This window comes from Pinus tabuliformis, chromosome 3_2 (genome assembly GCF_031772625.1).
Source record: "Pinus tabuliformis cultivar Carrire ecotype Pingquan chromosome 3_2, CPIR1, whole genome shotgun sequence".
Taxonomy (NCBI): domain Eukaryota; kingdom Viridiplantae; phylum Streptophyta; class Pinopsida; order Pinales; family Pinaceae; genus Pinus; species Pinus tabuliformis.
The window spans coordinates 1,078,273,441-1,078,345,529 of record NC_142302.1 but is presented as its reverse complement, the minus strand read 5'-3'; the positions used below and the strand labels follow the sequence as shown (position 1 = coordinate 1,078,345,529).

The 72,089-nt window shown below is 39.9% G+C and overlaps 1 protein-coding gene across 1 annotated transcript; it reads left to right on the top strand.

Annotated features, from left to right (window-relative positions):
* Positions 1 to 36,861: 36,861 nt before the first annotated feature.
* LOC149184422 (uncharacterized) lies at positions 36,862 to 71,148 on the top strand. The gene is made up of 4 exons (XM_089417473.1): positions 36,862 to 37,743; positions 66,021 to 69,823; positions 69,928 to 70,077; positions 70,181 to 71,148. The coding sequence occupies exons 1-4, from the start codon at positions 37,171 to 37,173 to the stop codon at positions 70,938 to 70,940; spliced, it is 5,286 nt and encodes a 1,761-aa protein (XP_089273599.1). The 5' UTR covers positions 36,862 to 37,170; the 3' UTR covers positions 70,941 to 71,148.
* Positions 71,149 to 72,089: the final 941 nt, after the last annotated feature.

The window sequence follows — 72,089 nt, the reverse complement described above, 5'->3', positions numbered from 1 at the left end:
GTGTCGAGTTGGAGTGCGGGTTTTTCATTTAAGATATTTTTTTATAATAATTATAAAAATTAAACGTTATCTGGAAGTGCAAAGGTGTGGGACTGCAGACGTTTGTGTTCCTCGCTCCACACATGCATCTTCCTACACACTCTGCCTTGTTATGGTCGTTATTAGTAGCTGAATTGAATATTGTGTACTGAAATGTCAAAAAGGTTTTTTAAAATCCAAAGTCATCATAATATAGAATTTGTGCTTGGATCAACAATGGAAACCACTTTTATGTGGAATGTAGAGTTATTGCTAATCTCCACACTTTGAATGTGGGCTCTCCAGACTTCCTCCCTCTACTCTGTGCTTCTACATTTCCGTGGATTTTTCATATGAAATTTGATATGATTGTAGATTGACTAACCAAATTTAGGGCAATGTTAAGAGTATTTAGTATTTAAGGACGACTTTGCCTTTCCCATTCGGTTAAAAAGGTCTAGAAAATTTATTATGTTGATTTTCAACTTGTCTTGACGATGAACCACACATGTTGGTTCGAAACGCGTCAACAAATGAAATTTCATGTGATTTACGCCGAAAAATCTCTCAAAAATTTATATGGATCACAGAAGCCTCAATTCAACAATTATTCCCTTGTTTCAATCCAAATCACCTCTTTAACAACATGACAAAACTAATTTCTTCTTAATTACTATGCAATAAAAAAAATATCATGCTTTAATTCTAAAGAAAAAAGAAAGTCTTGTTCAGAATGTACTACTTTCTCACATGGTAAAGTACTTTTCATATTATATATTATTTTCTATAATTAACATTTTGATATAATTTGAGTAACTAAATTGAAATTAATTAGTGTATACATTACTAATATCTTTATATATTCATTATTTATATCATTTATACCATTGTTTTTTCCACTCATATTATTAATTTTCGCTTACATTTTCCTTTTCTTCATTCACTTTTTCTTATGCTTTTCCTTTTTAAAGAATAATTAAACTCAATCACTTTTTCTTATGCTTTTCCTTTTTAAAGAATAATTAAACTCAACCCACACCTAGCCTGGTTGACTAGATGCCTTCCCCTCCACCCACTTGGTAGGAGTAATAATAAACAAAAGGAGGGAACCCGTCCTTGTTGACGGGATGCTCAAAATTATTTGTAAATTCCATATCTCGAGTACTCATTGATTACTTAAAGGTTTTTAGTGGGACAAAAGACTTTAACGCATTATAAAGGTACTTGCGAACATATGGTAGGTATCATCAAATTTATTAATTATGAACATTATAGAAACCTAGAAACTGGGGTTGATTAGTTAGGTGTATTATAATTTTTAATAACTTTTTTATGAATTTTAATTAAAAGAATGTTAGTAAAAAGAAGTATAATTATATGTAATTATAAAATAATAATTTTAAATAATAATGTAAATATTATTATTATTATTATTATTATTATTTAATAAATAATATTATTATATTAAATATTAATTTAGTTTACTAATTTTTTGATTAAATGAAAACTAAGAAATTTGGGTCGGTTGGTTCTCGCAGAAATCTAACTAAATCAAATTAGAAGACAAGCTAATTTAAGATTGACAATCTCAATACATTTACTATGGTCTTGGTCTTTGAGGACAATAATGATCATGGCGTTTTCCGAAGATCTTTTTTTCTTTTTTTCTTTCAAACATCAATCCAAATTGAGGAGTTGTTAGGAATATATGACGTGGAGACAATGGTTGCATTTACTTGAGGCAATTCCATGTTGTTTTTCCACAACCTTGGGTCTAGGATAGAATCTTAAATCTTTGATGCTACCAAACCAAGAATCACAACAAAACTACTTTGCACAGCGAAATCCAAATAGTAGTAAATCACACATGCACAAAATATAGACAAATTTTTACAATTTTGTACAATAACCCAACTTCGTTATATTAATCAACATATAATAAAACAGTCTAGGGCTCCCGTACCAGGGATAATGGCCCTCATACATCCACTGATACAAGATACAAAATTGGGGCTTGATGTCAATCCATCAATAACCAATCTACCCTCAATAAGATACTCTGATCATCTGGCTGATGTAGTCGACTCTCTCAGCTCCTCTCGGTCGTACCCTGTGTCTACCCGATCCTTCAGCTCTCGATCTGCAGCTCCTTCCTCTATCAATGCTCCAAGTCCATATAGCCACTAAACCTCGGCTATCAATTTGTTCTCTAGTTGATCGTTCATCCATCAACGCATCAAGACATCGAGACTCCTGTCGAGTTGTTCACAACTCCACTTGTGAAAAATTATCAACTTCCCTTTGCTGCTCCTCAGCTACTTAAGGACTTCATCCCACTATGGTCTTCCTGCGCGGCTCCAATGAAGGCCAACATAGGGCACGAAGGGCTACAACCTATCACTATAAGATGTCCATCTCCTACAATGAACAGGGGCTAGGAGGACTGCCCATCATCTACTGTAGAATTCCTTCTCCACACACAAGTCTAGGGCTGCTCAACTGCTCCTTTGGTTCGTCAACCCTTGAGCTCAACAACTGCCACTCTAGCAACCACCTAGGTCCATGAAGATGGTGCACACCGGGCTCCAACTTGGACATTATCACACTGTCCTCCAGCAAAACATAAATGCCCAATCACCATCCACAGTTGATCCACTCTCACGTTGCCCTCCAACAATCCATGAGTGACCAATACTTGTTGTAGCATCTGCTCCTAGTTAGGGCATCCAACACCTAGGAAACCCTTCCACATGGCTTCTAACAGACTTCCAAACTGTCCTCTCCTAGGAAATCATCCACTAGCATCAATTCAACCTTAACACATCAATACAATACATACCTAGCCCTGCTCTTCTACGTCACCCTAGTGCAGTCTGCTACACGCTCAATCTTCACTCGCACTGCCTGCACCCACGTTGCATGCACTTGTGCATTCCTGCACTCACACATTCCTGCACTCGTGTTCCTACACTCGCACTGTTTTTCTTAATGTGTAGACTATGAAAGATGCTTCTTGGATGTGTTAAATGACTCTCCTCCACTTTATATTTATACACAATACAAGGGCTCCATCAAGTCACATGTGTGGGATTGACAACTTGTCACAAGGTCTCTAAACACCTAGCCAACCTTGACCAAACCCACACATTAACTTCAAAAATTAATATCTCCACATAGACAACTCAAATTTCGATGATTTTCTTTGCGTTGGATTCATCTCAACATCCTCTATTATCTCCATCCATCACATATCCAAATCACGTCACAGTTTCAGCCCAACAACTTTGGGTGCAAAACATCAAGCTTGGGTTTCAAGCCCACAAGGACACTTGTGGAGCTCCTTCCTCCAAACCCTTGATCCTCAAGGCTTGGAGTGCCTCCTAAGCTACAAATCTCAACATTCCATTTCGGAGGGTCCGCAATAGTGGTTGCTTCTTTATCGCTATTTGAGTGATCTTATTCATGAAAATTTTTGTGCCCGCTTGTTGATGAAGCCAAGATCATTGATGTGTCTCTTTCGTCTCCATTCGAGGGGTGGACCCTAGAGTCTAAGGGATGAGATGGCACTGCATGTGGTTAAGTTGAGGCTGAAGAACTTGATTTGTTTGTAGAAGCTCTTTGTTGCTACATGTAATTTTTTATGCCAGCTGAAAAATTCTTAGATCTGCTTGGATCTTTTGGTTCTTGTCATCCTTGATTATTTTTCTTGGTAATTGAGAGGGGGGGGGTTTGGGAAGAATGGTAAACATTGTAGAGATGACCTGATTGTTGACATATATTGTAGCAAAAAGATGTGTTTTTGTAGTCCACCGACTGCGAATAAACTAGGCCATTCTAATTGATGAGGATTTGGCTAGCAAGCTCTTCGCTGAGATCTATTTCAACTCATCTGCAAGCAAAAGTTATAATACCTGTCCCAAGCTTATCTATGTATATATTAATAAAATGGTAAAATGAGTTTCCTACACCGGCTAAAATATCTAGATTTACTAAATAAATGGGTATATTACGAACTCTTACCCAAACTGGAGTGACCAAAGCTATCATGGATAAAGGGTTAAATTCAAGAAACCATGGTTGAAAGGAGAGGCCAGAGCGACCCCAAAACTACGGTCCTTAATAAAAAAACCCTTTGACAATCCTTTAGATTTTTGAAATAAACCACAAAGAAACCCTTCAAATAGAAAATTAGTTATGTATATGGTGACCAGGTTTAGTGCACCCATTCCCGAAGTGGAGATGTCGATGACCAAAACCCATTAAAACGATAAGGCATTCCTCTTATATGTTATGCAAGTAATGTTAGATTGGGGATGATCCACCTCAATAGTTGGAATATCTTTTCCCTGTTCCACAATGAAAGTTGGTCTTAAGAGGTCTCTAGGATTCAATTGTGAGGGCCTTAGCTTTAGAGCATCTTTAAAGGATCAAGATTGAGAGGAAGAGGGTGCACCCTAGCCTTTCGCTCTGCCATATAATCTGAAAACTAAGAATATTAAAGTGTCCTTGGCTATGATGTAATTTCTGAGTGAATAGATTTCTTGAAGCTGCCCGCCTTCATGTAGGAGTTGCATAAAGAAAGAGAGGATTTTGGTTGTGAGTGTGGAGACAAGATCAATGACTTTCAACTGTAAACAAAAGGTACCCCAAGAGAATGGCCTGACGAAGAACGAAAAGTTTAAGATCTTTGAAGCGATGGCCTCAACTTGGATGCAAGAAGATCCCTATTGCAAAAAAAGTTTCCTATGATTTATCAGATCTGCAACAATGACACAAAAATGAAAGGGCTTCGTAAAGAAAGAAAGAAAAAAGTCATGAAGCTAAAAATCTCCCAAAAATTATTTGGTAGCTAAAGAAATTAAGGTTTCCTCTTTTGATTAAGTAATATTTAATTTATCAAATTTTAAAAATTAAATTATTTATTTTAACTTTTGTAATTTTTTTGTTTAATTAAAAATTAATATTATGTTTTATTAAATAATAAAATATTTTATAACATTATTTTTTATTAAATAAAAACTCATTTTATAAAGAATATTATTTACACCAATTACCCCATATATAGTTACAAATAATTTCATTGTATAATAAAATTATTAATAACTATTACTATTGAATAATAATATATTTTAATTTTAATATATATTTTTTTAAATTAAAATGAGAAAATAATATATTAAAGAAGTTATATCAAAGTTTTTTTAAATTAAAACGGGAAAATAATATATTAAAGAAGTTATATCAAAGTTTAGAGTAGATTTAAGTGTGCAATATTAAATTAAATAATATATTAAAGAAGTTATATCAAAGTTTAGAGTAGATTTAAGTGTGCAATATTAAATTAAACACAATTTCAAACTTTTCATATACCAAATTAATATTGTTGTTTATTACTTCTGCAAACCAATATAAACGTATGTAAAATATCTATAAAATATAGTTTAAATACAATTAAAACTAAAAAAAAGGTGTTGACTAAATGTTTCCTCTAGGTAACATTGTTGATACACTTCCATAACTCCCTTGGAATTGTGTGGTGTCTCTTCCTCATGCAAGATGTCATGAGTTGAGGTATCGGGGGCATGTTGGTTTAAGGAGAATCCTTACACAAATTAAAAACCAAATCCTCAACATACCATGCTCGGTTTCTAATTCATCATTTGTATGTTGTTATGTCAAGAGATTCATTATGCTTACATTTTGGGATGCACATTGTTTTCTCATTATCATGAATAATGAATATCCATAGACATTGACCATAGCACCATATTAGTGCTTTGAAGGGTATCTTCATTCTAATGTAAATCTCTTTTCCTTAAATTTATCCACCATGTGGATAGATAGAGAAAACAAAAGAGCTATGCAAAGAAAACAACAAAGCAAAGTCAATAAAAGATGATAACATAAACTAACCAATGAACTTGGAATAAATTTTTTGGTTGAAAAGAAAGTTAAAGAAACCCAAAAGAGAAATAAATATATGGCTCTCAAACCTTATCTCTGACCAAAGAAAATTGAAGACACCCAAAAGACATAACCAGAGAAATAAACACATGGCTCTTAACCCTTTAGTGTCTTTCAATTCCCTTTCCCATTCAAATGGATCTCCTCTCTCACTTTTATAAGACTAATAAAAAGGATCTTACCTTAGCTCATTTAAATACATTAAATAATCATTAATTCATATTGAAATAACCCATCAATAATTTTCAAACACGCGCTTGAAGCTTGATTGGAATATCACCCTAATCATCCTTTGAACTTATACAAAGCTATGCCATCATCCTTATTTTGAACACCCCATTGAGTTAGCAATTTCAATGATAATAATGATCTCATTTTAAATATTAGTGGGAACCCTAGGGGTATCATATATATATGGATCGAGCGTGGGATGATATGCCAAAACTCGCGTAACCGGGGAAGAAAAAACAGAGAAAAAAACGGAGAAGAAAAAGATAAAAGTGACAAGGGACATAGCCAGAGGCCATTTTCAGGAGGGATTAGGGACTCCAAGGTTTGTCTTGCCATGTCAAGGAATTACCACGCTATTGTGGGTTCTGGGGGCAGAATGCAACCCAGCCCACGAATGCGGTGTCTCCAACCAAAAAATGACTACTGACTTCGTCGATCGAGTCGAAAATATCAACTGACCTCATTAAGAAGCCCATTTAAGGAAGGTTAGGACTGATGACAGTAGGCTTGCCTCGATATGCGATTACCACAAGTCGTTCTCGCAAAAGCATGTGGGTCCAAGGGGCCTGCTCATCAACCCAACCACTTACTATCCTGACCTCCTCCGAGACTCCATAAAATAATCAAACTATATTTTTTTTTCTTTTACCCTGAAGGGTGCCACAAGTAAATATTGCTAGTCTACATCAATCTAATTTTATATCTATTTTGCGTCGAGAAGGATCAAATTTCTCGACATGCAAACATTAAATTAATATCAAAATACATCAAATTAATATTTTCAAGTATTACAATTTTGACATGGAAATATTTATGTTTTTAAAGATTTTAATATATCCATAGGATATGGTTTTTCCTTTTAAAGATTTATTTTACAAATATTTAATTAAAAGAAATATTAAAATATTTTGGAGCGGGATTTTCGATTCTTTGTGTTGAATTGCATTGTAGTTTTTTTTTATCTATATGGTTATTTTCATTTGTGTTTTGGGTTGACATTAATCTTTTAGTTTTATTATTATTTTATTGGAGACATGATATACTTACACATCCCCCTCATATTGGGTTGTAGAATGTGCCTCTCAGCGCAATTAATGTTATTCAAAAGAATTCCATTGTCTACATTCAAAATATCCACCTAATATGCCATTGGGCCTATTCAAGAGAACATCTTTTGAATGCTCCCTATTACCGCTCAAACTAGCAAGGGTCCTAGGAGGGGATCCTAAAGGGCAACTGCTATGTCAAGGGAAAAAATGGAACAATAGCCCAATGTCACCTCAGTTAGGCTCCCTGATATTTACGCACTTTCCCTGATGGGAGGAGATACAATATAAAGTGAATTAGTAGATGAATGAGTCAACGAAAGGACGAGGAGTGATTCCTAAGGCCTATTCACAAGAGACACTCAATTGTATGGTTTTCTTGCTTGAGAAGCAAGGTATGAGGCTCCCTAGGAAGGGCCAAGAGGATTTCAAGGGCTAGGATTTGAGGATAAGAACTGTAAGGAAGATACCTAGTCCTAGAAATCCTTGTGAAAACTTGGAAATTTACTTCAATAGGTTGTGGGACCACACAGGACCAAGTGGACCCCAAATTAGGTCAAGGGGATGGAATTGATCAACCATGGGTCTGCCTGACCTAATTGAGGGGGAGAAGGGGATCAAAGGAGAATTTTTTGGTAATTTTGATGCAATGATCCCAAATGAGTTGACTCACCAAGGGAAACCAATGGCAAGAATCAATCTCAAAGCTAGTGCTTTGAATATCTCAAGATCCCACTATCGGAATTACTTCAAATTTGGAGGGCCTCTAGAAGACACAACAACGAAGTGGTGGGCAAGAGATAAAACTTTTTGGATGGGTGATTCGCTAGAAAATCGATGCCCTAGGTCACCTATGGAGGCTAGGCCTAGAAAGGAAGAGAGAGGTGAGAAAAATATGCTTTTGAGTGATCACCTATGGAGGAGTAGTGCCTTTTCCTCTGGGAGAGATGGAGTTAAGGAGATTTTGATATTTGGAATGGATTCACTTAGTCAAGGAGGCCTTAACGACAACTTTGCATGGCATTAGGGCATGAGAATAATTGCTTCAAGGTCTTTATATTTCAGTTTACAATATTTGTTGACTTATTGAGATAAAATTTTGACACAAAATATCTCTAGGAATATTCATTCATTCATACATGGCCCATGACATGATGCAACACTATAAAAGTTCAAATTTCCACAATTTCGCATTAGAAAAGTAGTAAATTACAGCCTAGTATAGTGAAAATCCCAACAACATGCATGTGACAAGAGAAAATGACAAGTATAGCATTTAAAGAGTACTTACATGTATGAAAGAGTATATCCAATCATCAACATATGCCAATAGTGAAGCTCCAAGACAAAATGAAATAGATCCAAACATCAAAATTCATCCATTCATCCAAACTCGCCCTCCAAGAAAGATAACAAAAATATCATAAGAGAAGATAACCCAATCCAAGTCATGATGATATAATGAATCACCTCTCATCTATTTATACAATGTCTAATGTGTTTGATTTAGCTAATTTGGCCTAGTTGAGCCCCTAAAATAAAATAATGTGCATAATAGCAATACTTTTGGTGACAAACCCACCAAATAGCTCAAGAACATAATAAGAAGCCTTCGAAGAGGTTCAAATGATAAAAAAGTGAATTGTTGGGCCTTTGAAGAGGCCTAATGAAGTCCAAGGGGTGCCATGATGAAAAATTGGACTCCAAACATAGTGGAAAAGGTGTTGACCCCTTGTTTTCCAAGAAAAAACATGTGGTACTCCCAAGTGTGGTGTGGGGACACCAGGACATCCCCATGGGTCTCCAGGTGGATCTAAAATGCTTGTAGACCATCTGTAAGGGCTAGGATGATGATAATATCCCTCCCTCTATAACGACAGACATCCTTTAGACCCTGGAACATCTGCAAAATGCATGGTGCAAGTGTGGAGTCGGTTGGGCATGGTGAACCAGGTGCATCATCCTCATCCAAAAGGTGGAACACAAGCAATCAATGAGATTTTTTGTGGATCCATGAAGTAATATTTGCTATGGTGGAGGCCCATGGCTCTCAATTCTCACCCTACAAGTGTCAATGTGGCCCTTTGGAGAGATAAGACACCGTATAGGGAGACCAAGCCCCAGTTGGAAACCCACCTACAATCATGCATAAGATTCAACGTGTCCCTTTTCCTTCTAGTACAACAAATAATTAGAATAATCAAGTAAAGGAGATTACAAGTCATGGAATCAATGGGGCACTCCATGGTGGCATGCTCTTCGATAATGGGCTTTAACATGTACAAGTGTCTCCAAGCTCAGTAAGAGGGTTAACCAAGGACCTTATTAGGTGGTTTCAACCTCTAAATGGGGTGACATGTCCATGGTACATCCCTCAAATGATAGGTGGTAGATGATATAGTAATGGAACATAGTGGGGATTAGGGGAAAGATCTAGACCACATGTCAAGGTGTAAGGGTAGCTATAATGAGGGAATCCAACACCTAGGTATGAGTGTAGGAAGGAGAAAATCATGGTACATGAGTTACCCTGGCAATTTTTTTTCTGCCCTTCTTCATATTCCTTTTGCCTTTGATTGATTTTTATTCATAACTGCTCAGGGATCCAGGGGATGAGAGCATGATGTGTAATATATAGCAATGGATACCCCCTTAAGGTGGGGTAGTTCATTGCCCATTAAGGGTTGAGACAATCATAGGTTTCATAATGATGGAGGGAGATCATCTAAGGCCCATAGAAACTAGGGTGATGACCATGGATAAGGGGCAGAGTTCATGTTTGAATTTTTCCCACGTGCTAAATTTGCATGTCTTGACCATATTTTGCATTTTGTGGTACATTCCTTGTTGAGAGTGGACAATTATGCTTTTTATTTTATTTTTATCTGAATCAACCTTTCTTTGGGGTATCGTTCTAGGCCTGACCCAAGTTATGGACAAGGGGAGAGTGAGGCTAACCCTACAGTGGCCCTGAATGGGGAAAGACATGAATGGGGCTAAAATGAGTGGAAGGGGAATATTGTAGGTGGTATCGGGAAATGGGACCACACAACCAAAATCGAGATTTACCATGTGGTGTCATTCCTAAAGCTAATGGCCAGTAAAGGAGATCACACAGGACTAGGATATAAGGGTAACCACGAAATAAGGTAGTGGAGACAAGAATATATAACCGATACTCTTTTTGTCGAATCCCCCCACCAATCCATGCCCAAAAGTTCCCATGAAAAGTAAACAAAATTACTCAACCAAACCAATGAAAAGTCATAGCTTTGGGGTCGGGAGGCCCACCTTCAAACATACATTCATAACAGATGGGCGAGGGACCACATGTTTGACTCAAGTGGCGAAGAAAATGGCACATCGAGCTATCTAGGGGCTAAAAGGGGCTGTTGGCTGCCGGCTGAGGACCATATAGGAGAAAAAAATTCTCCTATGTACACTACCCACAAGTGGTGGGTAACATCTGGCTCTAACTGGGACATGATCTCCCCTGAAGTGTGTGAAGTTGCTTGAACGAGAGGTCATGAGAGCACCAAAAATATCTTGGTATCGTAGACCTGTTACCTACACATATCAAAGACCAAGCACATAGGGAAACATGTTTTCATGGTGTCTTATGATCACCCATTCTTAGTATTATGACTCAAAAATCAAATCAGCATGCAATGCATCCTACCCTAACATGCATATAGTAAGGCTAATACTAAGTGTAACCATAGAGAGAGTGCAACCAACATATCATCATATAAATATACATATGCTTTCCAGTATGATTACTCATGTAATAAATCCCAAAGCAAACGTAGACACAATCACATGGAGGATGAGGCAGGTGAGAGGTGTGAAAGTATGATCTCCACTCGAAGTAAAAGGAAGTCCTAGGAGAAGGAAAATAGGTCAATCTAGAAGTGTGAGGCTTCCCCTCTAAGTACACAATAGTGGAATGAATGATAACTCTCAAGAACTCCCTATCACAATCATTTCTCATAATATTATGCTTTGTGGATGCCACACGGTCATGATGGGAGGGGAACGGAGGATGAGAGGAGTGCAACAAACAAGTTTCTCAAGGTGATGGTCACATTAGAGAGGGGAGGTCATGGAGTGATCATAATCCTAAGGGTGTGTCCAAGGAGATAAATTATATTCAATGAGGGGCTCTTCCTTGACACTATACTCAGAAGGGGGAAAGGGCTCATGGTCACTTGAGATCATATGACAAGGGGTGAGGGAATCACTTGTGGATGACTCAAAATGATGAACAAGAAGGAAAGGCGATGGGGAAGATGAGGTATTGTATTCAATGGGGATCCTTTCTTGAAAATCATATTTTAAAGGCTCAAGTGATTTGGATATACTCCCAGAATCACAAGGGAGGGAGGTAGGAGCAAGGGCCTCATCATTAGTATCAAAGATAGGGTTTTCCCAAAAAGAAGAATCAATTATTTCCAACTTCCCTCTTTCATGCAAGGGAAAATAATGATCCTCCTTCCCAAGGGTATTGATGGATATGTCATCATAAATAAAGGGAAGACTAATCCCAACCTCATCCTCCTTGTCAGTATCATAAATGGGAGCACAATCGAATTTAACACCAACAACTTCCCATCTCTCCTTTTCAATATGAAAATAATCTCCAATATCAACTTCCAAGGGGCTAATGGTATTACCTTCCCCAAGGTTCTCATAACAAGAGTCATCAAGAGTAGTATCCTTCAGAAAGGTAAGGTCAAACTCAACTTAACTTTCTATATACTCATCCTCCCCAACACACGTGTTCTCAAAATCATCGTTTTCATCATGTGGACCCTAGGAGGATTTGTCTTATCGCTCATCACTTAGATTTTCAAGGTTTTGATGATGCTTGATGAAGGCTTCCTCTTGAATGCTTAATGTGGGGCATACTTGAAAATGACTAAAGTCATCAACAAACTCTTCAATAGATGAGATGCTCCTAGGTTCGTGATTATGCAACCATGAGTTATGACCATGGAGAGATCTCATGAAAAATAGTATAAGGACATCCTGGTGGACCACTTTCTCCTCTAAAGCATGCATAATAAATATTTCCACGTGATCGATTGCGAAGAGTGGATCACCATCAAATATGGGCACCCCACGTACCATCCTTCTTGTGACATGATTAGGGTGCTTAGGGATGCTAGTGATGTCCAAAGCGAGAAAATCATCAAAAAAATACATCCTATTGAGATATACATGTAAATTATGTAGGAGTCGCCAAGGTGAATTAAAAGATGCCTAGAAAAATTGATGCAGGAGAAATCAGCTCAACAATATCATTGTATTTTAGTAAGGCATAGGGGGTTTTGTGTTTCCAAGGAAGTTGGTTTCCTAAGTGTGAATTAATGTAATTATTTAGGATTTTGAGTGATTTTAATGAGAATAGGATTTAATTGAATATAGTGAGCCATAATTGTAAATATTCTCGAATCTAGGAGAATATGGGAGATTTAGGATAGTTGAGAGATTGAGGGATTTCATAATTAATCGTAAATCTTAGATTAGGAGTTAGTTCATGATTTTGTGGATTGGAGAGGATCCTTTGGGATGAGGAAGAGATTTTAGGATTTTGTTGAGAGGTTTATGGATCTAAACTAGGAATTGGTTTTAGAATCCTTTTGTATAAATATAAGCCTAAAAGGCAAAATTAGAGGTTGGATAGGTTAGATGCTTAGATAGCTGGTTAGCTGGTTAGAGAGGTTTGATTGTAAGCCTACGGGCAGACTGTAAAATAGAGGCCACTGACATTAGAAGATCAGGCCAAAGATAGAGAAACTGTGTAAATGTTTGTTTATATATACAGAGATTAATTCCAAACCTGTATAAGTGTGTGTTTCGAGTGTTGAATGATGAATTATGAGTGAATCGGAATTCTATATAATATATGTATGCAGGCAGAGTTCGACAGAATACACAGTGAAGAAGAATGAGACAGAGGATCGTAATGGAGCGTGAACCGATTGCAGGATCAAAGTAATATCCAAGAATGACAGTGATTAAATAATATGCAGAATTAAGCTCAGGAGGGAGTCGCACAGCAGAACAATGGAAGGACGAAGAACCATTGAAATAACCAAAACCATAGAGAAACGTTGGAGAAATGGTGTAAAAACCCAATTGGAAAGAAGAATGAAAGAATGAAGTGTTAATGCACAGGCACCGTTGGATCTACCAGATCAATGGATGGGATCAAATCGCATGGAAGGATCATTGTTAAAATCCCACATTGCAACATTTAAATGGTAAGGAATTAATCTTGGCCCACAAGGATTTGCAACATGCGACATCATTGTGAACTATTGGATCGTATGCCCTGATCAATGGTGGAGGAGATTTAATAAATCTCGCATCACAATATTCCAATGGGAGGAATTAACCTTGGGCCATAAGTCTTGCGATATGCGATTGTGATGTCCGATGCAATCGACGATTAGATCACATCGCAATATTCCATAGAAAATGGACCTTAGCCCTTAACAGATGCGATATCTGATATTCCGAAGTGCAATAGAAGAGCAGACCTGAGAAAGTAATGACTGTGGTTTATGTTTATTGAAGTGCGGGTGTGTTATCGCATCCCGGATGCGAAAGGAGAAGTCTTAAGAGTCCCGTGAAACCCTGAGAGTGCGATTGCGATAAGGCATGCATTGAGAAACGTGCAAAGGATGTGGAAATACGAAAAAGGTATGGTTACGCATGTTTTATGGAATATTTCTATTATGAATGAATTATAATAGAAATAAAGTGTTTAGAAGGTTTATAGGTTGAGTCCAAATATAATCATAGTATAAGAGTGGGGAAGGTTATATATATGTGGCAATAAGGTTAAGAAGGTTTAATGTGCGGCAATAAGATTTGGGAAAATTCATGAGGGTGCATTAGAGATTAACGAAAGGTTAATGAAAATGATGTGAATAAGTTCTAATATAAAGGATTGATGAAGGGCAGACTGTGTTTAGTTAATAAATCATTGCGTAGAGATTGAATAAAGGGGCCTTAAACCATTATACATTATTGAAGATTTGACTTGGTAGAGAGTTTGAAATTCCTGGGACAAATATGATTTTTCATCTTAAATGGTAAGGAATTAATCTTGGCCCACAAGGATTTGCGACATGCAACATCATTATGAACCATTGGATTGTATGCCCTGATCAATGGTCGAGGAGCTTTAATAAATCCCGCATCGCAAATATTTATGGGAGATAGATCTTAGCCCTTAACCAATGTGACATGCGATATGCAAAGGTGTGATGGAGCGAGCCGATAAATATTGCGATATGCGATGTAAGCGGGCCAAGGAGCATTGTGAAGTGCGATGTAAGAGCAAAACCGAGAAAGTAATGAATGTGGTTTATGTTATATTGAAGACCTGAAGGTTATCGCATATCAGATGCGATAAAGAGTCATGTGTTAGTGTGACCCGTGGAGAATTGTGATTGTGATTGCGATAAAGGCATGCATTGATAAACGTGAAAAGTCTGTGGAAAAGCGGATAAGGTATGGTTTATATTTGTTTTATGGGATTTCCATTATAAAATGTATATAATAGAAATAGCACCGATAGAAGGTTTTTATGGGTAAGTCCAAATATATCAAAGCGGAGAAGTGGGGTTTGGTTATATATGTACAACACATTAAAGTTTAATGAAGTTGGATATATGTGCAGGCATAAGGTTAAGAAGGTTTACGAGGGTAATTAAGTTCCGATGGAAGGATTGATGAAAGGTTAGACTGTGTGTAATTTATGAAATAATTCCGCATAAGACTTAAGTAAGGGGGCCTTAAACCATTAATTAGTAAAGATTTGACTCGATAGAGAGTTGAATTTCCTAGGACAAAATAGGATATATGCAATCCATGCATACTGTGGGTATACGCGGGTTTTCCTGCGTCAAAAATGCTTTCTTCACCCTACAAGCATCGATCTTAAAGTACAATGAATAAATAGGGCTTCGTTCTTCCAATGGAATCACCAAATGATATATCAATAAGTCGTATGGGGAACAAAACACACGTTCTTGTCCCCTACAAATATGCCAAAATGTTACAACTCAAACTAGAAGGAGTCTTAGGAGGGGATCCTAAAGGGAAATTGTTAGGTTAAGGGAAACAATGGAGCGAAAATCCATTATCACCTCAGCCAAGACTCCCTGCTCTTTACAAAATTTCACTGATTAGAGGAGATTCGGTATAAAGGGAATCACTAGATGAATAAGTCAATTAAAGGATGAGGAGTGATTCCTAAGGCCTATTCACAAGAGAGACTGAATTGTATGGTTTGCTTGCTTAAGAAGCAAGGTATAAGGCTCCCTAAGAAGAGAAAAGGGGATTTATAGGGCTAGGGTTTGAGGATAATACTTGTAAGGAAGATACCTAGTCCTAGAAATCCTTGTGAAAACTTGGTTTCCAAGTGGTCGTTGTGAAATTTACTTCAATAAGTTGTGGGACCACACAATACCAAGTGGACCCAAAATTAGGTCAAGGGGATCAAATTGATCAACCATGGGTGTGGTTGACCTAATTTAGGGGGAGGAGGGGATCAAACGAGAATGTTTTGGTAATTTTGATGCAATGATCCCAATTGAGGTCACTACCCAAGGGAAACGGAGGGCAAGAACTGATCTCGGAGCTAGGGCTTGAAATATCTAAAGATCCAACAGTCGGAATTGCTTTAGATTTTGAGGGCCTCTAGAAGACACAAGAACGTAGTAGTGGGAAAGAGATAGAACTTTTTGGATGGGTGAATCATGAGAAAATTGATGTCCTAAGTCACCTATGGAGGTTAGGCCTAGAAAGGAAGAGAGCAAGGTGAGGAAAATATACTTTTGAGTGATCAATTGTGGAGGAAAGTGCCTTGTCCTTTAGGAGAGATGGAATCAAGGATATTTTAATATTTGGAATGGATTCACTTAGTCAAGGAGGCCTTAGAAACAACTTCGCATGGAATTAGGGCATGAGAATAGCTACTTCAAGGACTTTATACTTCGATTTTCAATATTTGATGACTTATCAAGATAAAATTTTGACACAAAACATCTATAGGAATATTCACTCATTCATACATGGCTCATGACATGATGCAAAACTATAAATGATCAAATTTCCACAATTTCACATTAGAAAAGGAGTAAATTTAAGCCTAGTATAATGAAAATCCCAACAACATGCATGTGACAAGAGAAAATGACAAGTATAGCATTTAAAGAGTACTTACATGTAATAAAGAGTATATTCAATCATCAACATATGACAATAGTGAAGCTCCAAGACAAAATGAAAGAGATCCAAACATCAAAATTCATCCATTCATCCAAACTCGTCCTCCATGAATTATAAAAAAAATATCACAAGAGAGGATAACCCAATCCAAGTCATGATGATAGACTGAATCACCTCTCATCTATTTATACAATGTCTAATGAGTTTGATTTAGCTAACTTGGCCTAAGTGAGCTCCTAAAATAAAATAATGTGCATAATAACAATACTTTCATGACAAGCCCACCAAATAACTCAACGCCATAATAAGAAGCATCTTAAGAGGGTTGAATGATGAACATGTAGAAATTTTGAATAATATGACACTTATTCATAGAGATTATCTTGATTATACACTATTGCGGAATGCATGCATAATACATAACCTCCTCTACATTGATCATCAATTTTGCGGAATTAAAAACAATGAAACATCAATCGCATGCACACATTAACACAGTATGTAACCCGGGGAAAGCATACAACTGAAAGCCCCACACTATTTATATATTATAATGATAGAGAACATGTAACAATACATAGTACAATACTCCTCACAAGTACTCAATACTATCTCCACTTGTTACACACAAACTAGCTCTGATCTGAATCAATCACAGGTTCAAATCTCCTCTGCTGCTTGCCTACCTCTACTGCGCAATCCAAAGTGAGTATGATTACTTACCAAGCTCGTTTTTACTTGGTTTGTACTATGCAATCCTCATTGACAATCTCCATCAATGCATGTGCAAATCTCATGCACAACTATAGTCACAACTAATAGCAATCTCAACCTCTAACACCTGTCTCCACTGAATTGTCCATGCACTGAGTTAACTGATGTATTCTTTAGTTTCTTTATGAGTTAATAATTAGTGAATTAATTCACATCACTCATCACTAGTGTATTTGCAGTTAAACTAAATACAACTAGTTCAACCAAGTCAAACTGAACACAACTCCATCAACTCCTCAATCAACTCCACCAAACTCAATCACTTGAGTCCTAACTGAAGTCCACCATGCAATAGCTCAACTGACCCATAAGAAAAGCATATTTCCTTCTGACAGCTGTATGTGCCACATCTGTAGCTCAACCTAAAGTGCTCCAAGAGGATAAGATAATGTTTATAGTCCAAATATTATTATGAGCTAATAATATTCGACTTTTCTATATTTAGATTGGCAATCTAAAAATAGACTCCGCCCATATGTCTAAAAATATAAGTCCATCTATTTTTACCAACATGACCAATCATCCACAAATAGCATCCTGCAACTCATAGACCATGATCCATATGTCTAAAAATAGACAGTCTAAAAATAGACTTTGCGCCAAAAATAGCCCGCGGGCCCACTTAGTGAAGGTGACTTCTTTCCACTAAGATCCATCATCTTGTTGCATTCTCAACACTCCCTCTCAACATGATATGGATTATCTACAACCCCTATCCTACCTCGGTGGCATTCGAATTTGCTCCTGGTGAGCGCCTTCGTAAAGATATCAGCGTCCTGATCCTCCGTTGGAATGTATGAAAGTAACATGATTCTTCGCTGCACACAATCTTTGATATGATGGTACCTAATGTCTATGTGCTTGGATCTATCATGAAATACTGGATTAGCTGAGAGTTTAATGCAACTCTGGTTATCACAATAAATCACTGTAGTCTCCAAGTGAGAACCGAACAACCCGACCAAGATCTTCCTCATCCATATAGCCTCGCATGCAGCCAAACTTGTTGCCATATACTCGGCCTCTGCCGAACTGAGTGCCATGGATCTTTGCTTCCTGCTGTACCAAGAAACTGCTGTCGATCCGATATAGAAGATCCCTCCAGATGTGCTCTTTCTGTCCGTTGGGCTCCCTACCCAATCTGCATCCGTGAAGCCACATAGCTTCACCTCATCCTCCTGTCTGTACCACAATCCATATCCCGATGTGCCTCTGAGATAACGCAATACATGCTTGTCTGCCTTCCAGAAGAGCTTGGTTGGCTTAACCATAGCTTGTGAAAGCTGGTTAACAACATAGCATATATCAGGTCGTGTATTGACCAGATACATAAGCGACCCCACCAACTGTCGATAAACAGTGGCATCCACTACCTCTGCTGAAGTAGCATCCTCCTTCCTCCAACCTCTAGGAAGAGGAGTATCAACAGGCTTGCAGCCATGCATGTTGAACTTCTCCAGTATCTCCCGAGCATACTTACCCTGAGAAACAAATAGTCCATCACTGCGCTGCCAAATTTCCAATCCCAGGAAATAATAAAGGAGGCCCAAGTCCTTCATCTCAAACTCCTTAACAAGATCATCCTTGCATGAAAGTATCAACAGCTCATCACCTGTCAGAATCAATCATCTACATAAAGTACAATGATAAGCAACTTACCCTCCACCACAATCTGGTATAGGTTAGGATCCGCCTCACTCTTGGAGAATCCAAGTCCGTGAAATAACTGTCTATCCATGTGTACCAAGCATGTGGTGCTTGTTTCAACCCATACAACGCTCTCTTGAGCCTGCACACATGCGACTCGCTGCTGAAGATCTCGAAACCTTCGGGTTGCTCTATGTACACCTCTTCCTCAATGACTCCATTGAGGAACACAGTCTTCACATCCATCTGATGAATGTGCCATCCCGTCTGCGCTGAGAGAGCAAGAATCGTCCGTATGGAAGAACACCTTACAGGTGCAAAGGTCTCCTCATAATCGATCCCCTCTATCTGTGAAAAGCCTCGGGCAACAATTCTTGCCTTGTACTTCTCCACACTCTCATCAGCTGCCTGCTTCACTTTGTAGATCCATCTCGAACCCACCACTGATTTTCCCTCCGGTCTTGGGACAATCTCCCATGCACTGTTTCTAACAATCAAATCATACTCTTCCACCATGGCATCTACCCATGCGAGATCCTCCACAGCTTCCTCGAAAGAGGATGGCTTAGTCACGACACATTTGCTCACAAGAGCCATGTATCCAGTGTACCTTTCAGGTGACTATCTCTGTCTACGTTGAGCTGTAGGTGGTCCTACAACCTTCTTTGCATCTTGAGCCAGTCGCTCAGCTTCTGTAATGCGCTTTCGCCCTCTGATGGTTGGCGCTGCATGAGTGGTCTCTTCCACTCCATGAACTTCGTCCTGTGGCTGATCCACATCCTGAAGCTCATCCTTAGGAACTAATAGCTCCTCATCTGCATGCAAGTGTGGCTCCCTCTCAAGCGAACACTTCATGGCTTTCTCCTCCTGAAATTTTATATCCCGTCGCACAACAGTCTTGCGACTGTCTGGAAAATACACACAATAGTTGTGGGGCGTATCAGTGTACCCCACAAATATCCCAACCTCTGCGGTCGGCTCCAGCTTCTTCCTGGCATCCTTCATCACATGCATGTAAACGTTAGAACCAAAAATCCTCAAATGAGAAATATCAGGCCTCTTACCATAATAAGCCTCCTCGGGTGTACTCATGCCAAGTATCCTGTGAGGACAACGGTTTTGCACATATACTGTAGTATTGCATGCTTCCGCCCACAAGTGAAGGGGTAGGCCCTGATCATGCAACATCGCCCGTGCAGCACCCACGATCGTTCTATTCTTCCGCTCAGCAACCCCGTTCTGCTGTGGGTTATGGGGAGCTATGAGCTCTCTTCGAATCCCTTCTGCGCTGCAGAAGTCCTTGAACTCGCCATAGATGTATTCACCACCATTGTCGCTCCTAAGAGCCTTCACCTTCTTCCCCGACTCCTTCTCGACCAATGCTTTGAACTCACAGAACTTTGAGTATGTCTCGCTCTTCTTCTGCATGAAGAAGATCCAGCACTTTCGAGAGAAATCATCAACAAAGATCACATAGTACCTGTGCTTTGTTGTCGAAGCTACTGAGAAAGGTCCACACACGTCTGTGTGAATTCTCTCAAGGATCGTCGTGGCACGACTATCCTTCTCGTGAAAGGTGGCTTTCACAAATTTTCCCAAAGTACACCCCTTGCACTGATCTGACTGCGCAAGAGTGCCTTTAGGAAGCCCAGTAGTAATCTACTGCAGTATCTTCAAGGCTCCATGGTGAAGGTGACCCAATCTCCTGTGCCACAACTCGCCATCATCCTGGCTCACCAATCCTTCTGCCTTGCATGCCATTGCTGTGCAACCATCTACATGCAACTGATAAAGGTTCCTGACTCGAACCCCTATCTTCCGGGTTTCTCCAGTTGTCTTACTGCACAGGAAAGCCTTTCCCTCGCTGAAAACAACATCATATCCCTTGTCTTCTAACATCACCACAGAGATAAGATTATTCTTCAATCCTGGAACATGCATCACTTCCTTCAATACGAAGGGTTTACCATACTCCCTCTCAAAGGAAATGGTACTGATACCGGTTGCACCGTATCTACCATCATCGCCCATCTCGATGTGCACTCCAAGATCTTTCTCCTCCAGATCAGAAAACAAATCTCAATCTCCTGTCATGTGAAAAGACGCACCACTGTCCAAGAACCATACTGATCCCATCACACTTGATACCAAGCATGCGATCAATGAAAAATCAAGCTCAAACTGCAAAGCTAAGGCCTCTCCCGCTGCAGATCCAGCAACTTGCTTATTTTTCTTCTTCAGTGGACAATTTGTGGCATAATGACCGTGCTGGTGACAGTGAAAGCACTTCACCTTGGACATGTCTTACTTCTTGCCTTTCGCACCGAAATGAGAAGCTTTCTTATTCTTTCCCTTCTTTGCTTTGGCAACCAAAGCGCAATTTTCTTCATCAGTTGCCTTTGATGAAGATCCGTCCCTGGTATTCCTCCTGATCTCTTCTTGCACAAGATTTGACCAAAGTCTCTCCCATCCTAGCAATTTCTCCCGACCATTGACAGAGTCCTGATAGGAATGCCAACTCTTCGGAAGACCAAGGAGAGCCAAGCTCACCAAGTCCTCATCATTGACAGTCACCCCCACACTTCCCCAACTCATCCCGGCATTGAGTGAACTTCATGAGATACTTGGGCATACTGTCTCCTTTCTCACACTTAATGTTTCTGAGTTTATCCTTGAGTGCCAACTTCCTCTGATCGCTCTTGCTTTGGAATAGATCTGTCAACGCTTTCCACATCAAGTATGGAGAATCCTTTCCATGCAGGCTAGACACAATGTGATCCTTCATGCCCTCCAACAGAATCCTTCGACACTTTGCTATCTTCTTTTGCCAAGCCTCAACTTGAGCAGTATCAGTAGGCTTTGGGACCTTAGCCTCTATGAACTCCTTCCGCCCATTGTCATCTAACACCGCCTCCATCCTGTCTTTCCATGCAATATAATTCGAGCTGCCTTCAAGGGCATACTCCAACCGCAATCCGTTGAAAGACATTTCAACTTTGACACCAAGAAAACACTGCCGCAAATTCGAATTCCACCAGCTCAAAACTCAACCGCTTCTGATCTAAAATTCGTGAGAATAAAGTATTTCTCGTACAGAGATTGACTGTATGGGATTTTACCGGATATCTCACCTTCCAAAGGAAGGATGAATCCAGAGGCTACCTGGCCCGATTACAGACTCTGCCTGAAGAAATAAAATGTAAACACTTTTTGAATAATAGACCTGATGATCAACAACTCTGATACCATGTAGAAATTTTGAATAATATGACACTTATTCACAGAGATTATCCTGATTATACACTATTACGGAATGCATGCATAATACATGACCTCCTCTACGTTGATCATCAATTTTGCGGAATTAAAAACAATGAAACATTAATCGCATGCTGATCCAGGTGGATATTGGTGGCCACCTGCCAAGTCCACCTGGACCCCCACCATTGTCTTTCTCAGCATTTTCAGTTTCCTTAATTGTAGCACAACTTACTATTTTTAGCAGTTTTTCGGGTCCTGAACTTCCGGAGCCGTTTTGAGGCCCTAAACGACATTTTTTGGGGAATCCGGGGGCAACATGGGTCCATGGAAAATGTTGCCCGTTCCAACAATGATAGTGCTCGGATAGATCTTTCTAATGAGCTATTGTACGCGTCAAACGGAGATCATATGCCAAAGTTACGACCCCGTGAAGTTGATGTACCAATTTACCCCAAACGGGGCCCACAGTTAGGCGTTTCATCTCCTAGGGTTAGGTTTTGGAATGTTAAGGGTTTTCCATTGTTTCTCAACAATAAATAAGACTTCGAGCCTCATTGTAACACAGTTCAGAGGCATGTAGCCAACGCATCTCTTCTCAGAGATAAGCTACCATCGCCCTAACTGGTTTATTTCCATTTCTGGTTGTAAGCATATTTCAGTATTTTCCATTAATGAAATGAAGTATTATTTCCGTTGCATCCTTGTGTATATGGTTATCTCTGTAATTTGTTGCATTTATGTTTAAATCCGGATCAGTGGTATCAGAGCGGTCTGCTTTTTCTCTGTTTTTCTTTGCATGTCCCCAACAAGGTCGGGATATAAGGAGTTAGGGCTTGAACTGGTTGAACCTTTGCAAGACCAGCCTCGCAAATCCCGATGGCCTCCCATGGCGGACGAGAAGAAAGACGAGGGGGCAGGAGATCCCATCAAAATCTTGCTCGAAGAAGCCCTCGAGCGACAACAGAACGTGATGATGGACAGTTTTGCGCAGATCCTTCAGCGGCTACCCAGAAGCAACGCGTCGGCTTCCAGCAGCTACTATGGAAACGCCACACCCTTTAAGGTACAAGTTAATTTTGAAATCCCCATATTCGAGGGTCAGATAGACGCAGATGTCGTAGATAAATGGTTAAATCTGCTAGAGGGTTATTTTTCTGTTCATGAATTTTCGAGTCGGGAAAATATTGTTTTTGCTCTTCTCAAAGCAGCCCCCCACGTCAAGGAATGGTGGGAAACCTACTACAAGCTAAAGGATGAAAGTACTAGCTCACTATTTTCAGCCACACCCACCTGGGATTCGTTCCGGGATGCCATCAAGGAGCAGTACTACCCTGTCGGAAGCTATGAGGATGAATACATAAAGTGGACCACGCTGCGGCAGGGAAGGGATCAAGACGTGCCGGAGTTCACCAATCTTTTCCATACCCTTCACACAAAGTTGGGTATCAAGGATTCGGAGCAACATTTGATACTCAAATACCGTGGCTGCCTGCATAAGTACATCCAGGAAGAAATACAATTCCTAAATATCCCCTCGCTCGGCGCAGCATACCGGTATGCCGTCAAGATCGAGCAGAAGTTTAAACAAAAGAAGCGAGACTTTGGATCTGCGAATCCAAAGGGAAAAGGTGCCCCTAAACCACAGAACAAAGGACAAAGCGAAGGCGGGACAGCCCAAGACAACCAGTCGAAGCTGCAAGAAAAGAACAGCGCCACGAACCCGAGAAAGGACACTGGAAAATGGTGTGAGTTCCATAAGAGCTCCACTCACAACACAAGTGAGTGTCGGGCCAAGCAGTCACTGGTGGCTGAGCTAAAGGTTTCAGAATCAGATGCATGTTCTGACTCTGAGTCAGAACCTGATAAGGGGTATGAAAAAGGGAAGCAGATCATTGATGTGGATCCCAGCGCCACTGTCGCTACCGCAAAGTTCCAGAAAAATGAACCCGAAGATCCAGAGGAGGAGGAGCGTCTCTTCCACTCCCAGATGTGGGTAAAGGGCTCCCCGATACAGTTCATTGTTGATAGCGAGAGTCAAAAGAACCTCATTTCGGCAGAGGTCGTGAAGCGGTTGGGCTTACCGACCACAGCACATCCACAACCATACACCATTGGGTGGCTTCACCAAGGACGAGATCTTCGCGTGAGCCAGTAGTATCGCCTTCCATACAACATCAAGCCCTTCACGGATGAGGTATTGTGTGACATTGCTCCCCTTGAAGTTTGTGATGTATTACTAGGACAACCATACTTGTGGAAGCGACATGCTGTGTATGAATCAAGGCCTCGTGCTGTTATTATTACATTGGGAAATAAGTTGTTCAGGATACCAGAGGTAGCACCACCTGCCGCCATCTCTTTGATTACTGCAAAACAATGCAGTAAGATCATTTCCAAAACCAGGAAATTTGTTTTCCTGATGATACGCCCTCAAGGAAAGAAGAAGACAGTGGCCGCGGCCTCCAAACGGGGTCCCTCTGCACGACAACTACAGATGGACAAGATTGTGGAGGAGTACGAGGACATCTTCACCTCCCCGGCAGGGGTTCCTCTGCACTGTCAAGTCAAGCACTCCATTGATCTGACCCCAGGTGCGCCGCTACCCAATGGACCAATTTATTGGCGCTCCGTTCTAGAGAATGATGAAATCAAGAGGCAGATTCAGGAGCTCCTGCAGAAAGGTCACATCCGTCCGAGTTCATCGCCCTGTGGGAGTCTGATCGTGTTGGTACAGAAGAAGGATGGGACGTGGAGACTCTGTGTTGACTATCGGGCGCTGAACAAGATCACTGTCCGTAATAGGTACCCGATCCCGTGGATTGATGACCTCCTAGACCAACTAAAGTGGGCGAAATATTTCAACAAGATCGATCTGAAGTCAGGATATCACCAAGTACCAATCGAACCCTCCGATGTGTGGAAGACTACCTTCAAATCCAAGGAGGGCCTCTTCGAATGGTTGGTCATGCCTTTCGGATTGACGAATGCTCCTGCAACCTTTATGAGGCTAATGGATGACATCTTGCGGCCATTCACCAACTCCTTTGTAGTAGTATACTTGGATGACATTCTGATCTTCAGCCAGAGTTGGGAAGAGCACGTCCACCACATCCGACAGGTTCTCCAAACACTGCGGCAACACAAGCTATGTGCCAATTTGGAGAAATGCACTTTTGGCATGACCCAGGTTCAGTATCTGGGATACATCATTGATGAACAGGGGGTGCATGTCGATCCAGCCAAGATCCAAGTCATTCGGGATTGGCCCTCTCCAACCACTCTAACAGAGCTCCGCAGCTTTCTAGGTCTTGCCAACTTCTACCGCAGGTTTGTGTTGGGGTTTTCTCATATTTCTTGGCCCTTGAGTCAAGTCACCAAGGGCAGGGCGAAAGCAAAATTCTTTTGGTCTGAATCTCAACAGAAGGCATTCAGGGAGTTGAAGGATCGCCTCTGCACGGCACCAGTGCTCGCGTTACCAGATTTACAACAACCATTTGAGGTCGAGACAGATGCCTCTGACTATGCTATTGGGGCAGTCCTTACTCAACATGGACATCCAGTGGCATATCACAGTGAAACACTTTCAGACACAGTCTGGAAGTACCCCACTTATGATAAAGAGATGTATTCCATTGTATAGGCCGACAATGGAAGCATTACATTTTGGGGAAGGAAACGGTCATCCACATAGACCATCGACCTCTGCAGTTCATACAGACCCAAGGGAAATTGCAAAATGATCGCCATCAGAAGTGGTCTACATACCTGCAACAGTTTCACTTGAATATCAAGTATAAAAAGGGCAGCACCAATAATGTTGCAGATTGCCTCAGTCGACCACCGATCATGGCGCTAACCACCGTGCTCAACTCTTGTGGGCACGAGACTTCTGATTGGCCACTTCTCTACAAAAGCGACCCAGAATTCGGCCACACATACCAGACACTCTTGGAGGGTCGGCATGTTGCAGATTTTCACCTCCAGGATGCCCTATTATGCCACCTCGGTCACCTTTGTGTTCCTTCAAGCGAGCGTGCCAAGATGATTTGGGAAGCACACTACAGTCGGGCTGCTGGGCATTTCGGGGTCGAGAAAACAGTGGCAGTACTGCAAAATTATTTCTATTGGCCGAATCTTCGACAGGATGTTGGGAAGTACATCCGATCATGTACTGCCTGTGCCATTGCCAAACCGACCATTAAGAAGCACAACCTCTGTACCCCGCTGCCTACCCCTAGTCGACCTTGGGAATCCATCTCCATGGATTACATGTCAGGCCTTCCTTCCACTAAACATGGAAATGACTGTGTTTTTGTGGTCGTCGACAAGTTCTCGAAGATGGCCATTATGATGGCCTGCAAGAAGAATATCACAGCAGAAGCCACTGCTAAACTCTTCTTTGAACGAGTGTGGGTGCACTTTGGGATCCCACAGTCTATCATCTCAGATCGGGACAGTCGGTTTCTCAGCACATTTTGGTCCAGTCTCTGGTCAATGCTGGACACCAAACTCACGAAGTCCACAGCCTTCCATCCTCAAATTGATGGCCAGATAGAGGTTGTCAATAGGATGATTGTGCACATTCTGCGCATGTATAACTCAAAGCATCCACGCAAATGGGACGAGAGCCTCCCCTATGTTCAGCATAGCTACAACCGAGCTCTTCACAGCTCCACTGGCCATAGCCCTTTTCAGGTGGGTTTGGGATTCCAGCCATTATGCCCCATTGATGTGGCCATGCCACTTGCAGCTACTCACATGAATTCGGCTCATGTCCAGTCTGAAACAGATAAGGCCACCAGTTTCATTGAGCGCATCCAACATATTCGCCAGCAGGTCCACGACATTATTGAGAAATCAAATGCCAAGTACAAGCAGCGACATGATCAACATCGGGTGCCACACAAGTTTCAGGTGGGCGACAAAGTCTGGTTGCATTTGCAGAAGGAACGCCTTACTGGAGCCTATCGGAAATTGAGACCACTCCGATATGGTCCTTACACCATTACTAAGGCCATGGGAGACAATGCATTTGAGCTCAGCATTCCCCCATTCCTTGGCTTGCACCCAGTGTTCAATGTGGACCGCCTTCGGCCATACTTTCCACCATTGCTAGACACATCCGACATTGCAGAACAGCTCAAACCCACAGAATTAAATCCAGATTGCATGGAACAAGCTGCAACTGATCGGATCATGGACACACAGATCAAGAACACTCGCCAACAGAATATCCAACTGTATCGAGTTGTCAAAGCAGGCCAACTCCTTCAGCAGGGCAAGTGGCTCACCAGGGAACAAGTTCAGCAGAAGTTTCCTCATCTCATGGAGGAGCTCAACGCAATGGGGACCATTGCTTCCTAAGTGGGGAGGAATGATCCAGGTGGATATTGGTAGCCACCTGCCAAGTCCACCTGGAACCCCACCATTGTCTTTCTCAGCATTTTCAGTTTCTTTAATTGTAGCACAACTTACTATTTTTAGCAGTTTTTCAGGTCCTGAACTTCCGGAGCCGTTTTGAGGCCCTAAACGATGTTTTTTGGGGAATCCGGGGGCAACATGGGTCCATGGAAAATGTTGCCCGTTCCAACAATGATAGTGCTCGGATAGATCTTTCTAATGAGCTATTGTACGCGTCAAACAGAGATCATATGCCAAAGTTACGACCCCGGGAAGTTGATGTACCAATTTACCCCAAACGGGGCCCACAGTTTGGCGTTTCATCTCCTAGGGTTAGGTTTTGGAATGTTAAGGGTTTTCCATTGTTTCTCAACAATAAATAGGCCTTCGAGCCTCATTGTAACACAGTTCAGAGGCATGTAGCCAACTCATCTCTTCTCAGAGATAAGCTACCATCGCCCTAGCTGGTTTATTTCCATTTCTGGTTGTAAGCATATTTCAGTATTTTCCATTAATGAAATGAAGTATTATTTCCGTTGCATCCTTGTGTATATGGTTATCTCTGTAATTTGTTGCGTTCCTGTTTAAATCCGGATCACATGCGCACATTAACACAGTATGTAACCCGGGGAAAGCATACAGTTGAAAACCCCACACTATCTGTATATTATAATGATAGAGAACATGTAACAATACATAGTACAATACTCCTCACAAGTACTCAGTACTATCTCCACCTGTTACACACAAACTAGCTCCGATCTGAATCAATCACAAGTTCAAATCTCCTCTGCTGCTTGCCTGCCTCTATTGCGCAATCCAAAGTGAGTATGATTACTTACCAAGCTCGTTTTTACTTGGTTTGTACTGCGCAATCCTCATTGGCAATCTCCATCAATGCATGTGCAAATCTCATGCACAACTATAGTCACAATTGATAGAAATATCAACCTCTAACACCTGTCTCCATTGAACTGTCCATGCACTAAGTTAACTGATGTATTCTTTAGTTGCTTTATGAGTTAATAATTAGTGAATTAATTAACAATTAATTCACATCACTCATCACTAGTGTATTTGCAGTTAAACTAAATACAACTAGTTCAACAAAGTCAAACTGAACACAACTCCATCAACTCCTCAATCAACTCCACCAAACTCAATCACTTGAGTCCTAACTGAAGTCCACCATGCAATAGCTCAACTGACCCATAAGAAAAGCATATTTCCTTTTGACAGCTGCATGTGCCACATCTGTAGCTCAACCTGAGGTGCTCCAAGAGGATAAGATAATGTTTGTAGTCCAAATATTATTATGAGCTAATAATATTCAACTTTTCTATATTTAGACTAGCAGTCTAAAAATAGACTCTGCCCATATGTCTAAAAACAGAAGTCCATCTATTTTTACCAACATGACCAATCATCTACAAATAGCATCCTACAACTCATAGACCATGATCCATATGTCTAAAAATAGACTTTGCGCCAAAAATAGCCCGCGGGCCCACTTAGTGAAGGTGACTTCTTTCCACTAAGCTCCATCATCTTGTTGCATTCTCAACAGAACAAAGTGAATCATTGGGCCTTTGGGGAGACCTAGTGAAGTCTAAGGGGTGCCATGATGAAGAACTATACTCCAAATATAGTGGACAAGAGGTTGGCCCCTTGTTTGACCCATGGTGCTCCTAAGTGTGGTGTGGGGGCACAATGACATCATCATGGGTCTCCAAGTGGATCGAAAATGCCTATAGATCATGTGTAAGAGATAGGATGATGATAAAAGCCCTCCCTTTGTAGCGGGAGCATCCTTTGTACCTTGGAACATCTTCCAAGTGTATGGTGTAAGTGTGGAGTTGGTTGGGCATGGTGAACCATGTGCATCATCCTCATCCGAAAGGTGGAACATGAGAAACCAATGAGCGATGTTGGGGATCCATGAAGTAATCTATGTTATGGTGGAGGCCCATGACTCTCAATGCACACCCTATAAGTGTCAATGTGGCCCTCTAGAGAGCTAGGATCACGTATAGGGAGACAAAACCCCAGATGGAAACTCACCTGCTATATTGCATAAGATCCAATGTGTCCCCTTGCCTTCCAGTACAAAAAGTCATTAGAATAATCAAGTAAAAGAGATTAGAAGTCATGGAATCAGTGCGGCACTTCATGGCAACATGCCCTTCTCTGTTATGGTGGAGGCTCATGACTCTCAACTCTCACCCTATAAGTGTCAATGTGGCCCTCTAGAGAGCTAGGACCACGTATAGGGAAACAAAGCCCCAGGTGGAAACCCATCTGCATTATTGCATAAGATCCAATGTGTCCCCTTGCCTTCCAGTACAAAAAATCATTAGAATAATAAAGTAAAAGAGATTAGAAGTCATGGAATCAATGGGGTACTTCATGGCAACATGCCCTTCCATTGTGGGCTCTGACATGTACAAGTGTATCCAAGCTCAATAAGGGGGTTAACCAAGGACCCTATTAGGTGGTTTCAACCTCTAAAGGGGGTGACATGTCCATGGTACATCCCTCAAGTGGTTCATGGCATACAATATAGTAATAGAATAGAGTGGAGATCAGAGGAAACATCTAGACCACATGTCATGGTGTAAGGGTAGCTATATTGAGGGAAGCCCACACTTGGGTATATGAGTGTAGGAGGGAGAAAATCGTTGTACATGAGTTACCCCAATCTTTGTTTTTCCACCCTTCTTCATATGCCTTTTGCCTTTGATTTATTTTTTTCATAACTGCTTAGGGCTCTAGGGGATGAGAGCATTATGTGTAATATATAGCAGTGGATACCCCTTTAAGGTGGGGTAGTTCATCGCCCACCAGGGGTTGGGACAATCATAGGTTCCTTAATGATGGAGGGGGGTCATCTAGGGCCCATAGGAACTGGGGTGATGGCCATGGATAAGGGGTAGATCTCATGTTTTACTTTTTCCCACGTGCTTAATTTGTATGTCTTGATCATCTTTTGCATTTTGTGGTACATTCCATGTTGAGAGTGACCAAATTATGCTTTTTATTTTCTTTTTAGTTGGAACATCCTCTGGACCCTAGAACATTATTCCAGACCCGACCCAAGGTGTGGGCAAGGGGAGGCTTACCCTATGTGGACCCGGATGGGGAAAGATACAAATGGGGCTAAAATGAGTGGAAGGGGAATAATATAGGTGGTATTGGGAAACGTGACCACACAACCAAAATCGGTATTTCCTAGGTAGTGTCATTCCTAAAGCTAATGGCTAGAAAAGGAGATACCACAAGACTAGGATACAAGGGTAACCACAAAATCGGGTAGTGGAGACAAGAATACAAATATAACTCACTCTTTTCGTCGAATTCCCCCACCAATCCATGCCCAAAACTGCCCATGAAAAGTAAACAAAATTACTCAACCAAACCAATGAAAAGTCATACCTTTGGGGTCGAGAGGCCCACCTTCAAACATACATTCATAACAGATGGGTGAGGGACCACATGGTTGCTTAGGTGGCAGAGAAAATGGCATATCGAGCTATCTGGGGGATGCAAGGGGCTGCTGGGTACCGACTAAGGATCATTGAGGAGAAAAAAATTCTCCTATATGCACTACTCATAGGTGGTGGGTAACACTCCCAATAGACCATCATGCCAACTTGAAAGAACATCTTTTGGATTCCCTCACTAAGCCATTGGGCCAATTTAAAAGAACATATTTTGGGCCATGCCATCAAATTTATTCAGGTGCAAACTTATTTTAGAGCGCAAAAAAACAATGCGTATTTTTGTATTGTTTAAATTGTATTTTTGAATGTTATAGAGGTTACATAACATGTGTATTAAGCTATTTTATCAACACTTATTAAACTGGTTTTCTTGTTATTAATGTATTTTTAAATATACATCAATATTAATTCATACTAAAATATTTTATTCATAACCTATTGGAAAAATTATTCTATACAACATTAAAATATTTTCTTTTAACATTTTTGTTCTATATACAGATATATATGAAGTTGATATCACCTATTATAATATTTTTGAAAAGTATAAGTTTTAAACATCTTACTCACATATTTTTTTTTGTTACTTCTAATTACTTTACATGAAATTATATTAGGTCATATAGACAACTATATATATATATATATATATATATATATATATGTTTATTTATTTATTTATTATAGTCAACGTTGCTTTTCTATTTAGAGAACATTTTACTTTTATTTTAACACTCATAGACATACTTACATATCACTTTGAAGTTGTGCATATATTTGATATACCCCTATTGACATATTTCAACAACACAATATCAACAACATTTTAATATAATTGTACACATTAAATAAAAAATAACTTTTAATTTAATATTATGATGATGATGATAATGGCTAACGTCCACTGAGACCAAACTTTGGTCTATCAGACCTAAAGAAATGAATTATTTAGTTTGATTTAAGATTTTATTCCTATGCTCAAAAAGCTTGGAGAAGAGCCTCTCGAGCTCACTATAATTTTGACATCGTAAAAGGCTATGAAGGTCAGTATTGCAACAAAGATTATGAAACTGAGATCTAATGTGGTTGTACGTGGGGCACTCTAAGATGAAGTGATTTTCATCCTCGATGTTCATATTGTCACAGAGATGGCAAATTCTTTCCATCCATGGTGTTTTAGGAACTGCCCAACAACCCGTTTCACTATGGAGCTCATGAGAGTTCGTTCTAATCTTGGCTATATTAATTTTCTTATTTGAGCTAGTTAAAACAGAGAGATACTTTTGATCTTCTAGGGTGAGGTTGATGACCTCCTTATAATATCTTAATTTTCTTTTATCTGTTAAATCTTTCTCACACCATAATTTTTCTTTGAACTTAGAAGTAACAATATTTTTAATGTTATTAATGTTTTGCAATGCAACATTCTTGCCAATCTCCCAATGGTTTAACCAGGTCCTTGTGTCTTTATACCAACCTCATTTCAACTTTAGTTGGTTTTGGCTAGAATTTGCAGCTAGCTTAGGAAGTCTATGGTCTCCTATGTTATTGAGTTTGTGCTTGTACAACAGAAGCCTAGTCATAGCTAGGCTCTCGATAGGGGAAAGACCCACTTCTATGAGGAGAATATGATAGGGTGTATTGCTTTTAATTTTGAGGTTATACGTTATAAAATGCTTCTAGATTTGCTCAATCTTTTTCCATGATTCTCTAGAGATGTTGCAACCCCAAACCTCATATCCATATAAGATAACATGAGTGACTAAAGTTTCAAAGAGGAACTTTTTTCTATCCCACATTACGAGGTTTGTCATTTTACAATTATTTTCAAGACCAAAATAAGCTTTCCACCCCCATTAATTCTTTTCTCAATGCTATAGTTCCAGTTGAACTTGTGATGAATATCAATTCCTAGGTACTTGTAAGAAGACACTTCCTCCAAGTTACTATTGTCATACATAAAATTAGCATAAGTTTCCTTCTTGGATTTGATGATCATAACTTTTGTTTTGTTAGTGTTAACAGTGATACCCATGGTAGAGCATAAATCCTCAAGAAGTCTAAGTTGCTTATCAAGATCAGATGGGCACCTTGTGAGAAGAATAATATCGTCAGCATAGAGAAGAAGGATGATGACTATCCCAGCTAAGATCGTGCCAGCATAGCCTGCTTCCTCTAAACAACCTTCTAGCTTGTCGATGTAAATGCCAAATAGGGTAGGGGAGAGGGGGAAACCTTGTTTAACTCTGATATTACACTTAATATCTTTCGACCACCTCTCATTTCTCTTTAACTTGGGGATTACATTCTTGTATAACCTTATAGCAGCAACTTTCAACTCGAAAGGAACCTTTAGCTCTTCTAATCTATTCCATAGGTTGTTTCTAGGAACCATATCGAAAGCCTTTCTAAAGTCCACAAAGCAACAAAAGAGATTGGATTTATCATTGCGGCATTCCTCCACAATGATCCTAAGCGTAATGAGGTGGTCTGTTGTTGAGTGTTGCCTTCTAAAACACGCTTGGCCTTTAGCCCACTTACCTTCATGTTCAAGCAATTTGTATCCTCAAGCAATGCTCAACTTATTTTCCAAAATAATACCATATAACTTGGCTAAGAGAGGGTTGATCATAAATGTCTGATAATTAGAGGGGTTATTTGTATCCCCACTTTTAAAAATAGGGATAATGAGGCTCTAAGTCCATGGTTTAGGGAAGCCTTGCTTGACTGCTTGATTGAAAAGCTTCTGGATGTGGGGGATGAGGACAAAACCTCCAATTTTTAAGATTTCCGCCTGGTAACCTTCAATGTCCTTAGCTTTCCCATTTTCCAAGCGTTTAACCCCAAAATAAATGTCTTCTAATGAGAAAACTTCTTTCGTTGTGAGCAGGATTTCAAAGTTATCCATGACATTTGGAGATTCATAAAGCTTTTTAAGATGGGAATTCCAGTTGTGTAAAGCAATTTTATTATTATCTTTAGTTTTCCTAATTAGAATCTGCCTCCAGAATTTATTAGAAGCTATCTTAGAGAGGTGTAAGAGATTCTCTTGTCTTTTACAAATATACTGCCTTTTTTTCCTTTTAGTTAGGGCTTTGTATGTTTTTATACAATCTTTATCATACCATGGGTTGGTTTTGCTATTTCTTTTATTACTTGAAACTTTAATTGAGGACTTGTTAATAGAATATGAGAGGGTTGTAGTAAAATTATGATAGAGGTATTCTATGTTGCCTATACTAGATAAATGAAGCAAATTAGTTTTTAATTCATTTAAAAATATATCATTTTTATTTCTATCAAAGATTAAGTTCTTTTGGCTATAAGGATTATCTTCTATGGGATCTCTATGCATGACAAAATTGAGAGTTATAAGTAAAGGCCTATGATCAGAGTCAGGCTCGTGGTCGTTTAAGATGTCAAAATTTATTATTTCGTTGTATAGAGGGAGATCGGAAATAACATAGTCTACCACGCTGCTACCAAGCCCATGGATGCAGGTCATCTGGCTAGAATTGGGCCACTTCTTTAGACCGTTGCAGATTATGAGATCTTGAGCACTACATAGCTTGACTAGTTACAACCCAAACAAATTCTCCCCGAGGTCTTCAGAGCTCCTTTTGTACCGGCTAGCTAGAGTAAGGTCCTTGTCTAACCAAAGAGGATTAGGGTTGGAATAATTGCTTAAAAGAATAACTTGGTTGCTTGAAGTTTGAGCATCAAAGTCACCCATTAAAAGGATATTACCGTCATTCCTTAGGCTATAAATATTATTCTCTAAACCATTGTAAGGACTATTTTTATCTAGATTCTTTTTCTTATAAAATTTATAATTAATGGGGGAAAAATAACAGATTGCTATGTAGGTCTTTTTATCATCAATGTCAGTAATCTTTATCCAACTATATTGGTTGTAAAGGTCGTTTTTATAAATCCTAGCATGGGAGGAGATGTTCTTCTTAATGTAACAAGCTATACCCCCAATGCCTTTATGGGAGGATCACTTATTCTAGGTAGACCATAGTACAAAGCCATCTATGTTAGGGACCTCAGATTCTTCGTGCTCCCAAGTTTCAACAAGCAAAATTATAATATCAACATCATTTGAGATCCAACTTAGCTTGGGGCCTTTGTTCCATGGAAAGCCCCAACAGTTCCAAGAAAGAATCTTGAGCATGTTGAATTGTTATTTATTACTATCTTTTTGGTTTCTATCTCGAATAACGACTTTTCTATTTCTGATTATTGCCCATTGTCCTTTCTTCCTAGCTTCTTTTACCTTTTGAACCTCCTTTCTTAATTCTGTTTGATCTTTTGTAATGAGATCTTCATTTATAAATATTCTCATTCCTTTTAGACTTGAGGTTTTACTAAGTATGTCATACTTATGGTCAGTAGAGCTCACCTTTATTCGGATCAACCTTCCTTTGTTCTTAGTTAATTTCCCCAACCTTGTTGCTTCTGTAAGACACGTTTCAATTTGTAATCTATTATGTAATTTTGTTTGGGCTATGGCTAAAATATTCTCGTCTACTTCCTTTTCCAAACTGAAGATTATAAAGTTCAAGGCCTTTTTGTTACGCTGATGGTCTAATTCTATCAATTTTTTCATTTCATCTTTAATTGGTTTGATATCTAATTTACTTACCACACTATTAAATAATAAAAATAAACATTATAATCTGCCCCGGTATATATTGCAAATATTAATGTTGTACCATGTCCGTGCGTATAAACTAGAATATTGCACATATTTCACTAACATTTCCATCGTCCCATGCGCATAAATATGAAAGATGAAATCATATTGGAATTCTATTATATAGTTTTGTTTGAATATATTGGTATCATCGTCCTAGACTGTATGGCATTATGTTCCATAGACCATGCCAATGATTTTTTAAATGCAACACAGCCGCAATCCTCGTGTTACCGTAAAGTTAAACGGTAACACGAGGATTGCTAAGTGAACTATTCAAAAATCATGAGAAATTAGTCACTTTAGGACTACCTCTCATGGAAATGGTCATACGTTTGAATGACTTACTTAACGCAGTTGAATCCCAAAAATGATATCTAATATAATGCACTGCGTAAATCCCCCATACTTAAAGTTAAACGGTATTTCTATGATGGTTTAAGTGGTTTTCGTTTTGCATTATTTCTATATGTTTGTATTTCTGTGATGGTTTGAGTGGTTTTGGTTTTACATTATTTCTATATGTTGAGGTGTCTCTGTTATGTTGTTCAGGGTTATATTTAATCAAGTATTATTATTATTATTACTACGGCTTATTGTGACATGTTGAAAGGGGTAATGGTTAAGATATAAATTTATTTATTTTAATATTTTTTTATTTGGTTTTTTAAGCAGGGTGAGAGGGGTGATGGTTTAATAAATAATTAAAATGTAAATTTATTTTTTAATTATTTTTAATTAAATTTATTTGAAATCGGGTAAAAATGTGTATATTTTAGCCGTGGATTTTGTATAATTTGGAATATTTTACGAATCTTTTTGAACGTCAAAAATCATAATCTAATTAAAAATTTAAAAATTATTTCCGTGAATTCAAGAAAAAAACATTAAAAATTAGAAAACAACTCTATAACGGAAAAAGAAAAAGTATTATATTAATTTATTATTTTATTGATACTTGGGTAGAAATTCCGCGGAAAAAGAAAAAGTATTATATTAATTTATTATTTTATTGATACTTGGTAGAAATTCCGCGCCGAGCCATGAAGTGAGAGTTCTTTCCCACTTGCTGCTGTAAACGGGCACGCTGCCCTTAGAACTGTTTACTGTACTCGTTACTTCCTTTATTACAACTTTGTCAATTGAATCGAAGGAACCGCGATGTTTCTCTTTGTGATCACCTTATTCCACTTTATCAATTGATTTGAGGGATCAGACAGACGCCAGGTTTCTGCTCTGTCAAAATATGGGAAGTGTATTCCAGTGGAAACTTATTTTCTCATCAGCACAGAGTCCACAGTAACAGGAATCCCCCAATCTCTCCAATTGGGAATTCCTCTGCGATTCCCGATCAGAGAGCAGCAGCAGCACTGCCGGGAGCGAAATGTCATTCGGGAGCAATTCTGGAACTTCAGATGAACATCGTTTCTCCAGGGTTGGAATTCGATCATCTTTATCAGAAATCGAGAGATGGCTGGACAATCAGCTAACGATTTCTACAACCCATCTCATTTCTTTCCTCAGTTCGCCCGAAGGGCTTGATATACTGAGACAGATAGCAGACAACCGTTCTCTGTCGTCTCAGATTGTCATCAAATTGGCCAAACTTGTAACCCAGGATGGCATAAGATGTAGCGTGGAAAGGTTTGAAACCAATAAAATATACGGAGCATTTCTGGGGTCGGCATTTCTCACGCAGATTCAATCCCATGTCGGAGCCATGATGGAGCCGAAGCCCAAGGATTTATGGCCCTTTCTTCATCTTTTGGAAGAGATGCAAAATCGAACAGCGGATGGATGGAGGTTCCTTCCAGCTGAGACTTTTAGAGAAGCCATTGATGAGATTCCCGAGGGCGCTGAAAAGATTGAAGTGTATCAACAATTTTGCAAGCTCATCGAATATCGAAATAAAATGAAAAGGCTTCAGCAAATTTCAAAGTCTGAAGAGCAATACCAGGTAAGGGTTATTCTAGCCATCAATGAATACTGTGTTCACTAAATGATATCAAAAATACAGTATACTAGTCCTGTGGCTAGGTAGAGAAATGTGGTTTTTACAGGTTTTGTAGTCCAATATCGAGTAAAACTATATACATCTGCTCTGAGCACAATTTTTTCAGTTAAAAACAAAATACTGGATTGGTCTTTTTTCATCTTTATATTTAGTATTTATAAAAATCTATTTCAAAATACAGGTTTTATGCTTCTTATTTATTTATTAACATTTTTTTTCAGTTAAAATCAAAATCCTGGATTGGTCTTTTTTCATCTTAATTTTGAGTATTTATAAAAATCTATTTCAAAATACAGGTTTTATGCTTCTTATTTATTTATTAACATTTATTTAATTTAGTTTAGGCATTTTTATGTAGGGTAGTTTAAGTAGGTGACAATTTCTCACTAGAAATGTAGATTTTCTCACTGTTTTTGGAAAATCTAGTTGAAATTTTTGGAAATCGGTTGTACTTGTCAAGTTATAGAATTTTAGATGTCTTAAAAATTTAAATTTATGGAAATCTGTTGTAGTTATCAAGTTAAAGAATTTTAAATGCCTTAAAATGTTTAAAGGTGTTGAATCTATTTCTATCTTCATAATTAATTTTAAAATACTTCTAAATCAAAATTTTACAACATAAAAAACATCTAATTTAGATTAAAAAATTACTATCCAAACAAAATTGTAGCCTTTTTGAAATAAATTTGTGATAATCTTTATTTAAAAAATTATATAAATAATATAAATTTAATAATTTGAAAATATATTGGGTTGTTAGGTAAAATAAGAATTTCTTCATTCTTCCCTTACAAAACTTATCAGAGTGTTTGCTACTCAACTCATATCTATTTCAAAACTCATATATATTGTTACAAATTCTAAATTTATTCAACAAATCCCTCATATCTGCGTGAATCCGTCTGCCGACATTCAATTTCCGTCGGACTCTCGTCTTGAAACAACCCTCAAATTGCACAAATGGAGCCATTATTTTCCATAGCTGGAAAATCCGGATGAAGGCCCGCAGATTCCATTGATAGACGCTAGGGTGAAGGGAGGAGTGGGGTTCTGCTGGTCTAAATCGGGGTTGAAGCGGTCTTATTATTGAGAAACGTTCACATCAAAAATTTATTTAAGATAGGTGGACAAATGGTACATAAGTGTTTTGATGAATAGTTTTTTTTCCCATGGAAAAATTCGTAATTTCATTAAGAAACATAAATTACATTTTGTAGATGCATATGCATATTCCGATATTTTTATCAATAGATATCATCTTCCGAAGAAGCATCAAAGCTAGATACCTGTATCCACGCAGGGAGGTAATAGCCCAACAAAGACTGTGAAAAGTATCCATGAAAAATACAACAGTTCAAAATAGAAATATATTATCTTAATATTCAAAACCATGTACTGTGCCATTCTTTGATGAATAATTATTAACCATTTAATTTATATTATTAATATTATTTAATTTATATATAATATATTTGGGTTGATTTTTTGTAAAATAATTTAATAATAAATAAAATTTTGAATATTAAATGATATTTTAAATTAATAATTTTAAAATTTAAATATTATTAGAATTTAAAAAACAGTTTTTCAGATTAATGGCATTGTAAAGAACACTGTTTTCTAAATTATGGATCACAAAAGTCTTAGATCTAACATTACTAGAATTTTAAAGTGTAATTTAAGTAGGTGAGGAATTTTATAACATAATTTAAATAGGTAACTATTTTGCTCTGAAAAAAATGGTTTTTTTGGTACGATTTTGACATTTCACTGTATTTTTTGGAAATCCAGGGTACATTTGTAGAGTTATAGAAGTTTAGATGCTCTAGCGGTTCATTTGTAGAGTTATAGAATTTTAGGTGTTTTGGCAGTTCTTGAGGGTGTTGATCCATTTCCACCATTAAAAAATGATTTAGACAGTCAGACATTTTGAAAAATCTCTAGATTCCCATGATAAAATAACAGTGCTAGCGAAATTGTCACTTTTTTTAGATGAAAAAACATTGGTTTATATAATGTACCAGTGCATTTTCCGTATTGATCTCAAAATTTACATAGTGCAATTATCCCCATATCATACCAAGTAAAAAACAAAAATATATAAACTATGACTGCATGCCCATATCATACCAAGTAAAAAACAGAAATATATAAACTATGATTGCATGTCCCAGATGTGTTCCGAGGATTATATCTAAACATAAAACAACAAGTAAAGTTCAACTATAAGACTACAAAAAAGACTAAATAACTAAGAGTCCAATGTTAATGTTAAGGGAGTAGAATAGATCCCTCGTCTCTAATGGTATTTTCTTCCATATATACGAAATTGTAGCCAGTACCATCTATGAGGCCCTTTTTAGACAAAGGAAATATGTTAAAAAGTGATGTGCTGAAAGGACTATTTGAGGTAGTTGATGTGGGAAATCCAACCACATAGGTTTGGAGGAGAGAATATTGCATTGGTTGTAATCCCATCAACGAGTGTCTTGGAGTCTCCATACATGTGAATGAAGTCAATGGACAAATTTCTTGTAATGTCCCCATTTTTATTTTCCTACATAGTACAACCAAGGTGGATTTCTAGGGCAGGGGATGGTTAGGTCAGTGGAGTAGGTTTATGTCATTAGGCGTTTCAATTGAGTTTTGAGGAGTTTTTAAGGGATCTGATGGCATTCCTTTGGTATATTTCATCATCCGCACAGTTTGTCTTTAGTTCCGTCGCATTCTGACAACTTTAATTAGCATTATTATGGAGCCTAACTTAATTAATTATGCTCGAGGTGGCATTCCAGGGAGATTAATTGATGGAACATGTTAGTGCAATAGCTCGTTGGAACCAGAATGAGAAGATCTACAAGATGGGACACTGAGAATTGACTTCTAGTGGCCGAAGAGAGTATGGTGGACGATTTACTAATTTCCTTAATTAAAAATGACTTTAATTAGTTGTTTAATTAAGGAAAAATAATTAATTGGAGGAAATGGGCCAAAAGTGACTTAAGTGAAATAAAATAAATTAAAAGGTCACTTAACATAATGTTAATGGAGGAGCTTCTAGAATAATAATAAAATAAGATGCTTCTAGAGGCTTGGAGATCTATCCATGCGATATATAAAAGATAAAGAGGAGGTCATTTGGAAACATCTTGGATTTGTGTTTTCTTCTTGTGGAGAGGTTTGAGAACCTAGTTCTCTACTTCAGCAGTAGCCCTAGGACAGAAACTTTCGGGTGATTCAGTGAGGTTGGGCGAGTACCCACCTTCCCTTGGTGAATTCATTCAGAATTTGCAGGAGAGCTTAGCAGTGCAGTTCAAATCAGTTTAAAGGGTCAACATAGTAGTGCAACAGATTATCTTGGAGGCCAACTTTCATCTCAGCTATTTTGAGTTGTATGTGCATGTATCCCTAGTTTATATATTATAATAAAAGCTGAGAGATTTCCTATTCATTGTGTTATTGGATTGCAGTGCTCTATTTGTTTATTTTTACATGGCAATCTTTTGTAAATTGAATGAAAATTTTATGGCGAAATTGGGTTGTGTTAGAATTTCAAGAAAACCCCAAATTGTTCCACTTGGGACATTACATTTTTGGAGAACCAAAGCACTCCCCAAAGTGCCAGAATCTCTGCCTGCATTTTTACCTGCACCTGCATACCAAGATATTTTATAGTGTGACCCGTGATCAATTCTGAGCCATACACCACAACCGCAAACACCTATTTGAGTCGCGCCATCAAAATAACCTGCAAGAAAAAGAATGTTAGGTGGGATGTGGCAGATCAATAGATCCTTATCCTTCTATGTGTTGATTTTCATGGTGTCCATACACTTCTCGACATTGAAAATGATCCTGTGAACATCAATCATGTGGTTTTCAAATATAAAACTATTTCTGGCCCGCCAGATTTCCCAGAAGATGAAAAGAGGAGTGGCTTGGAGTTTACCCCCGCATTCAGTCCACCAAATAAGGCATTGATCAATGGATTGGAAGCATCTGAAAGGTATGTTGTGTTGGAGTAGTATACAATTCTAGATCTGTAATGCAATAGGAAATTCCAGAAAAAGATGTGCATTTGTCTGCAACGAATGCCTGCAAAGTGAGCATCTACTTGGCCCTTGTATACCTCTTTTCCACAGATTCTCCCAAGACAGAGTTTTGTTGTGCCAAACCAACCATGTGTAAAGAATGATCTTTGATTGGAACATTTAGTTTCCATATCTTATAGAACCAGACAGGCTAAGTAAGAGAGAAAAGAGAGTTCATAATGTACCTGTAGGAATCCGCTACTACCACTGAGTTGTTGCATAATTTCCCTGCCCAAGTAATGTGATCTCCCTCCTCTGTCCTGCAAAGGCCCGCCCTACTTAGTTGCTGAATGAATGAGTTCCATTCCTTTGCATAGTGACTGACCATACCCATGTCATCAGCCTTTCTCCATATAGGAAAATTACCACGTCATCCAAGGATTACCTGTTCTAGAAAGAAATACCCTCTAGAGCGTAATCTGACCAATGTATCCTCAGAGAGAGGATTATCATCCTCAACACCCAGTGTATTATCAATTCACTATGTGGTTCCCTTTACCAAATGACCATGTAATTTGTCTGAGAAACCAAATTTTCACCTTGTAGAAACTAGTCCATATATAAGATCCAGCTTTGATTCCAATGAGTCCTTCTCTAATCTAGTCATCGACTTTTCTGTTTCGTAGATATTTGGATTAAATTATGTCTTGCTAGATTCCCTCCTAGAAAAGTGCGCGCCAAATTGTTTTGATAATGAGAGCCCATCCACAATTCGTAATGTCTAGTAATCCTCATCCTCCGAACATTTTAGGGACAATAATCTTCTCCCACTTAATGAGGTGGTATTTATGTCTCAAATCCAGACCCACCCATATGAATTGAGCCATGTAACTTTTGATTTTGTTCACGACTAGTGTAGGCAGAATATATAGGTGTGCCCAATACACCATGATCTGCTGGAGAACTGCTTGTGCCAGAATATATCTGCCTCCAAGGGATAGCCAACGATGGGACCAACAGAAGAGCTTTTTTCTGAATTTTGTCCAGCAGCCACTGCCAACCAGTAATCCTGTAATTATTTGGCTTAAGGCGGAAGCCCAAGTATGTAAGTGTTGATGGTGCTGGAAATTTGTCAACCAAGGGGATATCCAAGATATGAAGTCCCAACTAGACCTCACACTGTTTGGTGAAGGAGTCCCATCTGGTATAAAGCCCGGTTGCCATATACTTAGAGATCTGCCTTGGCTCTAACTGTCAGCACATGAGAGTGTTAAGATGGTATCTTCAAATAACAAGGTAAGTGTGCCTGGTGAGTGTGTAACATAACTGTGTCAAGGTTCTCTTACTATAAAAGGGGGAAGAAAAGTGAGTCTTAAGCGAGAGGTAATAGTACCACCCAAGAAAAGACACACGTGAACCAGGAAGGCCTGTCCAACATTTGGTGGAATAGTCTGCAACGGATGCGGCGTTCATTAAAACCAAAGTACAAGGGAAGATCCATCCACCATCCAATAGAGTAGTCCACAACGGATGTGACGGTCGTTATAACCAGTCATCAAGGAAGGTCTGTTTAGTATCTTGTGGAGTAGTCCACAAGGATGAGACAACAGTTATAATCAATACAAAACATTCCCAAAAAGGTAAGTACTAAAACAACCGAAATAGTTCAACTATCTTAGTACATGTGAAACAAACATGAATTACAAATGCCGAAAGAATAGTCTTACAAACATCCACAAGACATGCATGAAAACATGCTGGCCTAAACAAGCTTCTGTATTAAGCAAAAGTTCCAAGACATATGTACATCATACATCACTACCCCCAGTAGTGGGACATTGGAGCCACTCCTCGCTCCTTAAAGAACTTATTGAAATCTCTCTATGCTTCGTGGGAGGAGCCAAGGTGAAAAGTTCTTTGCTCATACAATGAGGGGGTATATATAACCAAGGGTGATGCTTGACCCTTGTGACTCTTCGACTACCCTCATGACTATTCAACTTCCTATGACTTTTCAAATGACATGACTCTTCATATTCATGTGTGTCCATTGGACTTCCACTTTACATTACATTCGATTTACAATAGACATGGCTCATAGTAGTGATGTGGCCTTTGACAACTCATGACACGACTTGACATGACACTGTTGACATGGACTAGCTTGCTGAGGTGACAATGTCAAGCCGTTGTTGCAGCTAAGTGATGGATGTGTTCTTTGATGTGCTTTCTCTTCTCCTCTGCATAGCTTGATGATGTGGGGTCTTCAATGATCTTTGGTCTTTGGAGGTGATTGCATGCGTGTGTTCCCTTTGCTTGTACTCGATAAGCTTCTTTGCTTGTCCAGTTGTAAGTTAGTCTTCTAGCATGTCCGATCCTTCTTCTTCTTCTTCATCATTTCGCCATGATCTAACAGTGTAACTGTTCCTGCAATTCATTCATGATGGGACGACATCAAATCCAAAAACTCCTTAGTCTAAGATGATGCGACGTTATCCATGGATTGAGCCCGAGGTAGGTGACAGGTTGGGAAAGAGGGCCCAGTAAATGCGCATTGCGCAGTTTCAAGTAATAGGGAGGGAGACTGGTCATTGAGATTGTGCAGAGCGCAACTCAGGTTTGGCTAAGGAACTCCTGAGCACAACCTTTACTGCTGGGAAAAATTGCGCAGAGGCCACTGGGAGGTAGGATTGCACATTGAGATCATCAGTGGCAACTGCAAGGTGATACCTTGGGAGGCAGGTCTGTGCAGTTTTCTGAGGGGAGGTGGGACTGGGCAACAGAGGGACCATAGAGGACAAATCTACGTAGTTTTTGGGATTAGTGAGTCCCAGCTGAGGGAGGACACTGGGGGGACACCTCTGCGTAGTTCTGGGAGGCAAAGTAGGCTCAAGTCTCTGTGCATTGCGGGGTTCCAACAGGCAAGGAGGAGGCTTGATGACTGATCTTGCGAATTGCGCAGTTCAAGTCGGGCTTGAGGCAACTTCTGCGCAATTCTAGGAAGGAAGGCAGGCTGCTCAACTCTGGGATTGCACAGTGCAACTATCCTGGGGGACAGTCTCTGCGCAGTTCCAGGCAGCAGAGCAACATCACTGAGGGCTGAGACTGTGTAGTGTGTAGCTCAGTCGAGGTCCGGTGAAAGAGAGTTATCCGGTCAGAAGGATTTTCAAGAAAATGGCTAAGTGTGGGAGGCAAGTGAACTTGTGAGGAACTTGACATTGTGATCACACACTTAGCATACTTTGACGACACGACAACATAGACCACTAGAACAACAAGACAAAGCATTACCCTCTGTGAGATTGTCTAGAACAAAAGGTGACAAGTGCGATTCTTGAGATAGACTTTAGGACCACCGGGATGACACTTGTGCGACAGTGCTTAAAACTTTGTGTATGAGTGCGATAGGTGTTTACATGGCTAGGACAACTTGTATACAAAAAGACGAACCTTCAAGGTCACCAGAAAGGTTCACAAACATGACATAACAACCAAACATGGCAAAAGACGACAATTGATCCAACAGGCGAAAGGGAGTAAGACACTTAGAGGAAACACATGGAATGACTATCAGTTCTTGCAACCATGCATGTCATTGAAGAGGTAATGATATGGCAATGATAAGCAGTTCTTCATGCTACACTAAGAGGTGTATTTCAAAAAGATGTGCTTTATTTTCCATACCTACCCTCCAAAGGGTTATGCATTAGATGGAGTCTTCACGCGGTCCCGATCTTCTATCATACTCTAGGTTCCTTAGTCTCCTTATTTTCTACTCAACTCCTTAAGAGTCATCTAGAATGTCAACCTTCTTCGTGGCCACTGAGAGACACAATTGCGAAGTTTAAGCGGGCAGTGACTGCTGCGGGATGAGGATCTGGGAGGACACATCTACGTAGTTTCAGTGGGCAGTGACTGCTGCGGGATGAGGCCTTGGGAGGACACATTTGCGCAGTTTTAGAATGCAAGGTGGACTGGGCAGCTGAGATGCCTGAGGGACAAAACTGCACAATTTCTGGAGACAGTGGGTTTCCGACTGAGGGAAGGACACTAGAGCAAGCCACTGTGCAGATTTTGATACCAAGGGAAGTTGGGCTTTCTGCGCTTGCGCAATTCCAGCAGGCAAGGGAGAATCTTGAGGGCTGCAGATGCGAAGTGCGTAGTTTAGGAAAGCTGGATGAGGGGTTGCTAGGGAAACTTTGTAATTTGGCTAAGTGTGGGACCAGTGGAACTAATGTGAACAGTGATAGAACTTAACTATGATCGCACACTTGAACAATAAGTGATACAACATAGACCATCCAGAGCATATAAAAACATACTACGCTTAATCCAGCAACCTTTGTGACAACTTATGACAAGTGCAGCTCCGATGAGATACTTTTAGAGGATAAAGGCGACACTTGTGCAAGAGTGCGTGAAATGAGTGTGAAACATGTCTATGTGGTGAGGACAACCCATTCTCACAAAGATTTCTCCTTGGAGCAAAACAAATTTCTCTTTGCATGACAAGTGATAATCTCCATGCCCAAAGATGACACATATTATATAAAGATAAAAGCGTGAATGACTCTTAAGATCGAAGAGGGAAGCTTGAGATCATCAATTTACTAAATAAGTGACTAAGGAACGAATGATCACAGGATCCACAGTAGGCTCCAAAATTTGGGTACAAGCCAAAATTTTGGAGGGTGTTGTAACGACTACAACACTTGGCGACACACTGATTGAATACCAACTTCTTTGTCTTTGTTCATTTTTAGTGCAGGGCCCTGGTCCTTCGGGGAAAATTGATTCATCGTGTAGATTACTTCAGCTTCCCCACTTACCCCATGGGCAGACATGGTTCGCCTTGTACCTTCTTAGTTGAACACAACATAAGTTTCAACTAGATTACAATGTTTCGAATTGGGAAGGGTAGTTTAGCTGGCGAGCTTAAGATTTTCAGAGTATAGTTTTTCATCTCTTGTGTTGCTCCGCTGCTAGTAGGCTTGGACAGTACCTCGATGGAGTCACCCAGAACACAAGCACTGCTCCACTGCCAATGAGCCTAGACAGTACCCCGATGGAGTTGCCTGCCTTCACCTCTCTACGTAGGAAGCTTTTCTCTTCTTTCGCCTAATTATTTTTTAAAGGGAACTGTACATAGACACTTATTTATTTTTGGGGTGAAAGAGGGATCCCGTCTTATTGAGAGTAGGAGAGGTTGTTCCTTCAGAGAAGCATGTAAAGACCTCTGATTCAGGTTTGCTCGTTTAGATTATCCCCTTCTCCATTTCTACTAGTTGGATAAGCTTGAACACACCAAAGCAGAAAATTGAGTATAGGCAGAGGTTTCCTAGCTTAGACACAGGTTCATGGTTTGACCAAAACTCTCCTTACGGAAGGATCGTATTTTCCGTCAGAACTTCATCGGCCAAAAGATACAACCAATTACAAGGAAGCCAGACACAGGACTGGCCAAATGTTGAAGTGTCATAAGAATCTTTGAACTTCAACCACATACACACTTGGAAGCCAAACAGGTCCAAGCACAACACTTATTCGCGTAATGGAAATGAAAGGAAAACTCAACAAGGAAGGAAACAAAGCAAAAAGAAAGAAGACAAGAACCAGGAAACAAAACAAGATAACAAAATGACTAAAGAAAACACGATGCAGATCCAAAATAAGAAAACCAGGACAAACTACAGGGAATGAGTGCAAGGAAAGAAAACTAAGATGCATCTAATCTTACTCCTATCCTAACAGCTAGAAAGTCGGGGTTACGTGTAATGAAATTTCTAGTGAAGCCACCATAGTCGTTCTTGACCTGCATCCACAAAGATATGAACGATTAAAACAGATAAAAAGTGATGTGCAGCATAAGAAATAAAAATTTGAAAAACTTGCACAAGAAAAGGAAGGTCTTGCCTGTGGGCAGAAAGATGGGTCACAACCACTACTTTCACCCAATTCACGTGCTTACCTTTTCGACAAACCTCGAAAGCCTCTTGTGGATGTGTCCTCATCTGCACCGAGCTTCTTAGCAAGCCGAGAAAGGATTGAAACTTGTTGCTTGCAATAGAGCTTGCCAAGTAAGATTGTTCCAACCATTCAACGATTGGATCGTAAAATTCATGATGGCCGTCTTGAAAGCCTCATGATTTTTGAAAGGATGAATTTTCAATTTGAGAAGCGAGATCACGATGGGAATCTTGTAAAAAATAGATCTGATCATTCTCGACAGTCATGCCAAGACAGTGAGGACCTGCCATAACCATTAGCGAAGGCTGAAGTGCCTCACTTGCTTGACAAAAATCTAAATAGAGAGATGTTGAGTGATGAAGATCAAAGAGTGTGAAACAACTGTCATTGGATGTGTTGATGGGAAAATGATAAACTGAATGACGATCAGATGAGCTAATTGAAGCATTAGATTCCCAGCTTGCAATAAACGCAGAAAAATCAATTTGAACAATCTTGCGAATGCTCTAAACAATCGAACCAAGTTCCTTGCGAGCCAGATATGATAGACCACCTTCCTGCAACTGGTGACCAATTGTGCAAGCATCATAGTCATCAAAAGAGTTTAAAAGGGATGCTAGCACCGTGAAGACATGAAACCAGTTGAGGCATGGTGAAGGGAGAAGAACTTGATTCGTGTGACAACTTGTGCGTCCATTATCACACGAAGATTTCTGGTGTGATGAGAGGACAAATTTGCAATACAAGATTCGCAAGAAGACCGAGGAGCTGACCATTAAGGGAGAAATTCGATAAGTATGATTCTTGCGGGCAAACATAGTCCTTAAGATGATCAACTTCACAATTCCATGATTTCATGAGAGATGGACATCCCCAACACGAGTTTGATGTGAGAGATTTGCATGAAGACGAATGAACTGCAACAGATTTGTGAATTCGGTCATAAGTGAAATTTTGAAAATTTGAGAGATCACACTTGAAATACCAAACATTTTTTACACGAGAATTCACACCGAGTGCAACCATGCAGATAGATGGATTGTGCGAGAGAAACCAAATCTGATTTAGTTCGGAGGGGCTTACTGGAGTCGCGAGATTCTGACATAACTATCAACGGAAGTTGATGTGCCTCGACTCCTTGGCAGGTCCCGAAACTTTCTAGAATTGTAGAATCACGTTTTGAAGCTTGAACCAGATCATCCAATGTTTGAGGGTGGCTGCTGTTGCTAATTTCACAAATGTTCTTCAGATGGCAGCCATCTTTGTCACAGTTTTCACCAGATTTTTCAGCTTCAACAACAATCAGATTACTTAGTTGAAGAGGCTCTTCTGATAGTACATTCAAAGATAAATGCATTGGTGATATCTCATGAGCAAGTTGATTTGAAGAGTTGTCTTCATGCAAAAGAAGAGATGACGGGGAATGGGAAGGATACTCTATGATTAGATTGTTTTCAATTTCATCATGGACAACCTCATTGCGTTGTGTCAATCAAGGAGATATCTCATGGAATGAAGAAGCAAGAGAACATGGAGTATCACCGCCGCATGTAGATGCGTTGCGAATGGCCAGACACAAGGGAAAGTGAGGTGAAGAGGAAGTTTCGATATGAACATCTTCTTTGACCAAAGCAGATTCTACATCTAAATTAGAATCTTCATGAGAAACTGGAAGATCACATGATGTGCTTGGGTGTTTGTCATGACATACGAAAATAGAGTGATCATCATTGGGATGACTACCGCCCAAGGCTGGGAGTTGATTGAAAGAATTGATTGTACTGGATTTTCCACTGAGATTAGAAGATTGAGAATCGTTCAAGAATGGAAACTCATTGTTTTGATGCGGACAATTTTGAAACAGAGAGGAAAAATTGATAGTGTCCTCACCTTTCTGCTCCTCTACCTACGTAATTTGATTGCCTTGCACCTAATCACAATTTGAGCCAACAACTTGAGAATCAAGAGAATGCGAAAAACTAGCTGGTGAAGCAGATTGATCAAGCGAGTCATGGTACAAGGAGTCATGATGTGAAGAAGATAGAGGATAACAAAAATCTGGATCAGTCTCGAGATTAGAGTTGTGAACGGTGACATCCTCTTGCAGAATGGAGGAGTGAGTCCTCATCATAGGCATCGTGACCCATTTTTGGAATTTCATCCATTGAAGCCGGAGACGAATGAGAAAATGGACTGGAGATTTGATTCGCAGATTTCCCAGTTTCATGATCACCGCAAAGAGGCATCCACATTGGGACTGAAAAAAGGAGGAGGACAAGGAATAAAGGAGTAGTAGGCTTCTCCTCTGCGATTTGAGGTGCCTCATGATTCCCAAGAGTTGGGGAAGTAGAAAAATCAGGAGCTTCAGGTTCACCGTAGGAAGAGAGAAGAACCAAGTGCTCAAACTCTTGTTTCAAGAAATCCTAGTTCAAATCTTCTTCCGGAATTTCACAGCAAAGGTGAAGGAATAGGTCAGATAACTTCTCAACTGATTTGTTAGGCTCCATTCTTAAGAGATTGATCCTTCCACAAACATCTCAGTAGTTATACTTATCGAAGGCTTGATCTTCATTATTGATTTCATAAGGTTCGTAAAATTTAAGAAAATCATAAATGTGCTTGGTTACAGATGTTCTGTCCTCACCATCAAACTTTTAACTGGGACAAGTGATCGAGAAGCTCATTCGGGGGTGAAATTCGATCAAGGGAAAAATTGGAGAAACACCTCGGGAGTACGATTTGTGTATGAGCCATTTTAGATAAGAGATTCAAGCCAGATGGAACAGGCTCATCTTGTCATATGACCCTCCTTCTAACACCATTTTGTTGACGGTGCTGGAAATCCGTCAACTAAAGGGATCTCCTCGATATGAAGTCCCAACTAGACCTCACACTGTTTGTTATAGGAGATCCATTCGGTATAAAGGCCCGGTTGCCATATACTTAGAGATCTGCCTTGGCTTTAGCTATTAGCACATGAGAGTGTTACGCCGGTATCTTCAAACAACAAGGTAAGTGTGTCTGGTGAGTGTGTAGAGTAATTGTGTCAAGGTTCTCTTACTGCAAAAGGGGGGAGAAAAGTGAGCCTCTAAGTGAGAGGTAATAGTACCACCCAAGAAGAGACACACTCAAACTAGGAAGGTCTGTCTAGCATTCAGTGGAATAGTCCACAGCGGATGTGGCAGTTGTTAAAACCAAATTACAAGGGAAGATCTGTCCACCATCGAGCGGAGTAGTCCACAACGGATGTGACAGTCGTTATAACCAGTGAGAAAGGTAGGTCTGTCTAGTATCCTGCAGTGTAGTCCACAAGAATGAGACATCAGTGATAACCAATACAAGACATTCCCAACAAGGTAAGTACTAAAACAACCGAAATAGTTCAATTATCTTAGTACATGTGAAACAAATATGAATTATAAATGTCGAAAGAATAGTCTTACAAACATCCACAAGACATGCGTGAAAACGTGCTGGCCTGAACAAACTTTTGTATTAAGCAAAAGTTCCAAAAGAACTAACTAAAAACTCTCTATGCTTCGTGGAAGGAGCCAAGGTGAATAGTCCTTTGCTCATTAAATGAGGGGGTATATATAACCAAGGGTAATGCCTGAACCTTGTGACTTTTCGAATACCCCCATGACTGTTCAAATTCCTATGAATTTTCAACAGACATGACTCTTCATATTCGTGTGTGTCCATTGGATTTCCACTTTACATTACATTTGATTTACAATAGACCTGGCTCACAGTAGTGATGTGGCCTTTGACAACTCATGACACGACTTAACATGACACTACTGACATGGACTAGGTTGCTGAGGTGACAATGTCAAAGCGTTGTTGCTGTCGAGTGATGGATGTTGTTGTTGCTTTCTCTTCTCCTCCACATAGCTTGATGATGTGGGGTCTTCAATGATCTTTGGTCTTGGGAGGTGATTGCATGCATGTGTTCCCTTTGCTTGTACTTGATAAGCTTCTTTGTCTGTCTAGCTGTAAGTTAGTCTTCTAGCATGTCTGCTCCTTCTTCTCCTTCTTCATCATCTCCCCATGATCTAATAGTGTACCTGTTCCTGCAATTCAGTCATGACAGGACGACATCAAATCCAAAAACTTCCAAGTCTAAGATGATGCGCTGTTATCCATGGAATGAGCTTGGGAAAGAGGGCCTAGTAACTTCACATTACATAGTTCCAGGTAACAGGGAGGGAGACTGGTCACTGAGACTGTGCAGAGCGCAACTTAGGCTTGGCTGAGGAACTCCTGAGCACAGTCTTCATTGCCTGGAAAAACTGCGCAGACGCCACTGAGAGGCAGGATTGCACAGTTGAGATCATCAGTGGCAGCTGCAAGGTGAGACCCTAGAAGGTAGGTCTGTGCAGTTTTCTGAGGGGAGGCAGGACTAGGCAGCAGAGGGACCATAGAGGATAGATCTGCGTAGTTTTTGGGATCAGTGAGTCACAACTAAGGGAGGACACTATGGGGACACCTCTGCGCAGTTCTAGGAGGAAAAATAGGCTTAGGTCTCTGCGCATTGTGGGGTTCCAGCAGACAGGGAGGAGGCTTGATCACTGATTTTGCGAAGTGCGCAGTTCAGGTTGAGCTTGAGGCAACTTCTGCACAATTCTAGGAAGGAAGGCAGGCTGCTTAACTCTGGGATTGCACAGTGCAACTATCCTAGGGATAATCTTTGCGCACTACACAGTTCCAGGTAGCAGAGCAACATCACTGAGGGATAAGACTGCGCAGTGTGTAGCTCATTCAGGGTCCGGTGAAAAAGAGTTGTTCGGTCGAAAGGATTTTCAGGAAAATGGCTAAGTGTGGGAGGCAAGTGAATATGTGAGGAACTTGACATTGTGATCACACAGTTAGCATACTTCGACGACACAACAACATAGACCACCGGAACAACAAAACAAAGCATTACTCTTTGTGAGACTGTCTAGAACAAAAGGCAACAAGTGCGACACTTGAGATAGACTTTAGGACGACCGTGATGACACTTGTGCGACAATGCTTAGAACTTTGTGTATGAGTGTGATAGGTGTTTACATGGCTAGGACAAGTTGTATATACAAATACCAACCTTCAAGGTCACCAGAAATGTTAGATGACATCACAACCAAACATGCCAAAAGACGACAGTTGATCCAACAAGCGAAAGGCAACAAGACACTTAGAGGAAACAAATGGAATCACTGGCAGTGCTTGCAACCATGCATGTCATTGAAGACGTAATGATATTAAAATGATAAGCGGTCCTTCATGCTACACTAAGAGGTGTATTTCAAAAAGATGTGCTTTGTTTTCCATACCTACCCTCCAAAGGGTTATGCATCAAATGGAGTCTTCATGCGGTCTCGATCTTCTATCATACCCTGGGTTCCTTGGTCTCCTTATCTTTCTCCTCATCTCCTTGAGAGTCATCTAGCATGTCATCCTTCTTCATGGCCACTGAGAGACACAATTGTGCAGTTTAAGCGGGCAGTGACTGCTGCGGGATGAGGACCTGGGAGGACACATCTACGCAGTTTCAGTGGGCAGTGACTGCTGTGGGATGAGGCCCTGGGAGGAAACATCTACACAGTTTCAAGATGAAAGGAGGTCTGGGCAGCTGAGATGCCTAAGGGACAAAACTGCACAATTTCTGGAGACAGTGGGTTCCAGCTGAGGGAAGGACACTGGAGGAAGCCACTACGCAGTTTTGGATGCCAAGGGAGGCTGGGCTTTCTACGCATTGCGCAGTTCCAGCAGGCAAGGGAAAAGCTTGAGGGTTGCAGATGCGAAGTGCGCAGTTCAGGAAAGTTGGATGAGGCTAGGTTGCTAGGGAAACTCCAGAATTTGGCTAAGTGTGGGATCAATGGAATTGATGTGAATAGTGATAGAATTTGACTATGATCACACACTTGAACAATTACTGATACAAGATAGACCATCCAAAACATATAAAAGCATACTACGCTTAATGCAACAACCTTTGCGGTAGCTTATGACAAGTGCGGCTCCGATGAGATACTTTGAGAGGATAAAGGCGACACTTGTGCAAGAGTGCGTGAAATGAGTGCGAAACATTTCTATGTGGTGAGGACAACCCATTCTCACAAAGATGTCCCCTTAAAGCAAAAAAATCTTCCCTTTGCATGACAAGTGATAATCCCCATGCCCAAAGATGATACATACGATATAAAGATAAAAGCGTGAACGACTCTTAAGATCAAAGAGGGAAGCTTGAGATCATCAGCTTACCAAATAAGTGACTAAGGAACGAATGATCACAGGATCCACAGTAAGCTCTAAAATTTGAGTACAAGCCAAAATTTTGGAGGGTGTTGCAGCTGCTACAACAGTAAGTCCATCCACTAAGGGTTGTGAACGGAAATTAAAGAGTTATGTAATTCTTTTTATCTCCTGCTGATCACCATAAGAGTATATGATTAAAGGTTTATCTTCGTTAACCATCATCCCCGTAGCAGCACCGAATCTATGGGTAATATAGTGTAATGTCAACCATTGTTGTTTGGAAACCATTCCAAAGGTGAGGATGTTGGCCAGGAAAAACTTGTGTGTAATATCAGTACGGGATCCCAGGCGGATACCACAGAACAGGCCCGAGGACCGTGCAACGTTTATTTTAAGATTGATTCCATCAATCAGCAGGATAAAGAATAATGGTGAGAGTGAACATCCTTGCTATAGTCCCCAATGACTTCATATTGAACATATGTGACACAAGCCATGATCCACTCAACCATATGGATCAATAAACCAATCTTAGTCAGAATGAGATGCAGGAGCGACCAATCGACACAGTCATATGCCTTCTTTAAGTCAACCTCCATGATCAATGCCTCCAATTTCTTTGTATGTATGGAATGCATAGCTCCCTGTGTAGTAGCCACCGCATCGTGAATCAACTTGTTATGGAGTGAATCAACTTGTTATGGAGCAAGCCAAATTGTTCCCGAGAGATATGGACAGAGAGAGTATTCTTAATCCGCTCCACAATGATCTTTGATATAAGTTTGTAGCAAGTATTACAGAGTGAAATAGGTCTAAAGTTTGAGAAGGTAGAAGTTTCAGTCACTTTCAGGATCAGTGCAATAAATGTAGAATTAATGGATTCAAATACCTTACCAGATATCCTCGCTTCTTCCACCATTTCCAGAGGTTCCTTTCCCATTAAATCAAAGAAGCGCAGAAAAATATCCATTGTCCAACTGTCTGGGCCTGGGCATTTATCTTTAGAAAAGGATTTCAGTACCTGAGAATTTCATCTTTGGAAATCGAGCTATATAAGACTTCATTTTGTTCCTCATTAAACATCTGGGGGTATTCCATCGTATAGCCCAAATCTGATCTTCAATGTCCATGCCCAATTGAGCCTGGTATTAAAAAGTGTACAACTTCTCTTTGTATCTCCCCAGTCGTATACACCTTCTCTCCATTCCTTCCAAGTATATGCCAAATGGAATTTATATTTTTCCGGTGATTTGCATATTTATGAAAGAAATGAGTGTTTTTATCCCCCCCTTGAGCCACAATGCTCTGCTTTTCAGTCTCCAGGTAGCTTCTTGTATCTGGAGAATGTGCCTCCTTCTGTGTTCCAAATATTTCAGTGTATCCCACATAGGTATAGAAGGGTCGCCTTGCTCCATGTCCCTCCTAAGATAGACCATTTCTTCCATAATATCCTTCAGTTCCTGAGAGAGTGATTTCTTCTCGAGTCTCTACCAAATTTTGCCCCGACTTTTAAGAATTTGTAGTTTCTCAGAGATGAATGCCATTGGAGAAATATTCGCTTCCCTTGTCACTGAGAGCCAAGTAGTTTTTATCAATTCATTGAATTTTGCATCCTCTAACCAGATTTTGTTGAATTTAAAGGGAATCCCCAACTGAATTTGTTTCAACCGCCACTGTAGAACTATGGGAAGGTGGTCTGATATAAAAGTGCAATCAACCCAGGATCTCCAATTCCCAGTGTTCCAATTAGATTCTCATGAACTAAGAAGCAGTCCAGTCGCTTCCCTATATGATCTTCCATTATGCCAAGTAAGAGAGAGAGAGGGTTGGGTCAAACGTCCACCAAGTTATTAGAATCAAATATGTGATATAAATCGTCAACAATAAGAGCCCTTTTGCATCGAGACCCCCAACATTCCTCCCTGTATATAGTGGCGTTAAAATCTCCAGCCAAAATGAGTGATACAATTTTGAGAATATCGCATGTCTCCATACGATCCCAAAAGGAAATGCGATCTTTATATGGTGCATACAGATTTAGGAAATGAATTATATCAGCTACTCCATGAATATGTTCTGTCAATAGAATACCAACAAAACATTTATATGCCTGTAGTGTGGCCCATCGAGGGCCCCATAGTACAACAAAACCCCCAGATAAGCCACAAGAATCCACAACAACCATATACCAATCTGGAAGAAAAGAATTGAAATATGAAATGACTTTTGCAGACATAGTCATAGTTTCCTGTAGCATTATGATGAAAGGTCGAATCGATCCAAAAAGGTGTTTGAGGGCCAGTTGTTTAGATAGATCTCCCAAACCTCTCAAATTCAGAGACAGACAATTCATTAGGAGGTCCTAGAGGCGGGCGCAACTGCTCCAAGGACCCGAGAGTTATATGAAGAGATGATGGGAATATCTCTCAAATCAGAAGTATCCAGAAAGTGTAGGAATCGTTGAACCTTTCTTGTAGGCCGGGACCCCTTACCCCCACGTCTTCTAACAATGATATTGCGGGTCGAATTAAGGTTGATTGATGGAGGGGATTTGTGAGATGGGCCTTGTGGATGGAAAGAGCATCAAGATCCATTGCAGGGTTGACCATCAAGAACTGAATATCGCTCTCGACCAAGTTGTGACGGGAGTTGTCATGCCCCGGGATGGCACGAGAATGGGGGGAGGAAACCGAATTCCGAGTAAGACCAGAATCTGCTAGGGGAGGATCGATATGTGGTGAGGATGCAGGGGGACAAAAAGGTATAGAGGGGTTACTAGTATGGGGAATGGAAGGGCAAGTCTGAGGTGGCCCAGAAGGTAGAGGGGGCGAAGACAGTGGGCGGGGGGCCGAGGCAAGTGGAAGATGGGTATCCCATGAGAAAATGAGAGACCCTGACTCTTTTTGGGGGTTGAAACAGGGGCGTGTTGGAGAGATGCACAGCAAAAATAAATAAACAAATAAACACATAGCAGAATATCAAGCACATATGACAGTTTTTAACGTGGTTCACCCAACCAATCTGGGCTACGCCCACCAAACATAGGCATCGGCAATTTTATTATTCAAACTGGAGATTACATCATGAAATCCTCACAAAACTCTCACCATCTCACAAACATCCGAATGGTTGCCTGTTATATAGCATAGAGAATCTAACAGCCTCATTAACTCACTCACATCAAATATAGGAGGCATTAATCACCTCCCAACAACCTGGAGCTAATCTAGGAACTGAATTTCTATTGTTGTCATCAGCTGAGATTTTTCCTATTTCATTACAAACAGAAAATCTCAACAATCTCCACCTTGACAACAATTCGCCTGATGCCCTGTTATTATTATTTTATCTTTTCTGCAAGCCAAGAGAAGCCAAACACCAGCGTAGCTTCTCCAACAAAACTGGTTTCGTGAACATGTCTGCACAGTTCTCCTTTGTATGCACCTTTTCAAGAGAGACTCCCCTTTCAGTGATAACCTGTCTTACAAAATGGTACTTAATTGGAATATGCTTTGATTTACTATGATAGGCCGGATTCTTAGCCAAATGTATTGCACTTTGACTATCACAAAGTAACCTGATGTTGTCCTGTAACCTACCAAACTCACCAAGCAAACCTTTCAACCAAACCGCCTCTTTGCAAGCATGCGAAGCAGCAATGTACTCTGCTTCAGTAGTGGATAAAGCAACAATGTTTTGTAGCTTTGACATCCAGCTTATAGCTCCACCTGCAAGAGTAAAGACATACCCTGAAGTTGATCTTCTCTTATCCAGATCACCTGCAAAATCGGAATCAACATATCCGCAAACAAATTAACTACTCTTATTGTAAGAAATACAATAACTACTTGTGCCTCTCAAGTACCGAAGCACCCATTTCACTGCTGACCAGTGTTCTTTACCCGGATTTGCCATGTACCTGCTGACAACCCCAACTGCATGTGAAATATCTGGTCGAGTACAAACCATCGCATACATTAAACATCCTACTACATTGGCATACGGAATTCGAGACATATAATCCTTTTCTTCATCTGTATTAGGACATAAACTCGAAGAAAGCTTAAAATGGGAAGCTAAAGGGACTGACACAGGCTTCACATTATTCATACCAAACCTCAAAAGTATTTTCTCAACATACTTCTGTTGTGATAGCCACAGCTTACCATTGCCCCTGTCTCTGAAAGTCTCCATGCCCAAAATCTGTCTTGCCGCTCCTAGATCTTTCATATCAAACGTCCTTGCCATCTGAGTCTTCAACCTGTTGATTTCTTCAATGCTTTTGCTTGCTAAAAGCATATCATCAACATACAACACTAAGATAATGAACATGCCATTATTTAACTGCTTAAAGTAAACACAATGATCATATTCACTTCTTACATATTTCTGACTCAACATGAAAGAATCAAACTTCTTATACCACTGCCGAGGCGACTGCTTCAGGCCATATAATGATTTCTTGAGCCTGCAGACAAATTTTTCATTGCGATGCTGAACAAACCCTTTCGGTTGTTCCATATATATTTCCTCATCTAAGTCTCCATGTAGAAATGCAGTCTTAACATCTAATTGCTGCAACTCTAAATCAAACAAAGCCACTAATGCTAACACAATTCTAATTGAAACAATTTTAACCACTGGTGAAAATATCTCATGAAAGTCTATGCCAGCTTTCTGAGAAAACCCCTTTGCAACCAGTCTCGCTTTGTACCTGTCTTCCGTATCATTCACACCCCGTTTCACCTTGAACACCCACTTGCATCCCACAGTTTTCCTGCCTTTAGGAAGTTCAACCAGATCCCACGTGCCATTCTTACCTAAGGCCATCATTTCTTCCTTCATGGCTGCTTTCCATTTGTCACTATTTGAACCTTCTACAGCTTCCTGATAACACAAAGGTTCATCATCATTAGCGATCAAAGCAACTGAAGTAACATGATCATCATACCTTCTTGGAGGACGTTTGATCCTTGTAGACCTCCTTAAGAATGTTTCTGGTGCTTCCACAATTGGCTGTCTATCATCTGTAGGAACTTCTTCATGATCGCCATCTGAGACCTGTTCATGACCTCCATCTGAAGCCTGTTCAAAATCTGATTCTGAAACCTGTTCATGACTAGAATCTGAACTATGGTCGTTATGACTATCATTAGAAATGCTGTCAAACTGAATATGCTGGAAATCAGATACATCATCCTGTTTCAATCTACTATTTACATTTAACTGTACAAGAGAGGATTCATCAAACTTTACATCTCTGTTGATGATGATTTTGCGGGTAGTAGGATCCCACAATCTAAATCCCTTTGTTCCATCACCATACCCAACAAAGACATACCTTTTCGATTTCGGATCTAATTTAGTTCGCTGATGTTTAGGCACTAGAGCATATGCATCACAACCAAACACTCTGAGTTTAGAATAGTCACAAGGGTGTCCTTTCCATACCTCTTGCGGAATCTTGCAGCCTATTGCCGTTGATAGAGATCGGTTTATCACATAACAAGCTATTGCCACTGCTTCCGTCCACAACTCCTTTTGCAACCCGGCATTACTCAGCATACACCTTGCTCTTTAGAGTCCTGTTCATGCGTTCAACAACTCCATTTTGCTGAGGAGTATAAACCGTGGTCTTATGCCTCTCAATCCCTGCATCCTTGCTATAGCTGTCAAACTCCTTGGAAGTAAACTCACCACCATTTTCAGTTCTTAAACATTTTATAGTTCTACCAGTGCTGTTTTCTACCAATGCTCTAAACTGCTTGAAAACTGTAAAAACATCAGACTTCTTTTTCAACATGTAGACCCATACTTTCCGAGAAAAGTCATCAATGAATGATACAAAATATGACGAGCCACCATATGACGTTGTAGGGGCTAGACCCCAAACATCTGAATGGATATAATCAAGTATGCCTTTACTAGTATGTTTGCCTGTTTTAAACTTTTGTTTACTTTGTTTTCCAAACAAGCAATGTTTACAGAAATCTAGCTTTCCAGATCTTAGATTAGGAAGTAACTTGCGGTCAGCTAAAATTTTTAATCCTCTTTCACTCATATGCCCCAACCTTTGATGCCATAGGCGAATGGAACTACTGTCCTGTTCAGACACCGACACATGATCTGACCCAGTTCTACCTTCTAATTGAAAAAGATTTCCTACCTTCTTAGCCTTCATCACTAGTAAGATACCTTTATAGATTTTCATAACTCCACCTTGAATTACAGTTTTATATCCATTTGAATCAAGTGCTCCTAATGAAATCAAATTTTTCCTTAAATCTGGTACATGCCTCACATCAGTTAATATTTTTGTTGTCCCATCAAACATTTGCAGTTGTATGCTCCCAATTCCCACAATATTACATGTTACATCATTACCCATGTACACAACACCATCATCAATTGATTTATATGTTTTAAACCAATCTTTATGAATACACATGTGGTTAGATGCCCCGGAATCTAACAACCAATGTTGATCATGTTTTGAAACATTAACAGACAATACCTCATCACTCATACCTGAACCAGATACTGAACCTGTATCTGTGGTGTTGGCTTCCTTCTTTTCTGTCGAAGAGCCTTCTTTAGCAGCCTGCTTTCGCTTCCAGCAATCCTTTTTCAGATGTCCAGCCTTGCCACAATGCCAGCACTTCACCTTGGGCTTCTTTCCTTTGGACTTCGAACGAGAGTCGCTATGCTTTCCCCCGGAGTGTCTCTCTCGTGAGCGACCTCTGGCCATCATTACCTCTGATGTAGAGGTGTCTGCATTCGACCTCTTCCTCGTCTCCTCAGCCAACAAGGCTCCAACAACATCGTCAAACTCAAGGATATCTGATGTACTAAAGCTTATGGAAGTAACAAAGTGATCCCAGGATTCAGGCAATGAACATAATAGAGTTATTGCCTTATCCTCTGAATCAAATTTCACATCTAGACTGTCTAATTGCACCAGTAAGGTATTAAAAACATTCAGGTGATCAGCAATTGAGGTACCTTCTTTCATCCGCAAACCGTAAAGCTGCCGTTTCAGGAGAATCCGATTTGTCAATGATTTCGTCATATAGAGCTTCTCAAGCTTCGACCACAAGCCTGCGGCGGTTTTCTCTGACACAATGTTGAACAGAACATCGTCCGCCAGACATAACCGAATTGCGCTCAGAGCTCTATCGTCCATCTCATCCCATTCATCCTCCGTCATGGAAGGAGGTCTTTTGTTTTTCCCCAACAGTGCTTTCGCCACACCTTGTTGAACCAGCAGATCGTGCATCTTCACCTTCCAGATCTCAAAATTATTCTTGCCATTAAATTTCTCAATTTCAAACCGGGCACTTTGAGTTTTCGCCATTTTGTATCAAAAAGCACAATAATCTCCAATACCAACGTTTTAAATACCAGCAAAAAATTGCCTATGCCTTTTTAAAAAAAAAAAAATCTGCCGTTTGCACTTCACACAAATTTCTGCCTATGCCTTTGTTTTTACACACAAAACAAATTTTTTGTTTGCTGTGTGAACTACTATAAAAAACCCCAAAACAAAAAACTGGTTTATCCTCTGAAATCCATGCATTCACGCACCTACCGCCTTTCCAATGATTCCAACCAACTCACCTTTGTTTAATCGCTTTAATCAAAATCACCGAATAATGATAATATATATAAAAAATTATATCATTCTTGTTTCTAATCTGTATAACAAGCTTAACATTGATGTGTGGGGGCTTGTAGTTGGGAAAAAATTACGGGCAGCGCAGTTTCCATTCAGCAACCAATACCCATCGATGGCTGCCTTTTCTTTCATACGGGAATCCTCATTTACATTACAGAACTGGTATACGCAAATCGGTTTTGAAACAAAACTTTATTGCAAACTCTCGGTTATACACACGCACCAGCGATTTAAAAAATTCAGGCTCGTGATCTCATATATAATTTGATTCACTTTTATGTATCAAAGAAAACACCGTGTCTGTCATATTCAAGCAAGCTTGAACCCGCTACCTCTATGGGCATTTACTGTATAACCAAGAATAATGTAAAACAAAACATTTGTTACATCGAATTTATGCTGTCCCAATCAATATTCCAGCGCTTTTTATTTTGCGAAATGAATTTATTGCAAACTCTCGGTTCTGATCATGGTGGCTTCAAATAAATCTACACACGCACCGGCGATTAAATTGCAGGCTTCACGCAATAGATTGACATACCTCAGCGCTCTCGCAACTGGACATCACCCTCCAGGCAGCAGGTATTACAGCGCAGCACCAGGCAATACAAACCTCCACGCCCTCCACGCACCAGCATTCAATTCTCCACGCAGGTACAGAACCTTTACTCAGCAAAAAATAACCTTTACAAAGCGCCTCCAGGCAACACCTCCTCCAACACGTCAGACACAGCTCCCTCAGTGCTCCAGCATAACTAGCGCTCCACCTTGAGCTCTGATACCACTTGTTGGTCCCAGATGCACAACAAACAAATAAAAATAACACATATCCACTATGAAATCCACGCTGGTTATAAATTCATCGCCACACAGTGTTTTTTTTTTTAAATGTACAACGCACCTTTTTTAAATATGTATTAACGCTTTTGAAGATAAGCATATGGCTTATCTTCACCACCGCACCAGGAAAATTGTTGGTCCCAGATGCACAACAAACAAATAAAAATAACACATATCCACTATGAAATCCACGCTGGTTATAAATTCATCGCCACACAGTGTTTTTTTTTTTTTTAAATGTACAACGCACCTTTTTTAAATATGTATTAACGCTTTTGAAGATAAGCATATGGCTTATCTTCACCACCGCACCAGGCAAATCCACGCCATTTTAAAAAAAAAAAATATCCGCGCCGGTTTTTTAAAAGAAAAATGTGTCAACGCAGCAGTGATATACACCCATCCGCTGCACAAAATTCCAACGCTGTCCAATATTTACAAAATATTGTTGAAACGTACCAGCACCAGGCACAGCTCCACGCTCTTGCGCTCCACCTATAGCACGCTCCAGCACAACCAGCGCTCCAGCACGATTTGTTCAGCAGACATACGCTGCCTGAGCCACGCAGCACCTCCAGGCAGCAATCGATCTGCTCACCAGCAACCAAACCAACTCCGCGCTCCACCTCCAGCAGTGCCGCTCCTCCAACGTGCTCTGATACCAATTGTTGGAGAGATGCACAACAAAAATAAATAAACAAATAAACACATAGCAGAATATCAAGCACATATGACACAGTTTTTAACGTGGTTCACCCAACCAATCTGGGCTACGTCCACCAAACATAGGCATCGGCAATTTTATTATTCAAACTGGAGATTACATCATGAAATCCTCACAAAACTCTCACCATCTCACAAACATCCGAATGGTTGCCTGTTATATAGCATAGAGAATCTAACAGCCTCATTAACTCACTCACATCAAATATAGGAGGCATTAATCACCTCCCAACAACCTGGAGCTAATCTAGGAACTGAATTTCTATTGTTGTCATCAGCTGAGATTTTTCCTATTTCATTACAAACAGAAAATCTCAACAGGGCGGGGGAAGGGCAAGGAGAAGTAGAAGTAGAGAGTGATAGAGACGAAAATTCATAATTGAACAGAGATTTCTTAGTAGAAACATCAGTTCCTGAAATCAGAATCTGAACCACTTCTCCACGATGACGCCAATCAACACCCCTTTGCATATGTTGTCTACGGCATCAATCCAAAAGGTGACCGGTATAATGGAACAACAAACATCTAAAAGGAATGCCCCAATAGTCTAAGTATTGTCTATGAAGAAGTTGCCCCATTCCAAGTCGATATGCTTCGGGAACCCACTAGAGAAACCAAGTTCAACCAATAACCACGCCACCCGCTTATCCCGAGCACCCAAAGAGCCTGGGTGAATATATATAAACCTTCCACTTGCATCTCCAATCTCCTTCAGGACATGTCTGGTCCAGAATTCTAATGGTAAACCGACAATTTTACCTAGACAAAATTATTCTTGGGAGTAACATGAAAGGGATTAAAACCAACATACCATCGATGGAGGTGTAAAAAAACTTCTCCCATGAACCCATGGTTGCCCCATGATGCGTTCCAGGTCGTCCTGACTCCTGATGCAGGGAGTGGAAGCTATACCAAGAGTTCATTAGTCAACTAGCTTTAGGAGAATATCCTAAAATGGGAGCTCCATGTGTCCTAATCCAGTCCTGCATGTTTTGAAGAGGAGGTTCCGCACATGCCCAACACCCGATAAGTGCACGTTTCTGTAAACTAATAACTCTATCCCATAATACATTATAACCAAAACTTGGCAGTGTCGTCTTAGAGGATGGAGAGATAATTTTTCCTCGATCCTTATTCCTTGATCGAAATCTATTGTCCTGGTGAGAATAAACCTTTTCCCGACGCCTCGCATGAAGTCCACCTGTGGGAAGATTTGAAGCAGGGAGAAGGGATAGACGATCCGAGGGGCCAAGATCCATCACGCGGGATCGTTTATTAAGGTATTTCAATTCAACATCCAAAGTGGCATGAATGAAGGCCTCATTGGCAAACACATTAACATTTAAAATCTCAATACGACCATCAATGTTTTTCATGTTATTCAATTTGAGGTATTTAGAAGTATGCACCAAGTGCACAGAAAAGACGTGTCAGGCAGTCACCCAACCTACAACCAGGAGTGAAAAGTAGGGACCCCACCACCCTGGGATCAACACCTCCCCACCATAAAATATCCTTTCTTTATAATATGAAGTCAGGGCCACGTAAACAACATTCCTTCATCCAACGTTGAATTCCCAGGTTTATCAGACAATCAGACTCTCAGAGCATCAAGAATTTAGACCCTTATGCAACCTCATAACAACTAGAAAATGAAATAATGATCATGATCTAAAAAGCATCACCACCCATCAACAAATCTAGCAGGAGGAATGTGGCACCCTTCCCAATTGTCACCTACTTAGACAAGTCCCAATTTTATTATGATTCAAATTTGGAAATTGTCTTCTATTTTAAATTAATTTAAATATTAAAAAAATTATGTTAATTTTGAATTCATCATAACTAAAATCTTCCATAAGTTTGTGGAAATTGATCTATTTTCTTATAAGAGTAAACAAATTAATTTAAGCAAATAATAAATATAAATATAGTTATAAATTTAATTTGATTGTAAATTTTGGAAATATTTCTAAATTTCACATCAACCAATATTATTAATGTTGAAGTTAACTCAATTGTAAATTGCAAATTGTAAATTTTTGAAAATATTTTAAAATTTGAATGACAAGAGTGAAATCTATCCTTTGGATAACTACTAAAAAACCGCTATTAACTTGACTAAATCAAGTTAAGTCAATTTATGTTATAATGATATAAGCTCCACCTTTAATTTGTATGTACTAAATGTAATGTACATCTCACTTCTTATAAAATTATACGTCATAAGAGTTCATTTAAATTCAGTTATTCCATTTTAACCAACCACATAATCTTACATCCCTATAATTCATTTTTAATTAAAATTTTCAAATCACAAATAAGAATTACTCCAACAAAATTAATACCGTCATTCCATAATAAATTTCCTACCTAAAAATAAACTGCATAATTTTATGTTTTTAGTGTTAAATTCACTGCCTATAGGCCATTTGATATATGTACACAGTTATTAATGCCCTGCAGCTCTGGATCAACGGTCAACCTGTATTACTGGACTCTTCTGGTCTTTGGATTTGGTGAGGTCGTGGTTCATCGCCAGGTTTCATATAAAAATGGATACACATTGCCCTCATATTTTTCTCATATATATATTATGTGATGGGATAATTTTTTTGAGTTTTACTTGAGGAAAATTTTGTTTTATGTGATGGGATAATTTTTTGAGTTGTACTTAAAAGAAAATTTTGTTTTAGATTGTAGAAGATAGTTACGAATTAAATTTTCATCGCTGACTGCACAGGGATCTACAGATGTGGGGAGTTTGCCAATTCTACCAACTGAAGATGAAATATCTTCTCAGAGTCCGGAACCATTGCCTATCAACAAAGTATGCCAGACTTATAAAAGTGTTGATGAATACTTATCCACGCACTTTCGTTTGGTCCGCGAGGACTGCTTTGCCTCACTCAGAGGTGCAATTCAAGGTTTCCGCAAGAACATTGTTCCAGATAATATCCCTAGATACAAGAATGTAAAATTTATTGGAATCCAATGTGGGGATCGAGGGCTGGAGCACTGCATCCTTTTGAAAACAACAAAGGAGGAGGCAGCAAATTCAAGCTCTTCGAAACAAATGATGTCTGGCTCACTGCTGTGCATTTCCTGCGATGGATTTCGGAACTATGTATGGGGAATTGTCAAGGACGCAGACAGCACTAGCTTTCAGAAGGGAAGCATTGCTTTGAAGCTGATTCCCAGCAATGAAGGTAAGTTAGCGAGTTTAGTAAAGAACAGAACCTATGAAATGATCCAGTCAACTGCATACTATGAAGCCTATGTCCATGTTTTGGAATGTCTTCAACGGCCAGAAATGAAAGAGCTTCCTTTCTGGGAGCACTTTCTATCATTAGAAACCCAACCTACAGAGCCAGGTTATCTGAAGAAAAGGCAGTTCAAGGATTTATATAACTTAGAATGTGCGTTTCCAGGGATCCGAAATTATTTGGGCAGAAGCGCAATCCACATCTTGCAGAAATGGCCACAGTGGAATTCCACCTTAGATGAAAGCCAGATGGAAGCCGTGAAGCTGTGCCTGACAAAGAGGCTGGCTATTATTCAGGGCCCTCCTGGAACTGGGAAAACCTATGTCGGCTTAACCATTGCGAGGATTCTCCTTTTTAATGTCCACTGTGGTCCTATTTTGGTAATCTGTTATACCAACCATGCACTGGATCAATTCCTGGAATCCATTTATTCCGTAGAAAATAATATTGTTCGAATCGGTGGCGGATCAAAGAATGAAATTACGCTGAAGCGAAGCTTGAATGTCCTCAAACGTGGTCCAAGTACTTTTGGTGCACTTCGTGTTAGACACGGAGAACTAATGCGTGATAAAAGAAATGTGGAAGAGCAGATCAGAAGGTGCACAGCGTGTGTGAGAGCAACACAAATCTCCAGAGGGATGCTATCGGGTATAGCTTCAGAACAGCATATTGAATCTCTCTATAGCAAGGATTCAGCTAATGGTCAGACCATAGAAGATTTATGGTTGAAGGAGAGAGTGTGGAATGAATATTCTTCAGCAGATACACCTCTGGACTACATACTTAGTTCCCAGGATTTATGGTTGTTGCCCCAAAAATCAAGGATCAAGCTGCATAATCATTGGTTACAGAAAGCCAAAGAAAAGGCTGAGGAGGAACTGCATCGTCTATCTGAGAGATACAGAGAAGTATGTGGTGGGTTACTTCAACATGATCATAAGACCAGCCTCAAAATTTTAAGAGAAGCAAAGGTTGTAGGAATGACAACCACTGGGGCTGCTAAAAATTATGACATTCTCCAGGCATTACGAGCAGAAATAGTGGTGATAGAAGAGGCTGCCGAGGTTTTGGAAGCCCATGTTCTGCCCTGCATTAGCTCCTCCACCCAACATCTCATTCTCCTTGGCGATCACTTGCAGTTGCGTCCTTCTGTTGCAGAGTATGAATTAGCCACCAAATACAAATTGGATGTCTCCCTCTTTGAGAGATTGATAAGCGGCGGGATCGAGCATGTGACCCTAAGATGCCAAAGAAGAATGAAGCCCGCAATTTCAAAATTAATAACAGATATCTATCCCACATTGCGCGACCACTCTAGCGTAATCAATTATGAAAGCATCAAAGGAATTAGAAATGATGTGTTTTTCTTAGATCATCAGGCCATGGAATCCGAGATCTCGAATACCAATGGTAAGATTAACATAAGCGAAGCCCGGCTTGCAGTGGAACTTTGTGTTTATCTTCTCAGACAAGGATATAAGAACAGCGACATTACAGTTCTGACAATGTATAAAGGCCAGGTGAGTGAAATTCAAAGAGATCTAAATGACCGTCTTTGCCCCAGGAATAGCCAAAACGAGGAGATAGATGATGTCACTTCACCTACCCCTCGAGTTTGTTCTGTGGATAATTATCAGGGAGAAGAAGCAAATATTATCATATTGTCTCTGGTGAGGAGCAATAAAATACCGGGAATTGGAGGGTCAAGAGGAAATATTGGATTTCTCAAGGTAGTGAACAGGGTCTGCGTGGCACTGTCGAGAGCCAAGAGTGGGCTTTACATCTTTGGCAATGCAGAGCTTCTAGCATCTAAAAGTACTCTGTGGGAGTCAATAATTCAGAAATTAGAGAATTCCAATTCCATTGGACCGGCATTAACACTGACTTGCCAAAGGCATCCGCAAACAGAAATAAAAGTCTCTGTAGCCGAAGATTTCAGACAAATGGAGGACGGAGGTTGCAGAAGACCATGTGAATATCAGTTAAAATGCGGCCATGCTTGCTCTAGGCAATGCCATCCATCTGACCATGACTCAATCGTATGCCCCAAGCCTTGTCCGAAGAAATTCGAGACATGTGGTCATCAGTGCCCGAAGATATGCCATTTCCCCACATATTGCCCTCCTTGCCAGATCCCTGTCTCGAAGAGTCTTCAACCTAGATGTTGCCACAGCATAACTCTTCCTTGCTCCACTCCTCTTAGGGGAATCATCTGCAACGAATTATGTTCAATTCGACTTCATTGCGGTCATCCATGTAAACAAAAGTGTGGAAGACCTTGCGGACCCTGTAAAGTAAATGTCATCAAAGCCTTGCCATGTGGACATCGGGCAGAGTTGCTATGCTATGAAGACCCCTGTAAATTCATTTGTGACCAGCCCTGTGGTAAGGTCCTGAGGCCAGGATGTGAACATATTTGCAGAGGAACATGCAAGTCATGCAAGAAAGGTACTTCACACATTCCCTGCATGGAACGGTGCTTCAGATCTCTTCCATGTGGCCACAGCATAACTCTTCCTTGCTCCACTCTTCTTAGGGGAATCATCTGCAACGAATTATGTTCAATTCGGCATCATTGCGGTCATCAGTGTAAACAAAAGTGTGGAAGACCTTGCGGACCCTGTAAAGTAAATGTTATCAAAGTCTTGAAATGTCGACATCAAGCAATGTTGCCATGCTGTGAAGACCCCCATAACATTATTTGTTATCAGCTCTGTGGTAAGGTCCTAAGGCCAGGATGTGACCATATTTGCAGAGGAACATGCAGGGGATGCAAGCAAGGTACTAAACACATTCCGTGCAAGGAACGGTGTCTCAGGGATCTTCCATGTGGCCACCAATGCATGGCCGGTTGCTCTGAGATCTGTCCTCCTTGTAAAAATGTCTGCGAGAAACGTTGCCTTCATAGTCGTTGCGGTCTTATGTGCGGAAGCTTATGCAAGCCTTGCATGGTAAAATGTGAATGGAAGTGCGAACATCATACTTGTGATCTCCTCTGCCATGAAACATGCACCAGGCCTCGTTGCAACCAATCGTGCCAAAAAACTCTAAGTTGCGGGCATCCTTGCCTAGGTCTATGCGGTGAGCCCTGCCCCAGGGTTTGCAGGATTTGCCCTCACAAGAATTCAGACCACATTACGCAGATGGATCTAGACAAGTGTGATCCATCTGCCAGGTTTGTGGAGCTCGTAGAATGTGGACATATATTTGAAGTAAGTGTGCTCGATACTTATATGGACAGGGATAATGCAGGTATTACTGCAGTGAAGCTAAAGCAATGGTAAGTTCTGCGATTTGCAATATAAGTGACAAAATATTTCAGTTGCGCAATGTTTTTTCTATTCTAATTAATATATGAACCTTCTGAATTTCTTTGCTACGCAGTCCTCAATGTCGATCGCCTGGCAGAAGAACGCCGCGATATTCAAACATTGTGGAGCTCGTAGAATGTGGACATATATTTGAAGTAAGTGTGCTCGATACTTATATGGACAGGGATAATGCAGGTATTACTGCAGTGAAGCTAAAGCAATGGTAAGTTCTACGATTTGCAATATAAGTGACAAAATATTTCTGTTGTGCAATGTTTTTTCTATTCTATTAATATATGAACCTTCTGAATTTCTTTGCTACGCAGTCCTCAATGTGGATCGCCTGTCAGAAGAACGCCGCGATATTCAAACATTGTGAAGACGAAGTTGCAACAGATCGAAGAAGTGAAGAAACGAGTTATTGGATTCCATAAAGTGAACAGAGGCTACGATATGCTAAAGGGGAAAAAATATTTGGCAGCGAGGCAAGAATTCTTGGAAGCTCTCGGCAGCAATCCAGGGCTTCTTGAAGCCCATCTGGGCCAGGCGTGTGCTCTCTGTGGGTTGCTTGCCCACAGGCAAGCAATACAACATCTCAGTTTTATCATAGAGCGCAGCGCCTACAAGCCACTCATGCTGGCAAAGCTTCCAACACTAAGTCTGAAATCTGGCTTAACAACCAAAAATGTTTACTCTAAATTAGCAGATAATGAGTTAGCAATTGATGCACTTCTCCAATGGGCATTGGTCTGTTCTGTTCGAAATGACTTGTCTACTGGGTTGAAGATTTGCGACATTATTCTGCGAAGAAACCCTGGTCATGCAAAAACTGCGGAAATTAAAAGGGAGGTGATGACCGTCAATGGAGTTAAACAACTGGTTATTGAAGTTATGAATAAGGAGATGGGAGAAAGAGGGCATTGGTTTAAATGTCAGAATGACCATTTTTATGTGGTGCGTGGATTTGGAGGGGCAATGGAAACATCTGAATGCCCAGAATGCAAGGCCATACTGGAAAGTATGTCACGCCGTTCGGAACGCACTGATGCAGATGCTGCAGGCAATCGGTGGTGTTCTATAATGTGAAACTGTGACTATTTAGTTCAGAGCAGTTTTACAAATCCGCTGAAATGGTGGTGGGGGTAATGCACAATGTACTCATTGATCATTCCAGACTCGTTGGGAGTGCTGCATTCGCCTTCGATGTTGTGATTAGATATATTGCATTTGTGGTTATGTTTACGAATATTGTATTTGATTTATTTGGTCTGGAGTTGATTTTATTTTTTCCTAAGAGCTGAGTTTCAAGATTATTTTAAAAACTTTTCATGATTCTTAAAAAGGTTTCCCAATTTCACACAGATGAAAACGATAATATCCGACTCATCAATTCTTCCATCTACAATTTAATTATTAAAAATTTCCAAAATAAAATATAGAGATTTGCATGGATATTCACAATTTTTTTAATGTATTTACTCATGGTTAATAATTAAATAATTAAATGAAAGTGGTAACTTAGGGAAAATTTTATAAAATTAATATACATAATAGGGTAGGTCTTTTTTGGGTATTTTCTCGAAAAAACTATGGATTTTTATTCATCAATTGAAGTAAAATTACATTTTGTATATGTATGTACAGTGTATTGTCTAGGATCTTCTTTGATTTCACATGAGGCTAAGAAGAAAAATGCATAAAGCATACAGAGTAATGGCCAAATAACGCAGAAAATATATATACAAACAATAAAAAGTAAATTTTTTGAAAGGTCAAGTAGAACTAATCTTCCATTTTTTCCCTTTCTTTTTATGGACTTGCTACCATACCCACAAGTACACACAAGTCAAATCCAACTGGAACTAAAGCCAAAGTACCCTCTGACATATCTGGATGATGTTCTTTGTCCGAGTCTGAGCTTTCACAACTGGAACTAAAGCCAAAGTACCCTCTGACATATCCGGCAAAGTACCCTCTGACATATCTAGATGATGTTCTTTGTCCGACTCTGAGCTTTCAGATACATGGACACATTTTGTATACCCCAAACCATCCTCTATGTGTGTCTTGGTATTTTGTTGTTCTAAAACCGTGTGAATTTCAAAATTTGTCATATTTTGTTTAAGAGTAACATCATCAGGTGTGACCACACTCTCTTGTAAACCTTGGTGTACTAGAGCTTCCTCTTCTTTTTGGGTTGGTTGGTTTTCCAGAGTTTCCTCCTCATCATCATCT

Excerpts from the sequence above, each read along its gene's own strand:
- LOC149184422 (XM_089417473.1), top strand. The coding sequence starts at position 37,171 with ATGTCATTCGGGAGCAATTCTGGAACTTCAGATGAACATCGTTTCTCC. Across the intron at positions 37,744-66,020 it reads AGTCTGAAGAGCAATACCAG|GGATCTACAGATGTGGGGAG; the intron begins GTAAGGGTTATT and ends CTGACTGCACAG. Across the intron at positions 69,824-69,927 it reads GCAGTGAAGCTAAAGCAATG|TCCTCAATGTCGATCGCCTG; the intron begins GTAAGTTCTGCG and ends TTTGCTACGCAG.